The 72089-nt window shown below is 45.9% G+C and overlaps 1 protein-coding gene and 2 pseudogenes across 3 annotated transcripts; all 3 read right to left on the bottom strand.

Moving 5' to 3' along the window:
• Positions 1-20735: 20735 nt before the first annotated feature.
• LOC123405348 (leucine-rich repeat receptor-like serine/threonine-protein kinase RGI4) lies at positions 20736-23561 on the bottom strand. 3 transcript variants are annotated; one of them, XM_045099072.1, is made up of 2 exons: positions 20974-23561; positions 20736-20905 (listed from the first exon to the last, which is right to left on the bottom strand). In XM_045099072.1, exons 1-2 carry the CDS (start codon positions 23495-23497, stop codon positions 20754-20756), a joined length of 2676 nt encoding a protein of 891 aa, XP_044955007.1. In that variant the 5' UTR covers positions 23498-23561; the 3' UTR covers positions 20736-20753. The 3 variants fall into 3 exon arrangements, with proteins under 3 accessions (XP_044955007.1, XP_044955005.1, XP_044955006.1); XM_045099070.1 differs by having other exon boundaries at positions 20736-23184; positions 23272-23561; XM_045099071.1 differs by having other exon boundaries at positions 20736-22902; positions 23272-23561.
• A 4546-nt stretch (positions 23562-28107) lies between these two features.
• On the bottom strand, positions 28108-44828 carry LOC123405151 (annotated as a pseudogene).
• Positions 44829-49478: 4650 nt separating this feature from the next.
• On the bottom strand, positions 49479-51871 carry LOC123405150 (annotated as a pseudogene).
• Between the last annotated feature and the right edge of the window lie 20218 nt (positions 51872-72089).

Below are 72089 nucleotides of genomic sequence, written 5' to 3'. Positions count from 1 at the left end.
ACCCATCTCGTATTATACACTATAGGTCGTCGTATATATACAATACGAGATTGTAAAACAATATTTAGCTGGAAACTGCTCGACACCCAAAACGGGTGTGGCTATCTCATATATATAAGGGGTATACAAGATAGGGGGTATACACAAAAGCTTTACAAATACATAGTCTAACACCCTCCCTCAATCTTAATTATGTCCTGAACTAAAAAGCAACTTAAGATTGCACCTGCATCCTTCAAACTGTGGTTGTGGAAGTGGCTTCGTGAAGATGTCAGCAACCTGATCCTTGGAAGAGATGAACTTGATATGAAGAAGCTTCTATGCAACGCGTTCCCTTACAAAAATGATAGTCAACTTTGATGTGCTTGGTACGAGCATGAAAGACTCGATTAGATGAAATATATGTCGCACCAATGTTATCACACCAAAGAATGGGTGGCTGCTGTTGAGATATACCTAACTCTCTTAACAGAGACTGTACCCAAATAAGCTCAGCCGTGGCATTGGCAACCACCTTGTACTCTGCTTTAGTGCTACTCAAAGATATTGTGGTCTGTTTTCCCGCACTCCAAGCGATCAAGTTATCCCCATAAAAGAAAACATAGCCCCCTGTTGATCGACGGTCATCCGAGCTCCCGGCCCAATCAGCATCAGAGAAGGCCGAGAGAGCACACGAAGAGGCATACTGAAGATGCAAGCCATAGGAGACAGTATGAGAGAGATAACGCAAGATACGCTTCACAGCTAACCAGTGTGAAGTCTGAGGAGCATGAAGATACTGGCACACACGGTTTACCGCATAGGAGATGTCAGACCGTGTAATAGTCAAGTACTGCAAAGCTCCAACAACACTGTGATACTCAGTAGCATCATCCGAAGGGCGCAAGTCACCATCCAAGGCTGATAACCGATCTGTCAAAGACATAGGGGTGGTAGCATGCTTGCAACGCAACATATAGGCACGGCGTAGCAGATCCAAGTAGTACTTATGTTGGGTAAGAGTCAGACCAGCAAAAGATCGTGAAACCTCCAGGCCAAGAAAGTAGTGTAGAGCCCCTAGATCCTTAACAGCAAAGTGACTACTCACATCAGACAGCAGATGACCCACAGCAGACACAGAGGAGCTAATAAGAATAATGTCATCAACATACACCAGCAGATACATAGTAACCTCAGGACGATGAAATAGGAACAGAGACCTGTCAGCAGTGGACGGGGTAAACCCAAGCTATCGAAGAACCGAACCCAGTCGGGCATGCCATGCACGAGGAGCCTGCTTGAGTCCATAAAGCACCTTCACAAGACGACACGAATGATGTGGACAAGATGGATCAACAAAACCAGGAGGCTGACGCATGTAAACTTCTTCCTCCAAGACCCCATGAAGAAAAACATTCTCAACATCAAGCTGGCGCATAGACCACCCTTTGGCAACAACCAAGGATAGAAGTAACCGAATATTGGTAGGTTTAACAAGTGGGCTGAAAGTATCCTCATAATCAAGCATGCTTCTTGACCTTGAAAACCCACTTGGAATCAATGATGTTGACACCAGACACAGGAGGATATAAATGCCAAGTGTCGTTCCTCTGGAGTGCCTAAAACTCCTGCTCCATGGCAGCGCGCCAATGAGGAATCTGAGGAGCTGCCTGAAAATGACAAGGCTCGTCAATGGGATCAACTTCCGCCTGTGCCATGCACGCCGCAATCCATGCAACTATACCATCAGTACGTTCCTTTGGTCGAACAATACCACTCTGACTCCGCGTACGAGGACGCACAAGAGCAGTACGTGGTGGAGGTGACGGCGAAGACGCCGGCTCCAAAGTGAGGGGTGTGGCTGTCGGGTAACATAGCATAAATTCAAAATTTTCCTACGCATATTTAGATCTTCCTATGGAGAGACCAGCAATGAGAGAGGGGTAAGAGCATCTTCATAACTTTGAAGATCGCTAAGCGGAAGCGTTGCTAGAACACGGTTGATGGAGTCGTACTCGCAGCGATTCCGATCTAGTGCCGAACTACGGCACCTCCGCGTTCAACACACGTGCAGCCCGGTGACGTCTCCCGCACCTTGATCCAGCAAGGAGGAGGGAGAGGTTGTGGAAGAACTCCAGCAGCACGACGGCATGGTGTCGATGGAGAGACGAGGTCTCCCGGCAGGGCTTCGCCAAGCACCGGCAGAGAGGAGGAGGAAGAAGGGCAGGGCTGCGCCGAGGGAGAGGGAAAAGTCTAATCTCCAATGGCCAAAAGTGCCCACTATATATAGGGGAAGGGGAGAGGGGGTGCCACCCCTAGGGTTCCCACCCTAGGTGGTGCGGCAGCCCCCCAGAGGGGAGGTGCGGCGGCCAGAGGGGGGAGGAGGGGGTGGCGCACCACCTCGTGGGCCTTAGGCCCACCTGGCTTAGGGTTTGCCCCCCCCTTTTCTCTCCCCTGCGCATTGGGCTGAGTGGGGAGGCGCACCAGCCCACCTAGGGGCTGGTTCCCACCCCCACTTGGCCCATCTCACCTCCCCGGGTCGTTGCCCCCCTTCGGTGGACCCCCGGGGCCACCTCCGGTGGTCCCGGTGGTCCCAGTACGTTACCGGTGATGCCCGAAACTCTTCCGGTGTCCGAAACCATCCGTCCTATATATCAATCTTTACCTACGGACCATTCCGGAGCTCCTCGTGACGTCCGGGATCTCATCCGGGACTCCGAACAACTTTCGGTAACCTCGTATAACAATTCCCTATAACCCTAGCATCACTGAACCTTAAGTGTGTAGACCCTACGGGTTCGGGAGACAGGCAGACATGACCGAGACGCCTCTCCAGCCAATAACCATCAGCGGGGTCTGGATACCCATGGTGGCTCCCACTTGCTCCACGATGATCTCATCGGATGAACCACGATGTCAAGGATTCAATCAATCCCGTATATGATTCCCTTTGTTTGTCGGTATAGAACTTGCCCGAGATTCGATCGTCGGTATACCTATACCTTTGTTCAATCTCGTTACCGGTAAGTCTCTTTACTCGTTCCGTAGCACGTCATCGTGTGACTAACTCCTTAGTCACGTTGAGCTCATGATGATGTTCTACCGAGTGGGCCCAGAGATACCTCTCCGTCACACGGAGTGACAAATCCCGATCTCGATTCGTACCAACCCAACAGACACTTTCGGAGGTACCCGTAGTGCACCTTTATAGTCACCCAGTTACGTTGTGACGTTTGATACACCCAAAGCACTCCTACGGTATCCGGGAGTTGCACAATCTCACGGTCGAAGGAAAAGATACTTGACATTAGAAAAGCTTTAGCATACGAACAATACGATCTAGTGCTATGCTTAGGATTGGGTCTTGTCCATCACATCATTCTCCCAATGATGTGATCCCGTTATCAATGACATCTAATGCCCATGATCAGGAAACCATGATCATCTATTGACTAACGAGCTAGCCAACTAGAGGCTTGCTAGGGACACATTGTGATCTATTTATTCACACATGTATTACTGTTTCCTGTTAATACAATTATAGCATGAACAATAGATGATTATCATGAACAAGGAAATATGATAATAACCATTTTATTATTGCCTCTAGGGCATATTTCCAACAAACTATACCGCTAGTTTTCCTCATCCGCACGCAGAAAACTCTGCAAGCCATCAATGAACTGGGGAGAGCGTCGGTCATCGTACATCCATTGTCGGTTCATCTTCATTAACAAGACCGAAAAGACCAAATTAATACAAGTTCACACATAAAGTTCATACACACTTATAACAAACAATCATACAGGTAAGAAAATTATCTAAATCATACAAATAAGATTTTTTTTGAAATAAAAAGGATAAGAACAAGAAGATCACCAAGGTGGTGCCGGCGACGAGACGGTGCGGGCGATCGACGATGGTTAGGACGGGAACGGGAATGCACTAAGTAAACCACACCTACACATATGCAAACTAAGAAGTTGATCTGAGCTCATATTGCATATAAAACAAATAAATTCCCACATAATTACTCCGGAACTAAAACCCACAAATCACTATAATTATAGAGCACTGCACGAGCTAATCTAGCAATGGGAGATGAAAGGACAAAGTTGCTAACCTTTGTGAACACTTGGATGGATGGGACGCATCAAATCTTGACAAACCTAGGAAGAAATTGAGGATGAACTCGAGCAAGGAAAGAGAACGAGAGAGAAAGGATAAAACAAAGAGCTATCTCTAGTCCCTGTTTGTATTACCAACCGGGACTAATGGCCCTCACAGGGGCCCAAGCCCGATGCAACCCTGCCACCACCCCTTTAGTCCCAGTTTTTGTTAAAAACTGGGACTAGAGGTTTCTAATAAACCGGGACTAAAGCCTAGCCTCATGAACCGGGACTAGTGAAAGCATTAGTCCCGGTTTATAAACCAACCGGGACTATTGCGTCGAACCAAAGGCTTGTTTTCTACTAGTTCCACCACCTCCAATGGCAATGCTCTGTACGGTGCCCCATACAAGGGGAACACACCATAGGGAGGCGCAACAGCCGAAGCTGGCATGTAGGCAGAGGCCGATGGAGCTAAGGCCGGCCATGGATTGGCCGGGACAACATCGTAGGAGTCACCCCCGACGGGTGCTGCAAGTGTGGAGCGTTGTAGGGGATAGGGGAACCCGGCGGCGGGTGACCAACCGACAGGTGCGGATACGACCACCAGGGCGCAACCACGGATGGAGTCTGGCCCCCGTACGCCTGCGGGGTAGGGCGAGAACGGGTGGCGGCGAGGAGTTGTAGGGCGCCGGTGACAGTGCGGCACCGTAGGGAGCGGCAGCGGGAAAGCACCGGAGCAACCCGGTGGCAGCGGAGCACCGACGTCATCGACGGTCAGAGATGGCGGCGGGGCAGCCATGGTGGCGCCGGCAAGGGAGACCAGTGGCCGTGAGGCCAAGAATAGGGAGGCCGAGGCGACCAGAGCGGCAGGAGCCGAGAGGACAGCGGGTGGGGCGGCTGGGCCGGCGTGGATGGTAGTGGCGGCACCCGAAGCAGAGGCCATGAGGCGGCGACGATGGACGAGGCGGAAACGATTTAATCCAACCTAATCTGATACCATGTAAAACAATGTTTACGTGGAAACTGCTAGACACCCAAAACGGGTGTGGCTGTCTCATATATATATATATAAGGGGTATACAAGATACAGGGGTATACACGGAAGCTTTACAAATACATAGTCTAACATAGATGAGTATATTGTTGAAATTGGTAGTGGGCTTTAGGCCCATTAGAGAATTTCATAAAAATCTCCAAGGGCCCATGTAGGTGGTGGCATGACAAGGTGGTGGGAAGTTTAGTCCCACCCCGCTAGTGGAGGAGAAGTTGGACCACTTTATAAGGGTCTCTCTTCCACAAGCTATTGGAGAGTGAGAAGAGAAGGTGCCCTCGCGCACTCCTCCTCCGCCGCCCGCCTCGCCACGCCACGCCACGCCTCGTCACGACGCGTCGTGCCGCGGGAATGAGCCGAGCCGAGCTCATACCTACGCGCTTATTTTTGCCGGTCAGGAACGGAGAATACGTAACGGACACGGCACGATCCGAGACGTCGGATCGTGGGCTGTTACCGACTCGGACATGGGTTCGGCCCACGTCTCTCCACCCAACCGCCTTTATAAGCAGGCTATCGCCTACCCTAGCCGTCACGAGAATTAGATCACATCTGCCTCACGCGTTCGTTCCTTTCGCTGCTGCTGCCGCCGGCGACTCTGTCCCGTTTACCGCGTACACGGTCGACGGGAGAGCAGGCCTCCGAAACCCCGCCTCTCCGGTTCCTGTACGGGAGATGGGCGATTAGGTTTTTGGGGAGCGATCACGCGACTGCTCGCCTCTGTCCGTCTGCTTCGTCTACGTCCGCGTCGCCCTCGTCATCGCCATGTCTTCACCAAGCGAAGCTGACCGTCTCGTCCGCGAGAAGGCCGAAGCCGAGAAGAAGGTGGCAGAGGATGCTGCCGCCGCCACCGCTGTTGCTACGGCCAATTGGCCGATCGGAGGGTATGATATGTTTATCTCTCTCCTATTTCTGTCTGCACTAGTAGTACTGCCTATATGCGTAGATGTTTCTGCTATATGCGTAGTAGTTGCTAGTATACTCCGTGATCAGTATGTCATGAACCTAGTCAATGCCATGTTAGTAATTATTTCATGGATTAATCTACTCGAAAAATTGCCTATTTACTCAACAATCCAAAAACCTAATTTATGTAGGAAGTTTTCGAGTAATGGGTTTGCTGCTGCACTGAAACGGATAAGTTTACCGGTACTTTTTTCAAGCGTTGGCAAACGAGAACCACCTTATGGCTCACGGCTATGAACGTGTTCTGGGTAGCTGGTGTCACTCCTACGGAAACTATCACTCCTGAACAAGAGAAGATGTTTAAGGAGGCCACCGTCCTATTCCTTGGAGCAGTCATTAGCGTGATCGGAGATAAGCTGGTTGATGCATATTTACATATGCATGTTGCCAAGGACTTGTGGGAGGCGCTCGAATCTAAATTTGGGGCCACCGATGCTGGGAGTGAGATGTATGTTATGGAGTAGTTCCACGATTACAAGATGGTTGACAACCGTTCTGTATTGGAACGGGCTCATGAGATAATATGCATAGCTAAAGAACTTGAGGTTCTTAAGTGCAATTTGTCGGGCAAGTTTGTCGCGGGCTGTATAATTGCAAAGCTCCATAATTCCTGGAGGAACTTTTCTACTACTCTGAAACATCAGAGGCGTGAGTTCTCAGTAGAGGACATCATCGGCCATCTGAGTGTTGAGCAGAACTCGAGAGCAAAGGACTCCAATGGAAAAGCGGTGGAAAGCTCTTTTGCTGCCAATATGGTACATCAGAGGAACTTCAATTCCCACAAGCCCAAGGGGAAGAATTATGTCCAACAGAATACCGACTTCAAGAAGAAGGGAAAGAAGCCCTTCAAGAAGAATAAGAAGGGAGATGGCTGCTATACTTGTGGTTCAGAGGAACATTGGGCGAACAAATGCCCAAACAAGTACAAGAAGACGGCGCGGGACTCCAAGTCTGCCAATATGATTGTGCGCAACAATGAAAGTGGTGCATCTGGGTACGGTAATTTACTTACTGTATTTACAGTTTGTCAGTCCACCGATTGGTGGGTGGACACGGGTGCAAATATTCATGTGTGTGCTGACTTATCATTGTTCTCTTCTTATCAGGCCACCGGTCGTGGGTCCGTATTGATGGGGAATGGCGCGAGTGCTTATGTTCTTGGTGTTGGCATGGTCGATCTGAAGTTTACTTCGGGAAGGATCGTGCAGCTGAAGAACGTGCAGCATGTCCCCGCCATCAAGAAGAATCTCGTTAGTGGTTCCCTTCCGTGTAGAGAAGGGTTTAAGTTGGTATTCGAGTCTAATAAAGTAGTAGTTACGAAATATGGACTTTTCGTTGGAAAAGATTATGAATGCGGAGGTCTGTTCCGCCTTTCTCTTGCAGATTTTTGTAATAAAGTCGTGAACAATATTCATTCGAGTGTTAATGAATCTGAAGTTTGGCATTCATGTCTTTGTCACATAAGTTTCGGTGTTATGTCGCGGCTAGCAAAACTGAATTTAATCCCAACTTTCACTTTAGCCAAAGGTTCTAAGTGCCATTCGTGTGTGCAAGCAAAGCAACCTCGCAAGCCTCACAAGGCTGCAGAGGAGAGACACTTGGCACCATTAGAACTCATACATTCTGATCGTTGTGAGATGAATGGTGTGTTGACTAAAGGTGGAAAGAAATATTTCATGACATTGATAGATGATTCCACTAGATATTGCTATGTGTATGTGTTAAATACTAAAGATGAGGCTCTACACTACTTTGAAATCTATAAAGCAGAAGTTGAGAATCAACTTGAAAAGAAAATTAAACGAGTCCAGTCTGATCGTGGTGGAGAGTACTTCTCAAACGAATTTGATTCATTTTGTGCGGAACACGGCATTATTCATGAGAGGACGCCTCCCTATTCACCCTAGTCAAATGGGGTTGCCGAGCGAAAAAACCATATTCTAACTGATTTGGTTGACGCCATGTTAGATACATCGGGTTTATCCAAGGCATGGTGGGGCGAGGCTATATTGACCGCGTGTCATGTCCTGAATAAAGTTCCTACAAAAGATAATGAGGTCACTCCCTACGAGGAGTGGTCGAAGAGAAGGACGACGCTCTCGTACTTACGTACTTGGGGCTGCTTGGCGAAAGTCAATGTACCGATCCCCAAGAAGCGTAAGCTTGGACCAAAGACTGTGAACTGCGTTAATTTGGGGTACGCTAAGAATAGCGTAGGCTATAGATTTCTAGTAGTGAAATCTGAGGTACCTGACGTGAAGGTCGGTACAATAATGGAGTCGAGGGATGCTACATTCTTTGAGGATATATTTCCCATGAGAGATATGCAAAGCACTTCTAGACAGGAATCTGAGATAACTCCTGAGCCTGCCATTCCTATGGAATATTATGAACAAACACATGATGATAATCCCGAGGAGGATGACGAGAAAACCCTTGGTAGGGGCAAGAGACAAAGGACTGCAAATACCTTTGGTGATGATTTCTTCGTATACCTCGTGGATGATAATCCCACTTCTATTTCAGAAGTGTATGCTTCTCCAGATGCTGATTACTGGAAAGTTGTGGTCCGTAGCGAGATGGATTCCATCATGGCTAACGGGACATGGGAAATCACTGATCGTCCCTATGGTTGCGAACCATTGGGATGCAAGTGGGTGTTTAAAAAGAAGCTTAGGCCCGATGGTACGATTGAAAAGTACAAGGCTAGGCTTGTGGCCAAGGGCTATGCCCAGAAAGAAGAAGAAGATTTCTTTGATACTTACTCACCTATGGCTAGACTCACCACCATTCGAGTACTACTCTCACTGGCGGCCTCTCATGGTCTTCTCGTTCATCAAATGGACGTTAAGACGGCTTTCCTGAATGGAGAGCTAAATGAGGAAATCTATATGCAACAGCCAGATGGCTTTGTGATAGAAGGTCAGGAAGGAAAGGTGTGTAAGTTGCTGAAATCTTTATATGGTCTGAGACAAGCACCTAAGCAATGGCATGAGAAGTTTAATACAACTCTGACATCTGTTGGCTTCGTTGTTAATGAAGCTGACAAATGTGTATACTATCGCCATGGTGGGGGCGAAAGAGTTATATTGTGCTTGTATGTTGATGACATACTGATATTTGGAACCAACCTCAAAGTAATTGAGGAGGTTAAGTCTTTTATGTCTCAAAACTTTGAGATGAAGGACCTTGGGGTGGCTGATGTTATCTTGAACATCAAGCTGTTGAGAGATGATGAGGGTGGGATTGCACTTCTACAATCCCACTATGTTGAGAAGATTTTGAGTCGCTTTGGATATTTAGAGTGCAAAATTTCTCAAACACCATATGATCCTAGTGTGCTTATTAGAAAGTTTAAAGGCACAACTATAGATCAATTGAGATTCTCTCAAATTATCGGCTCGCTTATGTACCTAGCTAGCGCAACGAGGCCTGACATCGCGTTTGCTGTGAGCAAACTTAGCCGGTTTGTTGCAAACCCGGGCGATGTTCATTGGCGTGTTGTTGAAAGAATTATGCGCTACTTGAAAGGTACTGTCAACCACGGGCTTCACTATACGGGATACCCATCGGTACTTGAAGGGTATAGTGATGCGAATTGGATTTCTGATGCTGACGAGATGAAGGCCACTACTGGGTATATGTTTACTCTTGGGGGTGGTGCTGTTTCCTGAAAGTCTTGCAAGCAAACGATCTTAACGAGATCGACAATGGAAGCAGAATTAACAACATTAGACACATCTGGTGTCGAAGCAGAATTTCTTCGAGATCTTTTGATGGACTTACCTGTGGTTGAGAAGCCGGTTCCGGCTATCCTTATGAACTGCGATAATCAAACAGTTTTTTGTTAAAGTGAAGAGTTCAAAGGACAATATGAAGTCCAACAAACATATAAGAATGAGATTGAAGTCTGTCAGACGTTTGAGAAACTCTGGAGTGATAGCGCTGGATTACATCCAAACGGCTAAGAATCTGGCAGATCCCTTTACTAAAGGGCTATCACGTGTTGTGATAGATAGTGCATCGAGGGAGATGAGTATGAGACCCACATGAGTTGCCATGGTAGTAACCCAACCTATATGATCGGAGATCCCGTGAAGTAGGACCTGGGAAAACAAGCCAGTGGTGAACTGAGGAGAGTAACTTTACTAACCCACTCCGTTGGAGATGCAATACTCTCGGATACTGTATGGTAGGATGACTACTGTCTTAATGTGTTCTAAAGCTTATGTGTAAGCAAGATGCTATCCTACAGAGCGATCTTTGGAGGAACACACCTATATGAGCTTGACTGCTGGTCACAGTCTATGAGATTTGGGTGATCTCTAGTAAACTCATGAATAGGCCAGGAGTGTGACTAATATGCTCCACCCGAGGGGTCACCTTCGGCAGTCTAGTACTAGTAAGACTTGTGGTGAAGCTCCTTTACGCCAAACTGACAATTCAAGGCATAGTCCATTGTTCAGTTGTAAAGGGGTGTAGGCGTGTAGCTACTTGCTCTAGGTGAAGCTCAACCTTAACAGGTCTTCACTGAAATGCTGGTATATTAAAACAGTGATTGTAACGAGGGAACACGATGTGCCCTTGAGATCTGGTGGGGGGTTGTTGAAATTGGTAGTGGGCTTTAGGCCCATTAGAGAATTTCAGAAAAATCTCCAAGGGCCCATGTAGGTGGTGGCATGACAAGGTGGTGGGAAGTTTAGTCCCACCCCGCTAGTGGAGGAGAAGTTGGACCCCTTTATAAGGGTCTCTCTTCCTAATGCTATTGGAGAGTGAGAAGAGAAGGTGCCCTCGCGCACTCCTCCTCCGCCGCCCGCCTCGCCGCGCCGCGCCGCGGGAATGAGCCGAGCCGAGCTCATACCTACGTGCTTATTTTTGCCGGTCAGGAACGGAGAATACGTAACGGACACTGTTGGAGAACGTCGCATGGGAAACAAAAATTTTCCTACGCGCACGAAGACCTATCATGGTGATGTCCATCTACGAGAGGGGATGAATGATCTACGTACCCTTGTAGATCGTACAGCAGAAGCGATTAGAGATCGCGGTTGATGTAGTGGAACGTCCTCACGTCCCTCGATCCGCCCCGCGAACAATCCCGCGATCAGTCCCACGATCTAGTACCGAACAGACGGCACCTCCGCGTTCAGCACACGTACAGCTCGACGATGATCTCGGCCTTCTTGATCCAGCAAGAGAGACGGAGAGGTAGAAGAGTTCTCCGGCAGCGTGACGGCGCTTCGGAGGTTGGTGATGATCTTGTCTCAGCAGGGCTCCGCCCGAGCTCCGCAGAAACACGATCTAGAGGAAAAACTATGGAGGTATGTGGTCGGGCAGCCGTGAGAAAGTCGTCTCAAATCTGCCCTAAAAGCCCCATATATATAGGAGGAGGGAGGGGGACCTTGCCTTGGGGTCCAAGGGAACCCCAAGGGGTCGGCCGAGCCAGGGGGGAGGACTCTCCCCCCCCCCCAAACCGAGTCCTACTTGGTTTGGTGGGAGGGAGTCCTTCCCCCTTCCCACTTCTTCCTTTTTTTTTCTTTCTTCCTTTGATTTTTCTTCCTTGGCGCATAGGACTTGGTGGGCTGTCCCACCAGCCCACTAAGGGCTGGTGTGACCCCCCCCAAATACCTATGGGCTTCCCCGGAGTGGGTTGCCCCCCTCCGGTGAACCCCCGGAACCCATTCGTCATTCCCGGTACATTCCCGGTAACTCCGAAAACCTTCCGGTAATCAAATGAGGTCATCCTATATATCAATCTTCGTTTCCGGACCATTCCGGAAACCCTCGTGACGTCCGTGATCTCATCCGGGACTCCGAACAACATTCAGTAACCAACCATATAACTCAAATACGCATAAAACAACGTCGAACCTTAAGTGTGCAGACCCTGCGGGTTCGAGAACTATGTAGACATGACCCGAGAGACTCCTCGGTCAATATCCAATAGCGGGACCTGGATGCCCATATTGGATCCTACATATTCTACGAAGATCTTATCGTTTGAACCTCAGTGCCAAGGATTCGTATAATCCCGTATGTCATTCCCTTTGTCCTTCGGTATGTTACTTGCCCGAGATTCGATCGTCAGTATCCGCATACCTATTTCAATCTCGTTTACCGGCAAGTCTCTTTACTCGTTCCGTAATACAAGATCCCGCAACTTACACTAAGTTACATTGCTTGCAAGGCTTGTGTGTGATGTTGTATTACCGAGTGGGCCCCGAGATACCTCTCCGTCACACGGAGTGACAAATCCCAGTCTTGATCCATACTAACTCAACTAACACCTTCGGAGATACCTGTAGAGCATCTTTATAGTCACCCAGTTACGTTGCGACGTTTGATACACACAAAGCATTCCTCCGGTGTCAGTGAGTTATATGATCTCATGGTCATAGGAATAAATACTTGACACGCAGAAAACAGTAGCAACAAAATGACACGATCAACATGCTACGTCTATTAGTTTGGGTCTAGTCCATCACGTGATTCTCCTAATGACGTGATCCAGTTATCAAGCAACAACACCTTGTTCATAATCAGAAGACACTGACTATCATCGATCAACTGGCTAGCCAACTAGAGGCATGCTAGGGACGGTGTTTTGTCTATGTATCCACACATGTAAATGAGCCTTCATTCAATACAATTATAGCATGGATAATAAACTATTATCTTGATACAGGAATTATAATAATAACTATACATTTATTATTGCCTCTAGGGCATAATTCCAACAGTCTCCCACTTGCACTAGAGTCAATAATCCAGCCCTCACATCACCATGTGAATTACATTGTAATAAATCTAACACCCATATAGTTCTGGTGTCGATCATGTTTTGGCCGTGGAAGAGGTTTAGTCAGCGGGTCTGCTACATTCAGATCCGTGTGCACTTTGCATATATTCACGTCCTCCTCCTCGACGTAGTCGCGGATGAGGTTGAAGCGTCGTTTGATGTGTCTGGTCTTCTTGTGAAACCTTGGTTCCTTTGCCAGGGCAATGGCACCAGTGTTGTCACAGAACAAGGTTATTGGATCCAGTGCACTTGGCACCACTCCAAGATCCGTCATGAACTGCTTCATCCAGACACCCTCCTTAGCCGCCTCCGAGGCAGCCATGTACTCTGCTTCACATGTAGAATCTGCTACGACGCTTTGCTTGGAACTGCACCAGCTTACTGCACCCCCATTAAGAATAAATACGTATCCGGTTTACGACTTAGAGTCGTCCGGATCTGTGTCAAAGCTTGCATCGACGTAACCTTTTACGGCGAGCTCTTCGTCACCTCCATACACGAGAAACATCTCCTTAGTCCTTTTCAGGTACTTCAGGATATTCTTGACCGCCGTCCAGTGATCCACTCCTGGATTACTCTGGAACCTACCTGCCATACTTATGGCCAGGCTAACATCCGGTCTAGTGCACAGCATCGCATACATGATAGAACCTATGGCTGAAGCATAGGGGACGGAGCGCATATGCTCTCTATCTTCATCAGTTGCTGGGCACTGAGTCTTACTCAATCTCGTACCTTGTAACACTGGCAAGAACCCTTTCTTGGACTGTTCCATTTTGAACCTCTTCAAAACTTTATCAAGGTATGTGCTTTGTGAAAGTCCTATCAGGCGTTTTGATCTATCCCTATAGATCTTAATGCCTAGAATGTAAGCAGCTTCTCCTAGGTCCTTCATAGAGAAACTTTTATTCAAGTAACCTTTTATGCTCTCCAAAAGCTCTACGTTGTTTCCAATCAGTAATATGTCATCCACATATAATATTAGAAACGCCACAGAGCTCCCACTCACTTTCTTGTAAATACAAGATTCTCCAACCATTTGTATAAACCCAAATGCTTTGATCACCTCATCAAAGCGTTTGTTCCAACTCCGAGATGCTTGCACCAGTCCATAAATGGATCGCTGGAGCTTACACACTTTGTCAGCATTTTTAGGATCGACAAAACCTTCGGGTTGCATCATATACAACTCTTCCTTAAGGAAACCGTTAAGGAACGCCGTTTTGACGTCCATCTGCCAGATTTCATAATCGAAAAATGCAGCTATTGCTAACATGATTCTGACGGACTTAAGCATCGCTACGGGAGAGAAAGTCTCATCGTAGTCAATTCCTGGAACTTGTGAAAAACCCTTTGCCACAAGTCGAGCTTTATAAACGGTCACATTACCGTCAGCGTCCGTCTTCTTCTTAAAGATCCATTTGTTCTGAATAGCCTTGCGGCCCTCAGGCAGTATCTCCAAAGTCCACACTTTGTTCTCATACATGGATCCTATCTCGGATTTCATGGCTTCTAGCCATCTGTTGGAATCTGGGCCCACCATTGCTTCTTCATAATTTGCAGGTTCATTGTTGTCTAACAACATGATTGATAAGACGGGATTACCGTACCACTCTGGAGCAGCGCGTGATCTCGTCGACCTGCGTGGTTCAACAGAAACTTGAACTGGAGTTTCATGATCATCATCATTAACTTCCTCCTCAACCGGCGTCGCAATAACAGAGGTTTCCCCTTGCCCTGCGCCACCATCCAGAGGGATGGGAGGTTCGACAACCTCGTCAAGTTCTATCTTCCTCCCACTCAATTCTCTCGAGAGAAACTCCTTCTCGAGAAAAGTTCCGTTCTTAGCAACAAACACTTTGCCCTCGGATTTGAGATAGAAGGTGTACCCAACTGTCTCTTTTGGGTAACCTATGAAGACGCATTTTTCCGCTTTGGGTTCCAGCTTTTCAGGCTGAAGCTTTTTGACATAAGCATCACATCCCCAAACTTTAAGAAACGACAACTTTGGCCTTTTGCCACACCACAGTTCGTATGGTGTCGTCTCAACGGATTTCGATGGTGCCCTATTTAAAGTGAATGCAGCTGTTTCTAATGCATAACCCCAAAACGATAACGGCAAATCAGTAAGAGACATCATAGATTGCACCATTTCTAATAAAGTACGATTACGACGTTCGGACACACCATTACGCTGTGGTGTTCCAGGCGGTGTTAACTGCGAAACAATTCCACATTGTCTTAAGTGAGTACCAAACTCGAAACTCAGATACTCACCCCCACGATCAGACCGTAGGAACTTGATCTTCTTGTTACGATGATTTTCCACTTCACTCTGAAATTGCTTGAACTTTTCAAATGTTTCAGACTTGTGCTTCATCAAGTAGACATAACCATATCTACTTAGATCGTCAGTGAAGGTGAGAAAATAACGATATCCGCCGCGTGCCTCCACGCTCATTGGACCACATACATCGGTATGTATGATTTCCAACAAGTCACTTGCACGCTCCATTGTTCCGGAGAACGGAGTCTTAGTCATCTTGCCCATGAGGCATGGTTCGCACGTGTCAAGTGAATCAAAGTCAAGTGACTCCAAAAGTCCATCGGCATGGAGTTTCTTCATGCGCTTTACACCAATATGACCCAAGCGGCAGTGCCACAAAAATATGGCGCTATCATTGTTTACTCTAGCTCTTTTGGTCTCAATGTTATGTATATGCGTATCGCTATCGAGATTCAATATGAACAATCCTCTCACATTCGGTGCATGACCATAAAAGATGTTACTCATAGAAATAGAACAACCATTATTCTCAGACTTAAAAGAGTAACCGTCTCGCAATAAACAAGATCCAGATATAATGTTCATGCTCAACGCAGGCACTAAATAACAATGATTTAAGTTCATCACTAATCCCGATGGTAGTTGAAGTGACACTGTGCCGACGGCGATTGCATCAACCTTGGAACCGTTTCCTACGCGCATCGTCACTTCGTCTTTCGCCAGCCTCCGTCTATTCCGCAGTTCCTGTTTCGAGTTGCAAATGTGAGAAACAGAACCGGTATCGAATACCCAGGCACTACTACGAGAGCCGGTTAAGTACACATCAATAACATGTATATCAAATATACCTGATTTTTCTTTGCCCGCCTTCTTATCTGCCAGATACTTGGGGCAATTGCGCTTCCAGTGACCCATACCCTTGCAATAGAAGCACTCTGTTTCAGGCTTAGGTCCAGCCTTGGGTTTCTTCGGCGGATTGGCAACAGGCTTGCCGCTCTTCTTCGAATTGCCCTTCTTGCCTTTGCCGTTTCTCTTGAAACTAGTGGTCTTGCTCACTATCAACACTTGATGCTCTTTACGGAGTTCAGACTCTGCGACTTTCAGCATCGCAAACAACTCGCCGGGAGACTTGTTCATCCCTTGCATGTTGTAGTTCAACACAAAGCCTTTATAGCTTGGCGGCAGTGATTGGAGGATTCTGTCAGTGATAGCTTCTTGCTGGAGTTCAATCCCTAGTTCAGCTAGACGGTTTGAGTACCCAGACATCTTGAGCACATGTTCACTGACAGACGAGCTTTCCTCCATCTTGCAAGCATAGAATTTATCGGAGGTCTCATACCTCTCGATCCGGGCGTTCTTCTGAAAGATAAACTTCAACTCCTGGAACATCTCAAATGCTCCATGACGCTCAAAGCGACGTTGAAGTCCCGGCTCTAAGCCATACAAGACTGCACATTGAACTATTGAGTAGTCCTCCTTACGTGCTAGCCAAGCGTTCTTAACATCTTGATCAGCCGTAGCGGGTGGTTCATCTCCTAGCGCAGCATTAAGGACATAATCCTTCTTTCCAGCTTGTAAGATTAGCTTAAGATTACGAGCCCAGTCTACAAAGTTGCTTCCATCATCTTTCAACTTAGCTTTCTCTAGGAACGTATTAAAATTGAGGATGACACTTGCGTGAGCCATGATCTACAACACAAATATATTCAAAGTGGACTTAGACTATGTTCAAGATAATTAGAGTTCAACTTAATCAAATTATATGCTAAACTCCCACTCAAAAAGTACATCTCTCTAGTCATTTGAGTGGTTCATGATCCACTTACACTATCCCAAGTCCGATCATCACGTGAGTCGAGAGTAGTTTCAGTGGTAAGCATCCCTATGCTAATCATATCAACTATATGATTCATGATCGACCTTTCGGTCTCATGTGTTCCGAGGCCATGTCTGCACATGCTAGGCTCGTCAAGCTTAACCCGAGTGTTCCGCGTGCGCAACTGTTTTGCACCCGTTGTATGTGAGCGTTGAGTCTATCACACCCGATCATCACGTGGTGTCTCGAAACGACGAACTGTAGCAACGGTGCACAGTCGGGGAGAACACAATTTCGTCTTGAAATTTTAGTGAGAGATCACCTCATAATGCTACCGTCGTTCTAAGCAAAATAAGGTGCATAAAAGGATTAACATCACATGCAATTCATAAGTGACATGATATGGCCATTATCACGTGCTTCTTGATCTCCATCACCAAAGCACCGGCACGATCTTCTTGTCACCGGCGCCACACCATGATCTCCATCATCATGATCTCCATCAACGTGTCGCCATCGGGGTTGTCGTGCTACTTATGCTATCACTACTAAAGCTACATCCTAGCAAAATAGTAAACGCATCTGCAAGCACATATGTTAGTATAAAGACAACCCTATGGCTCCTGCCGGTTGCCGTACCATCGACGTGCAAGTCGATATTTCTATTACAACATGATCATCTCATACATCCAATATATCACATCACATCATTGGCCATATCACATCACAATCATACCCTGCAAAAACAAGTTAGACGTCCTCTAATTTTGTTGTTGCATGTTTTACGTGGTGACCAAGGGTATCTAGTAGGATCGCATCTTACTTACGCAAACACCACAACGGAGATATATGAGTTGCTATTTAACCTCATCCAAGGACCTCCTCGGTCAAATCCGATTCAACTAAAGTTGGAGAAACCGTCACTTGCCAGTCATCTTTGAGCAAAGGGGGTTACTCGTAACGATGAAACCAGTCTCTCGTAAGCGTACGAGTAATGTCGGTCCAAGCCGCTTCAATCCAACAATACCGCGGAATCAAGAAAAGACTAAGGAGGGCAGCAAAACGCACATCACCGCCCACAAAACCTTTTGTGTTCTACTCGAGAAGACATCTACGCATGAACCTAGCTCATGATGCCACTGTTGGAGAACGTCGCATGGGAAACAAAAAATTTCCTACGCGCACGAAGACCTATCATGGTGATGTCCATCTACGAGAGGGGATGAATGATCTACGTACCCTTGTAGATCGTACAGCAGAAGCGATTAGAGATCGCGGTTGATGTAGTGGAACGTCCTCACGTCCCTCGATCCGCCCCGCGAACAATCCCGCGATCAGTCCCACGATCTAGTACCGAACAGACGGCACCTCCGCGTTCAGCACACGTACAGCTCGACGATGATCTCGGCCTTCTTGATCCAGCAAGAGAGACGGAGAGGTAGAAGAGTTCTCCGGCAGCGTGACGGCGCTCCGGAGGTTGGTGATGATCTTGTCTCAGCAGGGCTCCGCCCGAGCTCCGCAGAAACACGATCTAGAGGAAAAACTATGGAGGTATGTGGTCGGGCAGCCGTGAGAAAGTCGTCTCAAATCTGCCCTAAAAGCCCCATATATATAGGAGGAGGGAGGGGGACCTTGCCTTGGGGTCCAAGGGAACCCCAAGGGGTCGGCCGAGCCAGGGGGGAGGACTCTCCCCCCCCAAACCGAGTCCTACTTGGTTTGGTGGGAGGGAGTCCTTCCCCCTTCCCACTTCTTCCTTTTTTTTTCTTTCTTCCTTTGATTTTTCTTCCTTGGCGCATAGGACTTGGTGGGCTGTCCCACCAGCCCACTAAGGGCTGGTGTGACCCCCCCAAATACCTATGGGCTTCCCCGGAGTGGGTTGCCCCCCTCCGGTGAACCCCCGGAACCCATTCGTCATTCCCGGTACATTCCCGGTAACTCCGAAAACCTTCCGGTAATCAAATGAGGTCATCCTATATATCAATCTTCGTTTCCGGACCATTCCGGAAACCCTCGTGACGTCCGTGATCTCATCCGGGACTCCGAACAACATTCGGTAACCAACCATATAACTCAAATACGCATAAAACAACGTCGAACCTTAAGTGTGCAGACCCTGCGGGTTCGAGAACTATGTAGACATGACCCGAGAGACTCCTCGGTCAATATCCAATAGCGGGACCTGGATGCCCATATTGGATCCTACATATTCTATGAAGATCTTATCGTTTGAACCTCAGTGCCAAGGATTCGTATAATCCCGTATGTCATTCCCTTTGTCCTTCGGTATGTTACTTGCCCGAGATTCGATCGTCAGTATCCGCATACCTATTTCAATCTCGTTTACCGGCAAGTCTCTTTACTCGTTCCGTAATACAAGATCCCGCAACTTACACTAAGTTACATTGCTTGCAAGGCTTGTGTGTGATGTTGTATTACCGAGTGGGCCCCGAGATACCTCTCCGTCACACGGAGTGACAAATCCCAGTCTTGATCCATACTAACTCAACTAACACCTTCGGAGATACCTGTAGAGCATCTTTATAGTCACCCAGTTACGTTGCGACGTTTGATACACACAAAGCATTCCTCCGGTGTCAGTGAGTTATATGATCTCATGGTCATAGGAATAAATACTTGACACGCAGAAAACAGTAGCAACAAAATGACACGATCAACATGCTACGTCTATTAGTTTGGGTCTAGTCCATCACGTGATTCTCCTAATGACGTGATCCAGTTATCAAGCAACAACACCTTGTTCATAATCAGAAGACACTGACTATCATCGATCAACTGGCTAGCCAACTAGAGGCATGCTAGGGACGGTGTTTTGTCTATGTATCCACACATGTAAATGAGCCTTCATTCAATACAATTATAGCATGGATAATAAACTATTATCTTGATACAGGAATTATAATAATAACTATACATTTATTATTGCCTCTAGGGCATAATTCCAACAGACACGGCACGATCCAAGACGTCGGATCGTGGGCTGTTACCGACTCGGACGTGGGTTCGGCCCACGTCTCTCCACCCAGCCGCCTTTATAAGCAGGCTATCGCCTACCCTAGCCGTCACGAGAATCGGATCACATCTGCCTCACGCGTTCGTTCCTTTCGCTGCTGTTGCCGCCGACGACTCCGTCCTGTTTACCGCGTACACGGTCGACGGGAGAGCAGGCCTCCGAAACCCCGCCTCTCTGGTTCCTGTACGGGAGAGGGGCGATTAGGTTTTTGGGGAGCGATCACGCGACTGCTCGCCTCCGTCCGTCTGCTTCGTCTACGTCCGCGTCGCCCTCGTCATCGCCATGTCTTCACCAAGCGAAGCTGACCGTCTCGTCCGCGAGAAGGCCGAAGCCGAGAAGAAGGCGGCAGAGGATGCCGCCGCCGCCACCGCTGCTGCTACGGCCAATTGGCCGATCGGAGGATATGATATGTTTATCTCTCTCCTGTTTCTGTCTGCACTAGTAGTACTGTCTATATGCGTAGATGTTTCTGCTATATGCGTAGTACTTGCTAGTATACTCCGTGATCAGTATGTCATGAACCTAGTCAATGCCATGTTAGTAATTATTTCATGGATTAATCTATTCGGAAAATTGCCTATTTACTCAACATATACATTGTATATGTACGGTGGCCTATAGTATACAATACGAGATGGATATACGTTTTTCCTTCTATGTTTTGTGGAGGGGGTGTCTACCGAAGCAAAAGTGATAAAGCTATACAACAAACTTATTCAGATATAAAAGTTCGGCATAACAGAAATCGCATGCCAATACATGGCATGCTTGTCTTGAACCTTGAAACAGAATATGTCAAGTCAACTGATACATTCAATACTTGGACAGCTTTCTGTACTTCCAGATATGCATCCCCTTCGTAACCTTCTGTTGCATGGCATCGATGCAACTTAAGAAAGCACATCGCCACAGCTTCCAGAAAAATAACATACCAAACCATAACCACAAACCAAAAACTGTTCCAGCAATCACTGAGTAGTACATCCAAATGGTCTCAAGTTGTTCATGTTGTTCTGTTCCCCCATCTGTTCCATTTTTACATGAAATGTTCAACAGAGAGCCACAAAGTCCCAGGTTGTTGCTATAAATTGATGGGTCATCCAGTGTTCGGAGTTGATTGCCTGTAGGTATCTCTCCGGATAGAAGGTTGTTCGAGAGATTAAGAGAGCTGAGGAATAACAAGTTCGATATGCTAGAAGGAATTGCACCTGATAGTTTGTTCCACGAGAGGTCAAAGGATTCTAACAACTTCAGATTGCCAATGTCCTTCGGGATACCACCAAATAGATGATTTCTTGACATATTTAGAAACTGGATGCCTCTAAGATTTGTCAACTCTGAAGGGATTTCACCAGATAGAGAATTGCTGGAGAGATCAATACCAGTCACAAATGCATCTCTTCCCCGAAATGTATGCTCCCGTCCCTTCCAAACTATGTCCATGCTGCCATTGTAAAAATATCCAAAGGTGGTCGATCGTATGTTGATTGTTAGAACCGGCTGCATCATGTCTGGCTGTCTCATTGAAGGGGAAAATGCAAAACTTTGTGGTATGGTGCCTACCAAGTTATTTTCAGCTAGATCAAGTAACTGCAGATGGGGGAGTTGTGATAGCTGCCACGGAATACTTCCAGAGAACATGTTTGATCGCAGTCCAAGGATCCTCAGCAGACGTTTTCTTTCCCCTATCCACGGAGGAATTGCACCAGAAAACTCATTGTTCCCGAGATCTAAAATAACAAGGTTTTTGAAGTTCTTCATGACTGCTGGAAAGTAACCTGTGAACTTGTTGTTCGACAACTGCAACAATCTTAGGGAAGTACTGTAGTAAGTTGAGGTTGAAACTTCCCCAGAAAAAGCATTGCTTGACAAATCTAAGGATTGTAAATCTTTCAAGTTCCACAAGCAACCAGGAAGCTGCCCAATTAACTTATTATTTGATAGACCCAAGAGTCGCAAATGTTTTAGTTGACAAAAGGCAGACAATGGTTCTGCCAAGAAGCTGCTATTCTCAGCCACCTTAAGAACTGCCAACTTCCTGCTATCAAGATTAGGAATGGTACCTGTAAACTTGTTGCTAGACAAGTCAAGGACAACAAGATTTACCAACAACGCGATGGCTGCAGGAAGCTCACCCTCAAGATGGTTGAAGCTGATGTCAAGGAATTTCAAAGATGTCGCATTACCGATATCTGACGGTATTGTTCCAGTTATGTGATTCTTGTACAAGGACAATAGTTGCAAGTTCCGCATGCTTCCCATCTCCACTGGGATCGAGCCAAAAAAATTGTTGTTGTACAGGGCAAGAAAGACAAGCTCCTTCCACTTGCTGATCTGTGGGGGGATGCTTCCGGTTAACCAGTTGTTGGATACATCAAAACCCTTCATTTTGGTCCAGTTTGCAGAAATATCTTGTGGAATGGAACCATTGATTTTGTTGTTCCCTATGTCAAAATATTGCAAATTCCGCAGTCTGCCATAAGATGGTGGCAAGCTTCCAAACAAATGGTTCCCTTCCAGTAACATGTGTTCAAGACTGGTAAGATTCCCCAGCTCGGGCGGAAGACTAGAAATCAAATCAGTGTTTCCAATGTTGAGCCGCTGTAGCAACTGAAGCTTCCCAAGTGAGGCTGGGATCGACCCACCAAGTGAGTTGTTGTACAGAGAAAGCATTCTCAATCCAGTTATCATCCCAAGCTCTTTGGGGATTCCTCCTGTGAGATTATTTGAGTTGAGATATAGCCACTTGAGCTTTTGGAGCCTTGAGAGTGAGCAGGGTATGGAGCCAGAGAATCCATTAGAGGATAAATTCAGATACCGCAATCTTGGAACCATCTCAGACAATGAATCTGGTAACGGCCCTGAGAAGGAGTTACCCGATAAATCTAGAGACCTCATACTAGGACTGGAGCAGTTGAGGATGAATTGTGGGAAGGTACCATTGAGGTCATTATTAGCTAGAGATAGCAACTTCAAAGTGGACATAGGTGAAAACTTGGCATATTCCGGGTTGGTCAAGTGGTTGTTTCCCAAATCTAACTCAACAATCATTGGAAGCTTACTAAGTTGATAGGGAATGGCACCAGCAAGATTGTTATAGCTCAAGTCCAGAATACTGAGGGAGGACAACATGGAGATATTTGCTGGTACGACGCCAACAAGATTATTGTTGTAAAGATCTAGCAGAGTGAGGTTCTGTAACGCTGCAGAGTAGAAGGCGTGAAGCGTACCATGGAGCCCCGCGTTATGAAGTTGGAGCTCGGTAACATGTCCGGCAGCATCACAGGTGACGCCGAACCAAGAGCATGTAGAGTTGGTAATCGACCAAGAGGACAGCAAGTTGGTGCCAATCAAAGTGGACTTCCATCGGAGTAGTGCTTCTGCTTCCTGGTTGGTCTCCTTGGCTGTGCATACTAGCAAGCAAACGGAAATATGGAAGAATTTCAGCAGCACCATTGCAGCGGGCAGAATGTTTTATGTATTGCCTTTAGAAGTAGGTAATGTGCACATAGATCAAAGTTATCATAGGAGAAAAAAAGGTGAATATATTTCAGTGCCGTCGCAGTCGCGGGGGGTTATATGTGAGGAAAATATCAAACCTAGCAGTAATGAGAGGAAACACTCTTGGCTATCCCAATTCCTAGCCCCACAGGGGTGTGATTGCAGGTAAAGTCATGGCTGATGACTGAGACTGCTGAGAGGATGTATGTGGTTGTAACTGTCTGCTAACACAAAGCCAACCAGCTGCGCGGCTCAAGTCCAACGCCCAAATCAGTCAGTCCATGTCTAGGATTGAATGCCAATTCTTGCCCACAAGCATGGAACCTCCAAAAGTGTAGTGTGAAATAAAAATAAATAGCATAACCCATCTTTGGTTCAGTTCAAGCATGTGGCCGTGAGCTTCTGTACCTAAATCATCCAATTATTGCATATATTCAGACGCTTATTTCACTAGCAAGGGGATGCAACAACAGGCTCGCTCGCTCCTTCCCTTCACTACTTACGGCATCTTGTAGCAACCTTCAGATTGTCAACTGGGCATTTAACTTCTAAATTTATTTTTGAAAACCAAACACAAAATCTGCAGAAAGGAATGGAAACTTCAAACCGAGAAGAGCAGAGGCAATGTGATCACAGCTACTCCCCCCCCTCAGGATCCTCCGACTTGATCGCAGCCTGAGGGCGACAAGGAGGTTCCCTCACGTCTCTGGCTGGGGTACAGCCTCCAGCGCATGTTTTTCGAAATGGCACTTATCCTTACATCTGGGCATGGGCAGCCCGGCCCGGCCGGCCCGACCCGAAAATTCCGGGCCGGGCCAGGCCTGATCGTGCCATCGGGCCGGGCTCGGGCCTGAAAAGTAAGCCCGAAGAGCAGACCAGGCCGGGCTCGGGCTTGCAAAACGTATTTTTTAAGCCTAGATCGGGCCGGGCCTGTCGGGCTTTACCGGGCTTTGCATGTTCGGGCTGGGTTCGGGCCCGACGGCTGGGCCAGGCCGGGCTCGGGCCTAAGTTTTCCCGTTCGGGCTTTTTAAAGCCCGGCCCGAAACCCGGCCCTGCCCGGACTATGCACAGGTTTAGTTATCCTGCATTCATTAAGAAAAAAGAGTTGTTCGATTAATTAGAAAAAACCAAACGAAAACCAGACTGTCCGGTTAAATATGAAGAACCAGGCGAAAACCTTCACAACCGCTGAGCGGCACCTCTGGAGCATGTGGTCACAGCCTCATAGGAGAGAACAATGGTCTGGCTGCCGGAGACGAGGATGGCGCTGAGCTCATGACCCACTATACAAACACGCCTAAGCAAAGCTCTAAAAAATAGTAACCACAACCATGAAACATACATGACTGTAACTCACATAATTCAGACAAACAAAGCCTAATATAAATTCCATTTTGAAAAAAAATATACAAATATGTACAAGTTTGATCTCTCCCATATATTGTAACAAATTGTAATTCAATTCTGTCCACACGCTCGCATGAAGAAATATTGTTTGTTGGTGAAAGAAAACACAAGGAGAAGAGCCATGAACAATACATCTATATCCATTAGGAAAAAGTTTATTTTAAACCCTGAATTCATAGAGGTTCGGCGAATCAAACCCTCAAGTCCAAATCCCTGTCGTTGGCTGATCCCGGTCTAAATCGGACCTTGAGACGCAAAAATGCTAACGGGAGAAATGTCAACGGGGATTCGGCTGGCTGATGGGCTGGATCGGCCCATTTTTTTTTAGACTGCTAAAAAAAGGCTGCCCATGGTCTAAAAAAATAAAAAAAACAAAAAAATGAACACAAAAAGTTTATAAAAGTGAAAAATCTAATAAAAAGGCTGCCCTTTTTCAAAAAGTGAACACAAAATATATTTAAATATTATAAAAATAGTACGTGGTGTTTCAAAATATATTTAAATATTATAAAAATAATACGTGGCATTTTAAAATATATTTAAATATTATAAAAATAGTGCGTATGATTTATGCCCACGGTTTTGGTCCTTTGGGACTTTTCAAATGGATCATCATTCACAAATCACAGTACTACTAGTACCCAACCTGATCTAAGTTGAAAAACAAAAATTACTCACAGGTCTGCCACGCATCCTAGAAGTGCACAGTAGAATGAATGTGTATACAGAGTGTTCTAGGAAGTACTTCAGGGTGGAAAACAAAACCGGCCAATGGTAAACTACTACTCGATCTCGCAAATCGCAATGCAGCTGCGTATGAATTACCAATGGGATCAAATTGTCGTGCACAGCATTATCACACATGAGATTAGAACTGCAAGCAGAGACGATTAGTCACCTGGCATCCCCGTGGCGAGCATACCAAGCCGCTCGGTGATAGGGGGGTCCGATGTGTCCAGCAACAGGTCCTCGAATGCAACAAGCACGTACGGCGCCACCGGTTACTCCACAAAATCACGAGACGGTTCGATCACCATTCACCAGTGCTGGCCAGCGCATGTGCACTCACCGCCGGTGCCTTGGTCCGCTGGGTGATGACCCAGACGGAGTCGGCGTCGCGCACGGCGACGGAGGTGATCCCCTCCAGCTTCACGGAGTTGCGGGCGTAATCTGCGGCAGATAGAACAGGCAGGTCGGCGCGGAGCCAGAGCAAGGGAGGCGGCGGCGCTGGGGCGGAGCTCGATTTCGGGGGCGCGAGAAGCGTGCGTAGCGTACTAACCGACTTGGAAGACGCGGCCGTCGGGGGAGAAGACGGTGATGCTGCGGTCGTAGCGCGGGGGGCTCGCCGCGGTGCCGCGGCAGCTACTGCTGCTCTCGCCGACGGTGCCAGACATCGCCGCGTTCGGCTCCGGCAAGGCACGTGCTCTTTCCGTAAATATTGGGAAGTCCGAGAGCGAGATTGGCTTGACTGGGCTGGCCCAGTCATTTTCGCGCGAGCCCCTCGCAGCACAGCTCAATCCCGGTTTGTCAAACGAGCCCAGGGTTATTTTTAGACCGAGATTACATAGTTTATGGTGCAATCGGCAGGGATTTTGAGTTGGAGGTTCATTTCGTTGAATCTCTACAAATTCAGGGTTCAAAATAAACTTTTTTTCTATCCACTACATATAAAGTAGACAACAGAAAACTTCAAGAACGCAACATAGTGGGACACAAAGTGCCATGCTATCAGGTACGCTTCATCTTCTGCATAAAATTCTGCTGCATGGCATCGATGCAACTGAAGAGCGTAAACCTCCATATGCTCCAGAAAAACAATGTTCCAAACCATATCCAGAAACCAAAGACAGTTCCAGCAATCACTGAGTAGTACAGCCACAGGGTTTCAAATTGATGGTGGTCTTCCTTTGCCCCATCCAGTGCTGCTGTAGAACTTGAGCCGTTTTTACATAGAATGCCCAGAGGGACACCACATAGTCCAAGATTGTTGCTATAGATGGACTGGTCATCCAGTGTTTGTAGCTGATTTCCTGAAGGTATCTCTCCTGATAGAAGGTTGTTGGATAGATTAAGAGAGCTGAAGAATATGACCTAAGAGCTTGTTCCAAGAGAGGTCAAGAGACTCCACATCTTTCAAATTACCAATGTTTTTTGGGATGCCACCAGATATAAATTGTTTCTTCACAGGTTCAGGAAATGAAGGGCTTGGAGATTTGGCAATTCTGAAGGGATCTCACCAGAAAGGGGGTCACCTGATAAATCGATACCAATCATATGGATAATTGATCTACTGAAAGTATAGTCTCGTCCCTTCCAAATTATGCCCACGTGAACATTATGTGAATCAAGCGTAGCATTGAAGCTGCCTGCATATGTATTACAAACAACATCATCAGAACTGATCACTTCTACAGGTAAAGCAGGTGTCACTCTTGAGTAACGTGATTGTTTAGGAAAGCATAGATAGACTAAGATTTGTTCCTGCCTTGGCTTGTACTCCAAAATGATCATGTACTCCTATATATATGCCCAAGAGGCTCAAGCAATACATCAACTATTCCACCAATCCCTTTCTCCCGTTTAATAGCCACTATCTATATGTAAGTGAAGTTGCCAAAACTTCCTGGTATGTAACCTGTAAGATTGTTTTCAGCTAGATCCGCATTTCAAGCTGCGGTGCAGAGGGTGATTCAGGTGGCCTCGTCTCTGGCTGATCGTTCTGCTTCTCGGGCCAGGCTCATGATTGAAGATGCTGCTGGTGTTCAGTGTGGATGAAAGATGATTGCTATGCTCTAGTTCTTGTGCCTTTTGCGTAGTAGTTCTCACTGCGGTATGATGCCTGCTGAGATAGTCTTTGCCTTATGCCCTGTGCTAATGCCCGTAGTTGATGGTGTTAACAGGTTTCTGCCTTGTGATAGGTGTTTCAACTGCGAGCAGCGAGCACCTGCAGCGTGTTTCCTGTTAATGTCCCAGCTCGCTTCTCCCCTTTTATGTTGGTCAGTTGTAGGCTTGTAGCTAAGACTTGAGTACTGAATATTTTCGTTGCAGTTAATGGAAAGAGGTGTGAGCCCGGTTGGAAAAAAGTACTGACAACACAATGCGTTCAGCTAACGTTTCAGGCCAAGAAATGAATTGCAACGCAAACTAGCCTGAAAACACTACAGGAAGCGCATTTTTTTGAGATGATCATCCCTTGAATTGGTGGCTGTATGGAAGTGAATTATGGCAGACGAGTTGATCCTCCTGGTGATTATCTCCTTCACACAGCCCTGTTGCCACTTAGGCGGAAACTCCGACGGGTTTGGAAGCTTGCCGTAGCACTTATCACATGTCAACCGATCATACAAGAACACATCCTTTAGATTGACCGATATTTGCATGGTACGCTTGACATAGTTCATCATGTAGTCTCGAGCTTGAAACCCGAAGATGACGAGCGTGGCCTGACTGTGATGCTGGAAATAAGTTGCGGATGATTCCCACTGTGCACCTTTATCCTCACTATACGAGAGCGACTTCCTCTCATTTGCATCTGTTTCCATTATACACAGATGATCCCATACCTGTATGCCATAGAAACAAGTTAAGTGTTTCGCAGCCATTTGTATTTTGATGCAAAAGGCAAGCAAAATTCAAAATTGAGCGCAGGTGCATGTGGTAGGAAGAAGAAAGCAAGCTTTAGGTAAAGACACTTCTGCTTCGGTACACCCTCCTAACACAATGACGGTCGAGATGAGCCGATACCTCTTCATAACAAAGGGCAGGATGATCCTTCGAAATGTCGGCGACGTACAGCCATCGGGGTGACGTGTCGTCAGCGGCGCGCCAACCGTCATAACGTGGCACGTCCACGTCGTCACGCGACGGTTCCAGTTCGTCCGTCGGTTCCCGAAGCCGCCGCCTTCAATCACGCAGCCGTGTCGCCAGTTCGTCCCGTCGTTTCGGGGGCAGTTAATGCCGACCCGCGTCGTCGGTGCCCCGTCATTTCGCCGTCTCCCGAGGGCGCCATTAATGGCGGCAGCGTCGTCAGTGCCTCGGGCGCGTCGTTTCCTGGCGCCGCTACCAACTGACGTCGGTCTCCGCCGTCTCCCGAGGCGACGCGGGCTATTGACCGCGGGTCCGCCGCGTTTCCGAGGCCGCCGCGCTCCCGAGGCACCGCGTTTACTCCCCGGAATAACGCCGGCCAGCTACCCCGTCCCCTCCCCTCCCCTCCGCTGCGCTATAAAACCCGGTGCCCCCCAGCACGTCGTCCCCATCTCTTCCCGACGGCCTCCTCCCCTTTCTGCCCGTCGCTCTCTGCCCGACGTTCTCCTCCCTCCCTCCTCCTCCGACGATGGCCCACGCCGGCGGGAGCAGCTCCGGCGGCGGCGGTGCCCCGGAGAGCAGCTGGCCGAATAGCCTCGACCAGCCGGCGACGGAGGAGCTCTACCGGCTCGGGCTCCTCGTCCCGCCGGGCTGCCGCATAGCGAAGCCGTGGCGAATCAGCAAGGATGGCTACCCGACGAAGGGCGACCCGGCGACGGCGGAGGAGCTTCACACCCACCGCGGTGGCCGGTATAACGTCTGCGGCCGTCACGCCTTTTGGGACGGCAAGAGCTACAACGCCGTCATCGTGCAGCTCCGCCCGAGGAGGCGGGCGGCCGTCCCCCAGCCCCCGCCGGCTGCCCCGCCGGTTCCCGCGGAGTTCGACCTGTGCGAGGACGGCGACCCCGACGACACGCCGGGGCTGCTCGTGGCCCTGCGCGCTTCTCAGGTGACGGCGGCGGTCGCCGCGGCAGCGGAGGCGGCGAGAGAGGAGGCAGAGATCGCCGCAGCCATCCAAGCGGCGCAGGCTCTGGGAGCGGCAGACCCGCAGCCCGTCGTCGTCGGCGACGACGATGACGTCGACTGGGACGGCCTCGCCGTCAGTTCCGACGACGACAACGGCTCGAACGGCGGCGGCGCGGGGGTTGGGCAGGACGTCGTCTACGTCGACGACTCCGATTAGTTTTTTTTAGTTATTTTAATTAAAATCGAGTTATATTCGAATGTAATCGTGAACTATGTTTTATTAAGTTATGTAAGAAGTTATGTATCGAATTTTATTATATTATCTAAGTTATTTATTGAAGTTATATTAATTTATGTATCGAAAATTTATTAAGTTATTATGTATTATTTGTTCGTAATATTTTAAATTTGTTTGACTATTTTTAAAAAATTAGGACTTCCATAAATTATTAGAAATAAATGAAAAATTTAGAAAATGATAAAAAGATTATTAAAATAATAATTCAACAAAGGTGGCAAGATGAAGGATTTACTAGCCCACGTAACGCCATTTTAGAGAAGTCGATTGTAAGACCAACTCCAAACGATCTCAAAATTTGATACGCCGTTGATGTTGATATTTTAGGTGTGCATGCCAAATTTGCACGAGTTTCAACAAAGGTGGCAAGCTTTGTCACGTTTGGGTGTTTTTCGGTCATTTTAGAAGAAAAAATACAAACTCATTGAAATTTTGCATGCTTGGTTTGCATGGTGGTCTAGGATGTTTGTAAGGCTTTTTCTAACATGTTGGAGGTGTAATGAAACAATTGCAACCCCCATGTATCGATGTCTAGGGGGGTAGACGGTCGGGGGGCATTTCTGAGATTTTTGTACAAAATAAAATAAAATAATATGTAACTAGTGTAAAAATTGTATAGAATTGTGAATGTGATGCGTGAGTCTGGAAAAAACATGGGATGCGGTCTTGACTGTAAAAAATGAAGGTGCTCCGACACGGAGCCTACAAGGCTAGTCTGAGAGACCCGTTTTAGAGAAGTCGATTTTTTGACCAAGTCCGAACGATCTCATATTTTGGTAGGCCCTTGGTGTTGATATTTTAGGTGTGCATGTCAAGTTTGAACGAGTTTGACAAAGTTGGCAAGGTTTGTCACGTTTGGGACTTTTTCGGGCATTTTAGACGGAAAAAATGCAGAAAATGGATAATCATTGCAAACACATTGAAATTTGGCATGCTTGATTTGCACGATGTAGGTAGTCTCTACAAAAAATTACACATCATTCTGAGTCTCTGAAGATCCAGTTGCTTCACAAAGTGAAGGGTACGGGACTTTTTCGGTCATTTTATGAAAAAAAAAAGTAGGTTTTTTTTCAATCGTCGGCTGTAACGACGTGGTCGCGTCGGTTTTCGTGTGGTCTACCAACGTGCCCGCATCTTTGGGGATTTCCTTCCCTCGTCGGGTCTAACGACGTGGCTGCGTCGGTTATCGTTGGGTGTACCGTGATTGTTGGGATTTCCTTATCACGTCGCGCCGCCTCGACCCCGCACCTAGCCATACCCTCCCGCGACGTTGCAGATCCATCTGAGCTGAGGTAACGCCGCCCCCGCCGCCGTCGTCACAGGTAAACCTAACGCCGACGTCCGTCCGTTTTAACCTAACGTCCACTACCGCCTGACACGTGTCAGCACGTTAAGGTTGACTTCGGGGTTCTCGTCACGCAGTCGGGGGTGTCGCCGCGCGTCATCGATACTGACGTCGGGGTCTCGTCACCGCACTGCTTCACGGGGGTCTCGCCGCGCGTCATCAGTACTGACGTCGGGGTCTCGTCATCGCGCTGCGTCACGTGCGACATCGAGTCATTGCATTGTTTTTACAGATTATAAATGCTTATTGTAAACAAATTAAGAAGTGTTCTAAAGTAGCAGATCGTCATATATTATTGACATGGGTGTCGAAATGGCTTCTAGACCGAGCAACTGGTCGCGTGACAGGCAGGAAGACCAAGATGGAGCTTTTGGTAAAGAGAACAACAACTATCACTAGAGTCATGGACGAGTATTTCAGCACAAACAAGGTATTGTTTTCTTAATAAAGTTAACATTTTATTTACAAAGTTAACTGTTCTCATGCACAACACTAAGAAAGAGTTTCAAGTTCTTGATTCACTTGGTCCAATTGACAGAAATATTCATAAAACCATTCACACTCTCGTATGTTTACTTTTCTTCGTTACATACTTTCTACCGTGTTGCAACATGTATCATGATAACGTTAAATTTATTTTTATCTGAAAGCACAAATTGCTATACATATTGCGGCTGCCAATAAACAAGTTGAAAGTAAATTTCCTGATGTCTCTGCATGGCCTATTGTGGAGTATGAAATGCCAAAACAAACTGATGGGTAAGTCCTAAATGCTATGACACTTCTATTGTAATAAGCTTAATTCAATCATTACCTAACATAATGCTTTTTTTAGAGTTTCTTGCGGGTTGTTCGTTCTGAGATGTATCGAATATTGGGTTGGAGAAAAGTGGACATCTACATTTGACCGGGACGAAATTAATGAATCAAGGAGTAAAAGTCTTGCTGAACTTATATTTTCAGAGGACAACATTCTTGAGAAAGTGAAGCATAAAGTATTGAGACTTATTTCGCAAGCTTAAGTTGTAGAACACGGAGGATTTTTGTCCCGTAGAAGGTTTTTCTGATGTGTTCGATACTTATTTGAATTGTAATGATACAATATACTTTGAAAGATAAGTTTGGTATTCCATGAAATAAATTCGTATTGATTTCATGGTCATGACTGTATGTCTCATATGTGTTTTTTATGGATAATATAGTTGTAATTGCATCGCTGTGTTGTTCTGGTCATCGCTGCGTCGCTGTACCGTCCCAGCCCCTGTAGCGACGATCTGCGCCAGTCCGTCGCTGTGTTGTTCTCGTCGTCGTTGCGTCGTTGTGCCGTCCGAGCCCCTGTAGCGACGATCTGCGCCAGCCCCCATCGCTGTGTCCTGTCGCTGTACCGTCCCAGGCCCTGTAGCGACGCGCTGCGCAGCCCCTGTCGCTGTACCATCGCGCGCCCAACGTCATGTGAAAAAAATATAAAAAATTCGTCGCGGGCGATGGCTGGAGTCGATCCGGCGACCTGGCGGTCAGTAGAAAGGCACTAGGCTACCGCCGCCGCGCCAGCGAGCATGTTTATATTAATATCGCGTTGCATCATACATAACGACGGTCCAGCGGCCTCGCGTCGTACATGACGTCGGTCCAGCGGCCACGCGTCGTAAGTAACGTCGGTCCAGCGGCTACAGCAACGCTCAGCGACGGTACAACATAAATCAACACTATTAATATAAATCAGAACATCATAATCAAGAAAACACCTCAAAAATGTATCGTAGATAAATATAAAATAGATTTTCAGTACAACGACGACGCACAGCGACGGTACATTTCTCACATCACACAAAATATAATATTTCAAGTACAACGTAATTTTATTGAAATAACAAATGTCTCATATTGTCTTCTTTTAACAAATAAAGCATCATGTTAACGTTCGTACCTACATAATAAATATAAAATATTTGTTAGAAAATAAAGTTAATAAAATACATCATTTGAAAAACTTAATTTGTGTAAAACGTACCTCTTATTGCATGTTGCCTTGTTATGACCTGGATTGTGACATAGGCTGCACAAAGGACCACAATATTTTTCGTTAAAAGATTTTGGTCTACCATTTTTCGTAACTTCTGGACCACCTTTCTTGGTTTTTTAGGTGCATCCTTGGACCTTATATTCGCAGGATCACCAATAGTACCTCCACTTTCTTCAGGTGCATTTGCAATCATCCTCTTATATCTTCTGTGGCCTATCATTTCTTCAAGTGAGATCTTTCTCTGTAATATTATATTATCCAGACACTTCATCAAATCATCGAACAAGAAGGTATCATTTGATGCAACATAGAAAGCTTGTGCGCCTTTTATGCTAAGCCTACTATACCGAGAACGTTGTTCTTCCCCTGACCAACCCCAGCCAAACAGATCACTCTTGCGCTGCGCAGGCAATCCATGTCTCACATGTTTCGTCAACCGACGTAGCACACAACAATTTGGTATTTCAGACAATTTAAAAACATTCACCAGCACAAAGAAAATATGTTTGCAAGGCAGCCCTTTTCGAACCATCCTTTCACAACTACATGATATCGTTTCATCTGAGTTACTTGGTTCATATATAACATCATACCTGAACTTGTGATTATTCTGCCATGTGACAATATAAGTAGACCGCTGAACTCCCACAAGCGTCTCAAATATCTCCAATTCTGTCAGCTTCAAAAGATCTTTTTTTAGAATATAAAAATTAGCTGGAGTGAAAACAAGGGAGCATGATCCTCAATAGCCTTATATGCAGTAATTGATGGTGGAAGTGACTGATTAGCAGTGCAATCATCTTCCGCCTCGTTCTCACGTATGCGATCTATACAGTTCTCATAATGTACTACCAGATCAACAATAGTCATACCATAGTCCAAATGGAGATGAAGGGAGGAGTTCAGACTTTCGCTTCTCTGATTGCTACGCATACCAAGAAAGAATCCATCTGAAAGATATGACGCTGCCCATAGTGTCTTCTTTCTGTACATCCTGTTAAGCCACTATTTAGTTTTAGCTGTCTGTCGCCTAACAATGAAAGCGTTCCATCTCTTCACAAAGTTGGCTGGCGAGGTCGCATAATAAATCAGTGATTTGAACTCCATAAATGATTTGTGATAAAGGTGCCTCTGCATATTTTTCTCCACATGCCATGAACAAAGACGATGGAAAATATCCAGAAGAATAGTACAAATAACTCGAATCATTGAAGCGTCTCCATCTGTGATTACTGATTTCTTTACCTGACAATTTGCTTTCAGAAAGGTCTCGAGCAGCCACACATAGGTTCCTTCGGTCTCGTCGGACACAATGGCGCAAGCAAACACGGTGGTGCAACGATGATTATTAACACCGACGAATGGGACGAACGGCATACCATATCTGTTCATCTTATACGTGCTATCAAACACAACCACGTCTCCATAATCCTGATAGTCTCGCCTAGGCTGTGCGTCAAACCATAACATGCTCTTCAATCTCCCCTCTTTATCCAGCATATACTCAAAAAAGAAGTCCGGATCTTTCTCCTTTCTACTCCTCATTATACCAATCACCGTGTCAGCATCACCTTTAGCAAGGAGCTTCCTTTTCTCTCTGCAACATAGGTTGTACACATCACGCCTCACAAGTCCGCATTTATCATACGAACCGTATCTACTGATAAAGTTATCAACTATGATGTGCTTTCGGATCCCCTTCCCTGATAACGCTAAAATCTTCGCCTTCTGGAAATCATCTATCCGTCTATGTGACCACAAAAATGGCACCTCATCGGGTCGAGCGAGGTCATGGTTGTGCTCATCAAAAAATGCCGTGCCGAACCAAACTCCACGGGCTTTATCCAGTTTCACCACCAAGTGCGCACCGCAATCGCAACGAGTCTCCCCCCTTAACCTGTGGGTGCGGCCATCCATGGTTATGAATTTCCTCCACCGTCTTCCTGCTCTAAAGCAAATAAACCACCTGAACCTTATAATTCCTGCATGACATTTTCCTCGTTTCACCTTCTCTTTCCTGATGCCGAACCCACGCTCTTTTGCGTGATTGTTGTAGAACATGTACGCATCCCCTTGGGATTTAAATGTTATTTCCATAACCTTACAATGCGTATCCAGCATCTTTTCCAGCTTCTCAGTCTCCGCAATGTCAATCTCTACTTCACCGTCATCATCGATACAATCATTTATGTCCTCCTGAAGAAATACATAAAAAACCATGAGAGTTATGCTCTATCATAATCTAGTTCACACTACTCGCTACCGTACAAAAATGATTGAACATACCTGATTTACATTATCATAGAAAGAGGCATCCTTATTATTCTTCGCATTCTCAACATCCACATCTTCCTGTACAATAAATACACACATGAAATCATTGTATTTTACAAACTTAAAAATCAAAATATATATCACTTACGTTTTCACTGCATGTATCATCTTCATTATTTTGAAAATCCTCCGAAGGTAAATTATCATATGAAGACCATGATTCATTGGCGCTATTATAATCATCATCATTAATAGAACTGTTATCAGTTGCATCGTCGGTATCTATATCATACTCATCCTTTGAATAACCAGTGTACTCCTCCATTCAAACACGTCAAGCATTATACAACAGTAAAGATATAAAAAATTTACAATTAAACAAACACAGTAAGTATAAGACTCGATTTTATTTCAACAGCTTAGGTCACAAACCTACGATGACTCCGACGGCAGGGGATGATCCTTGACGGGACGGCGGCGTGGTGATCGGAACGAGGTGGCGGAGTGGCGGTCGGGAATGGGGTGACGTCGTCGGCGGCGATGGCTAGGTGTTCGGCAGCGGTGAACGTGGACGGGTCTGCGGCAGAGTGGTTGCCGGGAACGGGACGACATCGCAGGCGGCGATGTGTAGATGTGCGGTACTAGCAAATGATACGTCCATTTTGCATCATGTTTTCATGTTGATATTTATCGCTTCTTTGGCTGCTATTTCACTTCACGGTACAATTCTTATGACTTTTCTCTTTTATTTTGCAAGGTTTACATGAAGAGGGAGAATACCGGCAACTGGAATTCTGGCCTGAAAGTGGAGCAAAGTTGAGATACCTATTCTGCGCAACTCCAAACGCCGTGAAAATCAACGGGGATTTTTTTCCTGATTTAACAAAAATACTGGGCTGAAGAAGTGCCAGAGGGGCACCAGGGGGTGCCCACAAGCCTGCACGGTGCGGCCACCCCCCAGGCCGCGCCATGGGGGCTTGTGGGCAGCCCACTGGCCAACTGGCCCCCCTCTTTTGCTATATGGAGGGTTTCGTCCAGGAAAAAAACCAGGGAGGAGCTTTTTCGTGGTTTCCCCGCCGCCACGAGGCGGAACTTGAGCAGAACCAATCTAGAGCTCCGGCAGGACGATCCTGCCGGGGAAACTTCCCTTCCGGAGGGGGAAATCGTCGCCATCGTCATCACCAACACTCCTCTCATCGGAGGAGACTCGTCACCATCAACATCTTCATCAGCACCATCTCATCTCCAAACCCTAGTTCATCAATTGTAACCAATCTTCGTCTCGCGACTCCGATTGGTACTTGTAAGGTTGCTAGTAGTGTTGATTACTCTTTGTAGTTGATGCTAGTTGGATTACTTGATGGAAGAGTTTATGTTCAGATCCTTGATGCTACTCATTACCTCTCTGATCATGATTATGATTATGCTTTGTGAGTAGTTACTTTTGTTCCTGAGGACATGGGATAAGTCATGCTAGTCATGTGAATTTGGTATTCGTTCGGTAATTTGATATGTTGTATGTTGTTTTTCCTCTACTGGTGTTATGTGACCGTCGACTACATAACACTTCACCATTATTTGGGCCTAGAGGAATGCATTGGGAAGTAGTAAGTAGATGATGGGTTGCTAGAGTGACAAAAGCTTAAACCCTAGTTTATGTGTTGCTTCGTAAGGGGCTGATTTGGATCCACTAGTTTAATGTTATGGTTAGACTTTGTCTTAATTCTTCTTTCGTAGTTACGGATGCTTGCGAGAGGGGTTAATCATAAGTGGGATGCTTGTCCAAGTAAGGGCAGTACCCAAGCGCCGGTCCATCCACATATCAAACTATCAAAGTAACGAACGCGAATCATATGAACATGATGAAAACTAACATGACAGAAATTCCCGTGTGTCCTCGGGAGCGTTTTTCCTTCTATAAGACTTTGTCCAGGCTTGTCCCTTGCTACAAAAAGGGATTGGGCCACTTTGCTGCACCGTTGCTACTTTTGTTACTTGTTGCTTGCTACGAATCATCTCACCACCCTATCACTTGTTACCGACAATTTCAGTGCCTGCAGATTTTACCTTGCTGAAAACCACTTGTCAGATCCTTTTGCTCCTCGTTGGGTTCGACACTCTTACTTATCGAAAGGACTATGATTGATTCCCTATACTTGTGGGTCATCAGCGAACACGTGGACGGGCCGGCGGCGGGGTGATCCGCGACGACGTGGTGATCCGGAACGGGGGCGGTGTCGTCGTCGGCGATGTGGAGAAGGTGCGGCGAGGTTGATCGTCACGGGCGTCGGCGGCGGCAAGGTCAACCATGGGCGACGTGAATTAGGTCAAGCGACGGGCTGGCCCAGCATGAACGACGAGTCAACCGGGGTCGGGGGCGTGGGGTGCGACGTGACGAGGCGACGGTTTTCCACGTCAGCGATGGCGACATGGCGAGGCGGGACGGGGCGGGCCGACGTGGCGGCGTACGTATATACTGTACGCGAATACGTTTGAAGGAAATGACCTTCCTATCCTTCTACGTTTTGTGGGGGTGTACCGAAGCGGGGCTCAGGTAAAAAACATACACTCAAGTATAGCTCCTTCAGGTTTAGCGCAGCTTTAAGAACGAACAATGTCCAGGTGACATCATACCCCTCAGGAATATTAGCTAGATTCACAAACCGCATTCGGTTGAACACAGATGCCATCCTTTCCGTCAGACATTCTGGTTGAACCCAAATCTGCAACAAATGAACACATGATGAGATGAGCATGTAAGAAGCGTGACCACAACTAAGAAACAAGCATCTTGACGACATACCTTTTCGGACTTAAATCCCAGCTGCAACTGTCTCACGGAGGTAGTACCCTGAAGAAACTTACTTAACCGGGCCATCTTGTGCCAACTAAGACCAACAGTTGTGAGGCTTACAACATCAAGCAACGGGACATAACCAAAAGATAGTGGATCGTGGAAAGAGATCCAACCCTCAAAGATGATCCGTGTGAGTTTCGGAAGTGAGCTAAGCTCAACTCTTTCAAAAGAACAATCAACAATAGCAAGCTCAATGAGTTGTGTGTGCTCAACTTGCAACATGGTCGAATGTCCTGAGTCACAATTGAACGGGCGTAGATGATTTAACCGTTTGCAAGTGTTGAGGACGTTAGGGATGTCTTATTCCCCAATTCTCAAATTCTCTAGGTCAAGACCTGTGAGGCCACCAAATGCATTGGAACATGCATCGAAGAATAGCATGAATTGTCGCCCGTAATTGACCAGATCATCGTCGTCACAGTATGTCTTATCCCTCTCCGTGAAAACTGTGAACTCGGCTATCTCGACCTTCTGGGTCGCCATGGCGTGAGCAACAGCATGCCCGATGGATATCGGGTCATCTTCTCTCAAGAAGAACGTCATGCACAGAAAGTGGATGGTATTTCGGCTTAAAACTCTGCGTTCTATGACGCTCTTTGTCACTTTAACCACAGCTACCCGAACGATTTCATCATTGTTGCAATTGGACGCATCTAAGAATTCCCAAACATTTATCACAATTCGAGAGAGCATAGAAGGGAGGTGCCGCCACCGTCCAGAGAGGACACTGGTTCTTGCAGCCTCGCGGATCTCGAGTCGTTCAATGATTGTTAAATTGTGATCCAAATTCTACCGTATTGAACTAGACGTAGTACAAACGGCGTGGGTCTTTACGTTGGTAACGACACGTACAAGTACAACTCGTTTACTTGTCCTCCAAAGACTTTCATATATTGTCCCTCATATATACTCCACGTAGTCGTACCTAAAGACGGCATATCGTCTCGTGCTTGTGATACTCCACCCTCATAGTGATTGCGTCTTCGTGCATCCGTAATTTTTTCCCGCAAAGATTTTCATGTAAAAAATCAGTGTCTCGTGTCTTGTTAATCTCGTTTTATCTAATAAGTAATATATAAAGCTATGGTTTAGTATAAAAGATTGAGACGAGAGAGCTAGGGTTCGGCGCCCTGCGACAACCGACACAACCTGGCCATCCGAAGCCACGTCGAGAAGGAGCCGAGCCGCTGTGTTGTTTTGGATTCTTCCATCAAGCAACACGTGAAGCCACCAGGTGACTCTTTCACGTAATCACTTGATTCATCCATCCAGCCATCAGCACGTGAAGGAGCAGACTAGTACTAGTTACTAGTAGATCAGATTATTTCCCCTTCAATTGCTAAATCTATCCGAGAGCTACCAGATGCTATTTGTCCTATTTCGTTTCACCCGCATATTAATTCTATCAAAAAAAAATCTGCCGGTTTATACTACTTTGTGTACACATATTTATCTACTCATGTCATTCATGAAGTACGATCTTCCGTTGTTGCTCCTGACACAAGGTTTACCCTATGGCAAGTCAAGATGCGTGCGTTGTTAGCGCAGGCCGACTACGATGCACTGGATAGTTTTGAGAAGAATAGAATTGAGGACTAAACTGCTGAGGAGAAAAGAAGGGACCGTAAGGCTTTGTCTCAAATTCAACTCCATTTGCATAATAATATTTTGCAGAAAGTTTTGAGCGAGGAAACTGTCGCCGCTCTATGGTTAAAGCTGGAAGGGATTTGCATGACAAAAGATCTCACCAGCAAGATGCATCTGAAGCAAAAAATATTCATGCACAGGTTACCTGAGGGAGGTAATGTTTTGAATCATATTTCAGAATTTAAAGAGATCATATCCGATCTAGCTGTAATAGAGGTTATGTATGATGAAGAATATACTGCTTTAATGTTACTTTGTTCGTTGTCAAGTTCTTATACCAATTTTCGAGACACCATATTATATAGTCGTGACACTCTCACGCTTAATGAAGTTTATGAAGCTTTGAACTCTAAGGAGAAGATGAAATTAATGGTGCCTCATGATGGTTCAAGTTCATCTCAAGCCGAGGGATTATCTGTTCGTGGCAGGACAAAGGAAAAGAACCCACATAATGGAAACCGTGGCAAAAGTAAGAACGACCAAAGGGGTCGGTCGCAATCCAGAGACAAGAAGCAGTCTTGCAGATATTGCAAGAGAGACGGGCATGACATCTCAGAATGTTTCAAGTTGCAGAACAAGGAAAAAAGGAATGGTATCAATAAACCGAAAGGTAACAAACAAGGTGAAAATTCTGCTAATGTTGCTCGTGATGATAGTTCCGATGATGCTCTTGTTGTTATTGCTGGATGTGCTGAGACCAATGATGAGTGGGTACTTGACACTACGTGTACTTTTCATATGTGTCCGCATAGAGATTGGTTTACTACTTTTGATTCTACTACTGTCGCTGGTTCCGTTTTGGGTTTTGATAATTCACCATGCAAGATTGAAGGATAGGTTCTATTCGAATCAAGATGTTTGATGGCACAGCCAGAACTTTGACAGATGTTGGGTATATTCCAAAGATGAAGAGGAATCTTATCTTTGTGAGTGCCCTTGATGCAAAGGGATACAAGTATTCAGGTGAAGATAGCGTTTTGAAGGTCACCAAAGGTTCTCTCATTGTAATGGAAGGTGACTTAAGTTCGACCAATGGTCTTTATTACCTTCGAGGTTCTACCGTTTCAGGTAATGCTACTCCGGTTATTTTAAAGAATTCTGATTGTGATGCTTCTAACCTTTGGCATATGTGTCTTGGACATATGAGTGAACTTGATTTGGAAGAGTTAAATAAGAGAGGTCTTCTTAAAGGATATCAAACTGGTAAATTAAATTTTGTGAGCATTGTATCTTCGGCAAGCACAAGAGGGTGAAGTTCAACATTTGGACTCATACAACTGAAGGTATTCTTGGTTATGTGTATTCTGATTTATGGGGACCATCTCGCAAAAAGTCACTAGGTGGTGCTAGTTACATGTTGACTATTATTGATGATTATTCAAGAAAGGTTTGGCCTTATTTCTTGAAGCATAAATGTCAAGCTTTCTCAGCTTTTAAGGAGTGGAAGATTATGATTGAGAGACAAACTGAAAAGAAGGTAAAAATACTTTGCACCGATAATGGTATGGAATTCTGTTCTAAGCAATTTGAGAATTATTGCAAGTCTGAAGGCATTGTCAGACACCACACCGTTCCTTATACTGCTCAACAAAATGGTGTTGCTGAGCGTATGAATAGGACCATTATTTCCAGAGCTCGTTGCATGTTGTCCAATGCAGGTTTGCATAGGCGTTTTTGGGCTAAGGTCGCTTCCACTGCTTGTTATCTCATCAACCGTTCACCATCTATTCCTCTTAATAAGAAAACTCCAATTGAGGTATGGTCTGGTTCACCTGATGATTATTCACAGTTGAGAGTTTTTGGTTGCACTGCTTATGCTCATGTTGATAATGGAAAGTTGGAGCCTAGGGCTGTTAAGTGCATCTTTCTTGGTTATAAATCTGGTGTTAAAGGTTTTAAATTGTGGAATCCTGAAACACAAAAGATTGTTATTAGCATGAATGTTATCTTTAATGAATCTGCTATGTTACATGATGTTGCATCTACTAATGTTCCAGTTGAGAGTGAACAATAGCCTACTATTCAGTAGTCTACTGTTCAGGTGGAGCATGTTATCGATTCAGGTGATACTTATGATAAGGAAAATGTTGATGCACATGATGAACCCGTCTTTGATGATGAACATGTCACTCCAAATCAGCCTATTGTTCCACCCGGTTGGAATCTCGCACGTGACAGAGTTAGGCGGGGTATTAATGCACGTGAAAGGTTAATTGAGGAGTGCAATATTGTTTCTTTTTCTTTTTCTGTTGCAGAAGAAATTGAAGGTAATGCTGAGCCTTCTTCATATTCCGAGGCTATTATTTCTGGTGATAGTAATAAGTGGATGACTGCTATGCATGATGATATGGAATCACTTGAAAAGAATGGCACTTGGGATTTAGTAAGATTACCTAGAAAGAAGAAACCTATTCGTTGCAAGTGGGTTTTGAAAATAAAGGAAGGTGTTTCTCCCAATGATGAGATAAGATATAAAGCAAGGTTAGTTGCTAAAGGTTATAGCCAAATTCCAGGTATTGACTATAACAAAGTCTTTTCTCCTGTTGTGAAGCATAGCTCTATTCGCACTTTACTTAGTATTGTTGCCATGAATGATTTTGAGCTTGAACAATTGGATGTTAAAACTGCATTCTTACATGGGGAATTAGAAGAGGATATTTATATGAAACAACCTGAAGGTTTTGTTATTCCTGGAAAAGAAAAGCTTGTCTGTAAGTTAAAGAAATCTCTTTATGGATTGAAGCAATACCCTCGACAGTGGTACAAGAGATTTGACACCTTTATGCTCTCTCAAGGTTTCAATCGGTCTAGTTATGATAGCTGTGTTTTTTTGAAAACTGTCAATGGTTCAGCTATTTATTTGCTCCTTTATGTTGATGATATGTTAATTGCTGCAAAGAGCATGTTAGAGATTGATGAACTAAAGAAGCAATTGAGCAATGAATTTGAGATGAAGGATTTGGGTGGAGCAAAGAAAATACTTGACATGGAAATATCCAGAGATAGACCGTCTGGAAAATTATATCTCGGTCAGAAGGGATATATTGATAAAGTTCTTCGTCGTTTTAATATGCATGATGCCAAGCGAGTAAGTACTCCGTTAGCTGCACACTTCAAATTATCATCAGCCTTATGTCCTGAGTCAGATGCAGATATTGAGTACATGTCTAGAGTTCCCTATTCGAGTGTAGTTGGTTCACTTATGTATGCCATGGTTTGTTCTCGTCCGGATTTATCTTATGCATTGAGTGTTGTTAGTAGATACATGGCTAATCCTGGAAAAGAGCATTGAAAAGTAGTTCAGTGCATTTTCAGATACTTGCAAGTTACTTCTAATGCTTATTTACAGTTTGGGAATACTCGAGATGGACTTGTTGGTTTTGTTGATTCTGATTTTGCTGGTGATTTGGATAAGAGAAGATCACTCACAGGTTATGTTTTCACCATTGGTGGTTGTGCTGTGAGTTGGAGAGCAACTTTGCAGTCTATTGTGACTTGTTCCACTATTGATACCGAGTATATGGTTATTTCTGAGGCATGCAAAGAAGTTATCTGGTTGAGAGGTTTATACACTGAGCTTTGTGGAGACTCATCTTGTCCTACCATATTTTCTAACAGTCAAAGTGCTATATATCTTACAAAGAATCCAATGTATCATGAGAGAACAAAGCACATTGATGTCAAATTTCACTATATTCGAGATGTTGTTGCTAAAGGTGATTTGAAGATATGCAAGATAAGTACACATGATAATCCTGCTAATATGATGACAAAGCCAGTTCCTACCAATAAGTTTGAGCTTTGCTCAGGCTTAGTTGGTATTTCTCACTAGTCCTATGGACTTTGACGCACAAGGTGTTTATGTTGATTTGGATGGAGTTATTCACTTTCTTCGACTACTCGAGGGAATTTGGCTCAAGGTGGAGATTGTTAAATTATGATCCAAATTCTACCGTATTGGACTAGACGTAGTACAAAGTGTAGGCCTTTGCGTTGGTACCGACGCGTACGAGTACAACTCGTTTACTTGTCCTCCAAGGACTCTTATGTATTGCCCCTCATATATACTCCAAGTAGTCGCACCTAAAGACGGCATGTCGTCTCGTGCTTGTAATACTTCATCCTCAGAGTGATTGCGCCTTCGTGCATCCGTGGTTTTCTTCCGCAAGGGTTTCCAGGTAAAAATTCTTGTCTCTGTGTCTCGTTAATCTCGTTTTATCTAACAATGATGGTAAGCAAAATATTTTCAGGCAAGTTGCTGAGCCTGTCATCTCCATTGTCTTCCTGCTTCGGACAACTGTCGTTCTTTATTCAGAGTAGAAACAAATCAGAGTTGATTTTGTATTGAAGTATGAAGGCTGCAATTTGGAAAGTCCTCAAAAGACATAAAGTCGATATATCCCAACGATGCTACTCCTAATAGTTTCTTAGTCTAAAAAATGCAAGTTTTCTCGCAGTATTACTGTCGAAAGGACGTGTCCCATGCTGCCTCAAAAGATACTCGGATATAAGGCTCGTTTCAAAATCTTCAGATTACCGTAATATAAGGCTCAACTCATGGTCCGCTCGGTTGAAGCGATGCGGTCGTTTCGATCCCTACGCACGCCATTAATTCATACTACTCCACGGCCATGCTAGCGTCGCCAGCAGGATCACCTTCTCCATACCAGGGCCTAGTATGCGGCGGCCACGTCCGGCTCCATGGACGACGCTAGGGTCGGTGCCATGTCCGACACCAACGACCACAGCCTCTTGGGCGTTGCCCAGCCCACGGCCACCTCTGGCTCCACGGCCACGTCCTGCGGCACGACCGGCGCCACGGCTCGCAACCTCGTCCATGTCGCTATGTCCACGGCCACGACCGGCTGCACGGCTAACACCACGACCAGCGTCGCGGCCGACGCGCACGCGACGACCGGCGCCATGGCCAACAGCCTCGTCAACGTCTAGCCCAGCACTACCTCCCGCACCACGTCCAACGCCACGGCCAGCACTACCTCCTGCGCCACGCCCAACGCCAAGGCCATGTCCACCGTTGCCATGCCCAGCACCATGGCCAACGTCGCCCCCCATAGGCCATGTTATCATTGCCTTGTCCGCGGCCATGTACGGCAGCGTCGTAGCATTCTCCTCGGCTACCTCCACCGCCTAGGCTGCGCCCGCGCCCTGTGAGGCCGAGCGCCGGACCTCGTGCTTGCTCGGTTAGGCCCGCACCAGCGGACCACCCGGCGGTCATACCGCGGCCTGACAGGCCTAGCCGGCTGGGAACACGGCCTGCAGTGGCGCTACTGAGTCCGTCGTCATCCACACCGGCGTGCCGAACTGCACTTTGATGGAATCCTGCTAGAACAGTGCCGGCGAGCCCGTGAACTCCACGGCCGCGCCCAACATCACCAAAACCAACACCTATGCCAGCTTCCAACCTTCCATTCCCCTCCGGTGGTGGCTCGTTTAGGTCAATGAGGACCATAGTTCCCGAAAGAAGATGGAGATGTAGGAGAAGAATGGTGTGGCTAAACTTGCTTGCTACCCACCACTTTATACTACCGCAGTGCATGTACGATTTGCTATGGCGGGAGAGGCAGTGTTCGAGTTCGGCGCCAACGCTGAAAAACCAAAAAATGAGCTAATGGCGCTGTGCATGCATGCAAGCCAGGAAAACGAAAACTGGTCTATGCATGCGCCATGCGTCCAGATGAAAGAGAGAGGTGGAGAGAGCGTGCGCCTACGCATGCGCCATGCATGCAGATGAGAGGGAGAGGTGGAAGAGAGCGCGCGCACACAGGCCGGTTTAGTTTTGAGGTTAGGCGGGAGTAAGCGCGCATGCAAATAAGTTCAGAGGAGAGCGCGCGCATGCAGCCGTTAGAGCATCTCCAAGCCTAAAAAACGAGTTTGCCGCGCTGGTCGCCTGGTTTTACGCGTCGCGCAGCGCTGGCTTCAACAGCCGCGTTATAATGCAGCGGGCGCCGCTCCAGCAGTGTCCAAAAATGCAGCGCGCACAAAAATTTTTAATAATTAGATTGCATTTAAAAAAAAGATACAAAGTTATTTTACATAGATAGCAACTAGATAGGTAGTTCGAAAACATAGATAGATAGTTCGGTGCTAGATAGTTCGATAAGAAAAATACTAATCCTAGTCGCTCCAGTCATCTGCACCACCATCGTCGTCGGTGTCGTCGGAGGTTGACAGCCAAACGTCAAACCATCGTTCATCTTCTTCAGTGAAGAAGGAACTCCCGCCTGCATTGACGAGGTCGGCCTGCGCACACGCCAAAGCCTTCCGACGACGTCTATCCAACCACTCCTCGCGGCGCAGTTCCCAGTACTCCTGCTCGTAGGCGACGTCTTTCGGGTGGCGCCGGCGCCACTCCGCCATGACCCGCTCGTCCTCCTGGGCGACGAGGAGGCGGCGCTGCAGCGCAGTGTGCTCCGCACGGTCTTGTGCGGAGTTTAGACGAGGCGGCGGGGCCAGGTCTAATGCCTGCTGGAGCGTGCGGACGTCGGGGAAGTTCATCTGCAGTCGCGGCCTGCCTAGGCGCCACGCCGCCGCGTCGAACGTGCGGGCGGCCTCGTGCGCCGTGTCGTACGTGCCGAGGCTCAGCCGGAGATCGCCGGAGCGTATCTCGGCGTAGAACCCGCCGTTGGGGCGCTGGCGAACGCCGCGGTAGCCCGACGCAGACCGGCGGCGGCGGCATGGTGGCTCGTCGGCGGCGGCGGCGGCGCGAGAAGGGAGAGAGAGCGCGGCGCGAGAGGCAGGGAGAACGCGGCGGCGGCGCGAGCGGCAAAGGAAGAAAGAAGAGAGAACGCGGCGCGAGAGGCAGGGCAGCGCGCTGCTTTTTATGGCGTGCGCGGGCTGCCGCCTTTTCGCGCGCGCTAGCGGTTCCCGCGCGCGCGGTTTTTCCGTCGTCGCTGGAGCGTGCATTTCAGTCCCGCGCGCGGTAAACTGCCGTTTTTTAGCGCGCGCGCCTTTTTGTGCGCGTGTTGGAGATGCTCTTAGCGCGCAGCATAGTGCACGCGGGCACTGGAGTTATTGCTCCGGAGTCGAACGGATGAGAGTAAATACTACGACCCGCACAGTTTTCGTGAAGAAAAAGGAGAATGCTTATTGGGCACTTTCTAAACCAGATCAATTCATCTCACCCAATAGACATTTCTCTTGGTTGGTAAGATTTCAGATATGAGCTTTATAAACCGGGTAAGGAGGGAGTACTTGAAGTATTACCGTCGAAAGGAAACTGATCTAGAGGGATGGAACAACAAGAAACTCACTCACCGCCATTATGCGGATTAGCCAAGAGGACAGAGCAAAATAGCCAGCGGTAGTGGGGCGGTCGGCGGAGTGGCTGGCCTCTCCACTCACAAATCTTAGGACAGTGCATTGCGCCGGCGCGGCCGGCCGCGCGCGGGCGCACGATTCATCAATCCGCGGGTTCGCATCGTTAGATCTTTATGTAACATTTTTTCTTAATGCAGCAATTATTTTAACGTTGTAATAAAAAACAAAATTTGTAGCAAAAAAAATATCTACGTGATCGTAGCAAAAAACAAAACTGATGGTGCGTGATAGCAAAAGTCAAACGTCGGTTATGACATATATCGTCGTAAACGTGTATACAATTTTTTAAGTGAACGGTTGCAGCAAAAAATGATGCCGATTGTAGTAAAAATTAACACGGTTGTTGTAAAACAATACCGGCTGTAGCAAAAAATCCGACGAACTGAGGTTGCAACCAAACGTGTATGCAACTTTTTAGTGAACGAATGTAGCAAATTTCAGAAAAAAATGTTGCATGACCATAACATGTGCCACGTGGCTGTCTGAGGAGGGGATAGCGCGTGCGTGTGTGGAGACGACCGGCGCGCCCTTCCGAAGCATTTACCTAAATCTTAGGGAATTGTTTATACCCGGCGCGCCGGGACGTGGGATTTACTTTTAATCTAGTGGTCCTCGTTCACCCATCCAGCCCATTGCAGCAGACTCTTTCCTAGCCACATATCCAGTGCCTTATCCATCCACCAACCGCTCTTCTTCCTCCTCCAGCTTTTCTCCTGGCCATTGAAAAAGCTTCGAGAGCATGGAATGAAAAGCTTTAATCCATGAGAAAAAACTTCAACCATTGAAAAAGCTTCGACTGTTGGTTGAAAAAGCTTCATGTCCACGACCATGTCCGACCAGTTCGCCCGCGAGATGCGCCCCCGCAGATCCCGACCCGCGATGTTGCAACCGTTGACATAAAATACTACAACCGTTGATGAATAAAGCTGCAACCATACATATAAAAAGCTACAAACGGTCATTGCCACGGCGGAATGTTGCAACCGTTGACCTAAAATGCTTCAACCGTTGATGGAAAAAGCTGCAACTGAAACAATAGAGAGCGCATTAATCGAGTGCTGCTAAAAGATAATAGTTGCAACCCTTTACAGAAAAGCTTCGACCGTAGAGGAAAAAAGTTCCAACCATTGGAAGAGAAAGCTACAACCATACACTGCACCATCAGAAAAGTTGCAACCGTTCTAGAAAAAGCTTCAACCGTATGTGTAAAAAGCTTCAACGAGCAACGACCAGGGAAAAAAGATTTGACCGCCGCATCCTCTCCTACAAGCAACGAGCTTAGACAACAACACAGGTACCGACAAGCGGCTCCGACGAGCACGCTGGCGAGCGCGCCGACGAGCGGCTCCGGCGAACAAGCCGACGAGCAGCTCCGGCGAGCAAGCCAACGAGCAGCTCCGGCGAGCGGCTCTGACAAGCGCGCCGACGAGTAGCTCCAGAGAGCGGTTTCGACGAGCATGTTGGCTTGCACGCCGACGAGCGGCTCCGACGAACGTACTGGCGAGCACGCCCACGAGCAAGCTAGCGGGAGGCGGTGAGAGCGAGGAAGAGATATTTTTTCTTTTTTTTCTGGATCGGACGGTTATATATACATGTATCCTATGTTGGGGCATTGACCGGCCGAAACGCGTGCGCCGGCGCAAAGCGTTTCCCTAAATCTTATGGATTCGGTGGTGAGTGGTGACCGCTCGGGCATATATATATAAAGCAAATACGGTTTTCTGGTCGTCCGTCTTGAAAATTATCCCTAAAGTTTGCATAAATTACCCACCATGCCACCGGTAAGTAATAAAAAACATTTCACAAAGCAAAAAATCTTGGACTGGGCCGGCCCATGTAAAAACCTCCTATATTACGCTCTGCATGCTGGAAGAATATCCAGCACACCATATGGGCCGGCCCATGCACAGGCTCCTACTTTTAGTTCCGTTTATTTATTTATTTTCAGTTTCATTTTATTTTTTTATTTTAAATAATTTAGAACTTCAAATAATCCTTAAAATTTCAATAAACTAAAAATTATAAATCAACATATTTAAAAAATTAAAAAATTTGTGACTTCAAAAAATGCTTGGAGTTTTGTAAAAAATGCTCGCATATACAATAAAATGTTTGCAATTTTAGAAAAAAAATTGTACAATAAGAAAAGTCCATGTTCTCAAATACAATTCCATGTATTTAAAATTATTAAAGGCATTTAACAAAATGCTTTCTAATTCAAAATATGTTAATGCATTTAAAAAATGTCCTAAAATTTTAAAAATAGCTAATGCATGTTTGATAGTTTCTTTTTTTATTTAAAATTTTCCGTTCCATTTTTGTTTATTTATAATTTAAATAATTTAGAATTACAAAAACTTTTGCATATTAAGAAATAGGAACTTTGAATTCAAATGCTGATGAATTTTTATTTTGAATTAAAAATAGGATTCAAAAAAGCGCCGGATTTTTATATTTTTTTTGCAAACTCCAAAACAATGTCCATGAATTTAATAAATATATTTCCGATTTATAAAAATGTTTGTTTATTCAGAAAAACTTCATGCGTTTCAAAAAATGTTTGTGAATTTAAAATAAAATCCTCCAACATCAAAAATTATGTTCGTTTTTTTTGAATTGGTCGCCAATTCAAAAGAAAATATTTAAACGCGTTCGAAATATAAAAAATATTCATGATTTTTAGTAAATGTTCTCAATTTTAAGATTGTTCCCATATTTGTAAAATTGTTCGCGAAAGATCTAATGTATGTAGATAAACATTAATGCTTCTAAGTCTTTGTGACAATATACCTGTGTAAATTTTAAAGAATTAACTGTTGGATGGATCGGATTATTATTGTATGTTTTCGAAAAAAAATCTTGAAATTCAGAATAAATTCTTTGAGTTACCAAGAGTTTTGACAGCCATGATATATATTTTTTGGAAATGTAAAGGTTGCTTCAACTTGTGAATAAATTTAAAAGAAAAAACATTTTCTTGCATTTGTACATAAAATTTCTAAATCAAGTGATGATATGTGAACATAATGTGGTCATCATCATTGGAGATTATGTTTTTTTCTTCCGTGGCAACGCACGGGTTATTTTGCTAGTATATATCTATACCTAATAATAAAGCGGCTATTGCTTTCGTCGGAAAACCCACAACAACATTTTTATTAAAAAAAACCTGTAATTTTTGTTATTCAACCTGCGCTCCATCATTTATCTGCAACACAAAAGGAAAAAACGATTCGTCGCCAGGCAACTAGGCCGATATAATCGAGCTCGACGGAGCCGAGCCAGAGCTGTCCTTTCCTCTCGTTCACCTCGCTGAGCGTGACGCCCTTGGCCGCCGTCAGTTCCTCAACCTCCACACCACTGCCGTCGAGCCGGACACCGACCAAGTGCGTCACGGGTGCTGTTGTTGCGCCCGGGCGCCCATTCTCCTGGTTCAGCGCCACCCAGTAGCCGCGCTTCTCGTCCCGCCGCACATTGTGTGGATAGCCCGGCAGGTCTGCGAGCAGCTCGTAGCGGCCAGCGTTTGGTCCCTCGAGGTAGTACCTGTGCGCCTGGCATGGCACGGTGTGGGCGACAACGACGTACGTCCTGTTGTGGCTCACCGCAACGCCGTTGGGGTACGGCAATCCGTCCCTGAACACCGTCACCTGCTTCGTCCCCGCGTCGTACTTTAGCAGCCTCCCCGTCGCGTCCGCGTTCATCATGATCTCCGTATTAAACCTGCATATGGGTCAGTAGTCTTAATTAGTTCTATGATGATGAATTAAAGCATGTACATTGCACATACGAGTACACCAGTCCTCATTGTATTGTACGTACCTTCGTGGATACGTCACGCTGCTGTCGGTGAAGTAAACATCGCCGGTGGCCTGATCGATGTCAATGCCATTGACGAAGTTGAACGGGACGCCGTCGGCACTGGTGGCGAGCACCTCGGCCTCGCCACCGTCGGGGCCAACCCTCATGAGCCCCTTGTATGCGTCGGCGATGTAGAGGTCGCCGGACTTGCGGTGGAACGCGAGCCCCAGCGGCCGCCCGCACAGGCCCTCCGTGTCATGCGACGGCGCCACGGGCACGGTGCGCATGGGGAACTTCCTGTAGTTGGCGTGGTGGGCGAAGGTCGTCCAGCCGATGACGCCGCCGCCCCACTTGAGGACGCGGCCGTCGGAGACGCCGGTGTAGGGGCCCTGGCCGCGCGCGTCGAAGGCTAGGCTCTCGGCACCGGTGACGCCGCTGGGCAGGGGGAGGCTTAGTCTTCACTCTGTCGGGCTGGTCTTCACCTCAGCGGCCGCACACGGCGAGACTAGAGAGACGGCGAGAAGAGCGGCCAGGTGGACGAGCCACCCGCTCGCGGACCCGCGGCGCCCCATGAGCCGCGGCGCTGGTGGGTTCGTCGGAACAAGCGCTGCGGCACTGCCCCCGTTGCGGCGCTCGTGCCCAGGCCGCTGTCACACCACTCTCCGCCCGCGGCCGACCTCAACCACCACTGTTATCGATCTCAACCCATCCGCTTCCGCGGTCGTACCTATATCCGCTTGCTGCCCTCGTTTCGGCGCTCGAGCACAGCTTCTGGATCAAATCAACGCGACAGCTACAACGACTTGGGATGATGCGTCTGCTCGATGCATAACGGCGGCGGCGCGGATAAGGCGCGATGGAGCGAAGTACTTGCAGGTGAAGACGGGCCTTCATGGCTCACACGGGGAACTCCGAGGTTATGGCGCGGCAATGGCGACTCCTTATGGCCAGATAGAGGCGTTCTAACCCTTGCTCCCCTCTTGGTATCCCCTCCTCCGACAGGAACTCATCATCTGGTGAGATCCCCTCTCCATGCCTCCAACCGTATGCCAAGCACCGGTAAGAAATTTTGTTTTGTGGGAATTTGTTTGCTGATGAATTAATGTATTGAATGTAAAATTGCATTGTTGTGAAGAGAGAGAATGGAACACCACCTTCAGTTTGTCATCTGATCTCACATTCTCTACCCCATGAGTGAAATAAGATAACAGTCCATTGATCAATTCACGTAGCCTCTTTGTTTTGCTTTGCTTGTCCCGCTCAATTTCTCATCATAGTGAAATTAACAATGGACGGGTTGATTTCTCAACAAAATAGGATAGGACTGACTACATTAGTTACTTAGCTTATTATTTTAATAATCAAAATAATTGTAAAAAGATTAAAAACGTGTGATATTTTTTTTCTGTTGCAACGCACGGATCCTTTTGCTATATATATATATATATATATATATATATATATATATATATAACTGATCGATTCGAGGACGAGAGAGACTCGAACAAGCCTCAGGGATGCAGAGTAGGCTGACAGGAATCGATTTCCGTCTGCGGCTCGAGCAAGAACTGCTTTTCGTTTCCCTGCCTCTTCGGAAACCTCACAGGAGGCGGCGGAAACCTCCGTTGCATACGACGACGATGCGGCGCCACGCGGCGTCTTTGGATGAGAGCATGGCCGAGGCGCGACGAGGGGTCTCGGCTGCGTCAGCGCCCGACCGGCGGCAGCCCATCCGTCGCCTCCGATTAACCTCGGAGAAAGTATCCCTCCCTCTCCCTAGATCTGCTTATCGGAGAGAATCAGAGAAGAACTGCACCGGGCGTGTACATGTACCGGAAATCGCAGGGCAACCCACTCCAGCCGGGAATTTGATCCTTACTTTCTCCACGTCTTTCTGGGTATTCTGGGCGTGCACAAGTTTGTTTTTCTTTTTTTCCTTTTTTTTTGCAAAAAGGATCTGGCATTCAAAGAAATATGGAATGGTACAAAGCACCTCAACAAAAACGAAAATTACAATGAAATCTTTGAGATGCCCTTCGTCTTCAACCTCCAAACCGTGTCAACAGCGCGCCGCCGCCGCTACAACCTGAACCAGCCTGACGTTGTTGGTTGCAGACGGAAAGTCATCGAATGGGTCCACAAGACCACATCCGTCCAGGAGATAAAGAAGAAGGAATAACCGTTGATGAAGCTCCTTGAGAATCCGGAGATCTTCACAGCAAGAAGAAATCCAACAATCACAAATCTGAGGGGAAGCTACGAGGTTCACAAATTACTTATAAACAAGCCAGCAATCACAAATCTGACATTTACCACAAAACTGAGATGCCATGTGGTAATAAACAAGCCAGCAATCACCATATGAAATTTTAACACATAACTAAGATGACACGGGGAAATACTGGACCTGGTGTGCAGAAGAGGCAGCATTTCCAAGCTTATTCCTTTCATCTTCCCAGAGTCTCTTCTTCAAATATATAGATTTTATTCCATCGCTACCCTTACTTGTTTTATCATAGCCTGTAATACCCCTTCTGACCTATATTTATCTGACCTAGTAATTATATCAGAGACTCGCTCTCTTCTTTTCTTAGCTGAAAAAACGGACAAAATATTAGATGTAAGTATACAAGGAATATGATAGGAACATATTTCAGCAATAATGTACAAAATGAAATATCGATAATGTGAAAGAAAAAAAATACTCTGTCCAGTCTTTCACTAGTAGAAAATAGGGCTTTGATTCGGGCATGGCCAGCCCATTAGTCCCGGTTCTTCACGAACCGGGACCCATGGGGGCATTAGTCCCGGTTCATGAGCCCAGGGAGCCGGCCGGGGCCTCTTGGGCATTGGTCCCGGTTTGTGTGGACCCATTTGTCCCGGTTCAAGGCACGAACCGGGACCAATGGACCGCGCTCCTCGCCCACATCCATTGGTACCGGTTCATGCCTTGAACCGGTTTAGAAGGGGGGCTTTAGCCCCGGTTTATGCCACGAACCGGGACAAATAATTTGCCTATATATACCCGTCGCCGCGGCAGAGCACTCTGTTTTTTTCTGGCCGGCGAGGGGAGGTCATTTGGGTGCTCTAGCTTACCTCCTATGCACATGAGGTGTTCGATGAAATGCCCGAGCCACACTAGTTAAACTTTCTTCTCTCGAAGCTCGACCTCGGAGGTCCATTTTTCCTAAGATTTGTCTAGATTTAGCGGTCCGTCACGCCCCGTCCCCGTTTTCACCGCTGGGGCACGTCCATGTGTACGTCCGCAATGTCGTGTGCAAGCTCCTCCGCAGACAGTGAGGTAAGTCGATTTGGATTTTCGATTGACATTGGATTTGGAGATTTCTCATGTAGGGTTTCGCGGGATGGGCCGTAATATGTGCCTTTCTGACTCGTAGGTGGATGGCTGCGGGATTGTGTAGTTCCAATCTGAATTTTTCATTCCCAATCCAAGTTTCTACGGCCTTGAGGAGCGCTCGAAACACTGTTGCCCGGGGCATGGGCTAATTCCTGCTCGCCATGTTTCTTGGGGTGGAGCAAGCACGGGAAGAAGGTTTTTGGGTTGTCCACTCGATGTAATTCCTCAAAACATCATTTGGTACTCTGTTTCCATCGAGTCATTGCAAAGTTATGAATTTCACCTAATTATGTGAACTCTGATTTAACAGCTTCCTGATGAGTGTGATTGGGTTGTTTGGATTGACCCCCCTCCCACTGAGCTAGTGGGGCAAGCTTTTGAGGAGCTCCATGGTGGCCTTGAACGTAGTTGGATCAAAGCTAGTAGGATGGAGAAGAAGGTTATGGATCTGAACAATGAAAACAAGAAAATGCAATTGAAGGTGCAGAAAAGGAAATGAGCTCATGGAAACAATGGGTTTTCTCTTTGTTCTTGGCATCATCATTATGGCTAGTTTAGTTTCTATTTGATCTAAGCAAACCAATTAAGTGGCAGTGTGTGTGTTATGCTTCTGCTAGTGTGTTGTGCCCTAGATGTAATTCTATCATTTGTGCACTGTTGTGAACTTGAACAAATGTAATGTTGTGCCCTAGATGTAATGGATATCATGTGTTGTGTTAAAATTGTCACCACTGCCAATTTGGAACCTTTTCAGAGTTCATTTCAAATGTTTTTCAATTTCATGGTCTTATAGCTCAAAATAATCAGTAAATGCATGAAAAATAACAAATGAAGTCAGAAAGGGTTGTAAATTGATGATGTGGCTTTGAATGGTGCATTTTGAACACAGAAAAACTATGGAGTTCAAATAAGTTCAAAAAAATGAAATCCCTTTGTAACATACGAGTTTCCGTATGAAACCCTGATTTCGAAAGAGATTATCCGTTTTGTACACGAAGTGCATCCAGTTTTTGCCGTAACCCTCTCAACTTTATCGCACATGCTATGTGGGTGAAATGATGATACCATGCCAACTTGGAACCTTTTGAGAGTTCATTTCAAATGCTTTTCAATTTCATGGTCTTATAGCTCAAAATAATCAGTAAATGCATGAAAAATAACAAATGAAGTCAGAAATGGGTTGTGAACTGATGATGTGGCTTTGAATGGTGCATTTTGAACACACAAAAACTATGGAGTTCAAATAAGTTCAAAAAAATGAAATCCCTTTGTAACATTCGAGTTTCCGTATGAAACCCTCATACTTCCAAAGAGATTGTCCGTTTTGTACACGAAGTGCATCCAGTTTTTGCCGTAACCCTCTCAACTTTATTGCACATGTTATGTGGATGAAATGATGATACCATGCCAACTTGGAACCTTTTGAGAGTTCATTTCAAATGTTTTTCAATTTCATGGTCTTATAGCTCAAAATAATCAGTAAATGCATGAAAAATAACAAATGAAGTCAGAAAGGGTTGTAAATTGATGATGTGGCTTTGAATGGTGCATTTTGAACAAAAAAACTATGGAGTTCAAATAAGTTCAAAAAAATGAAATCCCTTTGTAACATACGAGTTTCCGTATGAAACCCTGATTCAAAAGAGATTGTCCGTTTTGTACACGAAGTGCATCTAGTTTTTGCCGTAACCCTCTCAACTTTCTTGCACATGCTATGTGGGTGAAATGATGATACCATGCCAACTTGGAACCTTTTGAGAGTTCATTTCAAATGCTTTTCAATTTCATGGTCTTATAGCTCAAAATAATCAGTAAATGCATGAAAAATAACAAATGAAGTCAGAAATGGGTTGTGAATTGATGATGTGGCTTTGAATGGTGCATTTTGAACACAGAAAAACTATGGAGTTCAAATAAGTTCAAAAAAATGAAATCCCTTTGTAACACACGAGTTTCCGTATGAAACCGTGATACTTCCAAAGAGATTGTCCGTTTTGTATACGAAGTGCATCCAGTTTTTTCCGTAACCCTCTCAACTTTCTTGCACATGTTATGTGGATGAAATGATGATACCATGCCAACTTGGAACCTTTTCAGAGTTAATTTCAAATGCTTTTCAATTTCATGGTCTTATAGCTCAAAATAATCACTAAATGCATGAAAAATAACAAATGAAGTCAGAAAGGGTTGTAAATTGATGATGTGGCTTTCAATGGTGCATTTTGAGCAAAAAACTATGGAGTTCAAATAAGTTCAAAAAAATGAAATCCCTTTGTAACGGACGAGTTTCCGTATGAAAACCCTGATACTTCGAAAGAGATTGTCCGTTTTGTACACGAAGTGCATCTAGTTTTTGCCGTAACCCTCTCAACTTTCTTGCATATGTTATGTGGATGAAATGATGATACCATGCCAACTTAGAATCTTTTCAGAGTTTATTTCAAATGTTTTTCAATTTCATGGTCTTATAGCTCAAAGTAATCAGTAAATGCATGAAAAATAACAAATGAAGTTAGAAAGGGTTGTAAATTGATGATGTGGCTTTGAATGGTGCATTTTGAACACAAAAAAACTATGGAGTTCAAATAAGTTCAAAAAAATGAAATCCCTTTGTAACAGACGAGTTTCCGTATGAAACCCTGATACTTCGAAAGAGATTGTCCGTTTTGTACACGAAGTGCATCCAGTTTTTGCCGTAACCCTCTCAACTTTCTCGCACATGCTACGTGGGTAAAATGATGATACCATGCCAACTTGGAACCTTTTGAGAGTTTATTTCAAATGTTTTTCAATTTCATGATCTTATAACTCAAAATAATCAGTAAATGCATGAAAAATAACAAATGAAGTCAGAAAGGGTTGTAAATTGAGGATGTGGCTTTGAATGGTGCATTTTGAACACATAAAAACTATGGAGTTCAAATAAGTTCAAAAAAATGAAATCCCTTTGTAACAGACGAGTTTCCGTATGAAACCCTCATACTTCGAAAGAGATTGTCCGTTTTGTACACGAAGTGCATCCAGTTTTTGCCGTAACCCTCTCAACTTTTTCGCACATGCTATGTGGATGAAATGATGATATCATGCCAAAATAAAAGAGAGGTGCAATGCTCACCTGCACGTTGCTTAGCTTCAGGCCAACGTGCAGGTGAGCACTGCGTTTCTCCCTTCATCGTCTCTACACTCACGGCTTATAAACAAAAATTATCATAAAAGTAATATATAAGAATTATCATAAAATTATATAGAATTTTGTTACAAACTTTAATAGCAAAAAGAATTATCATAAAAGAAAATAAATAAGTAATTAGAATTTTGTTCAAAACATTAAAGCAAAAAAGAATTATCATAAAAGAAAATAAATAAGTAATTAGAATTTTGTTACTAACTTTAATAGCAAAAACAATTATCGTAAAAGAAAATAAATAAGTAATTAGAAACAAAAAAGAAAGCAAAAAAACATGAAAAAAAATAAAAAAAAGTGCCACCTACAAGGACATCACGACCTGCATACGACTAGAAACCCATTACTAGGGCCAGGATGCAGGCCCGCAGTAGGCCCAATAGGCTCACAAGCAGAGAGAGTGATTTTAGGCCTGTAAGCCTGCAGTAGAGAGGAGCTCGAAGTGGTTGGTTCGGCAGGGCTTATAAACCACTCCGAGCCCCTCTCGGCTAGCGAGGTGGGACTAAACATAGCACCGCACCGCGCAAAGCCTTTGGTCCCGGTTGGTGGCACCAACCGGGACTAAAGGGGGGCATTGGTACCGGTTGGTGCCACCAACCTTGACCAAAGGCCTCTGCTTCCCGCCCTTTGGGTTGCTGAAAAGAGGCCTTTGGTCCCGGTTTGTGCCACCAACCGGTACCAATGCCTCTGCTTCCCGCCCGTCGGGCTGCTGAAAAGAGACCTTTGGTCCCGGTTGGTGCCACCAACCGGGACTAAAGGTGGGGCTATATAAGCGACAATTTAGAAATTTTAATCTCTCTCCATTCGATCCCGACGCCGCCAAGCTGCCCCGACTCCGTCTCGCCGTCTCCGTGTCTGCCTCGCCGTCGCCGTCGTCGCCCCGTGCCGTCCCGAGCCGTCCCGACGTCGTCGCCGCCCCGCGCCCCGTGCCCCGCGACGCCGCCGGCCCCTGCCCGTCGCCGCCCCGCCACGGCCCGCGCCGCACCTCACCGTCGAACGTCGCCGCCCCGCCCCGCGCCGCACCTAGTCGTCGCCGTGAGCAAAGATTTTTTTTTCTGTTAAAAGATTTTTTTGATGATATTATTGTTGAATATGCATGTTTGTATGTTCATATATATGCAAAGATCGAATATGTCAAAAGGTGAATATGCATGTTTGTATGTTCATATATATGCAAAGATCGAATATGTTCATATTATTGGTGATTTTTTTGGTGATATTATTGTTGAATATGCTCCTCATGTGCACGATTTTCTTTCCCAGCTCAACTAAGATATTCCCTCTGATCAATGTTAGTTGACGCCAAACTAGTACAAAAAAGAAGTAGTAAGAATCATGTTCCTGTGTCTGAAAATATATAGTGTCAGAAAAGCTTCAATATTATAGGATGGAGATAGTATGTGTGTACCACAATGTGAATGCTTACCGAGGACGTGCATGACCCGTTGAATGCGTGTGAAGTTGAAATGAACAGGGTCCAGTTGAAGAGCATCTTAGGAGCTTAAGATCGAATATGCATGTTTGTATGTTCATATATATGCAAAGATCGAATATGTTCATATTATTGGTGATATTATTGTTGAATATGCTCCTCATGTGCACACTTTATTTAACTATCTATGATGATGATTAATTAGTAGGACTTGTTGTTATATATGATGATGCATGATGCGAGCATGAAGAGTTATTATATATAGATTTCAATTCTTTCGATATATATAATGTGTCACGATTATATTGTTGTTTACACACATTTACCACACTAAAACATGAAATGTCTGACGATGGATATTGCGAGTGTGAATATTGCGGCGACTCTCGGGGTATGTGCGACATGCCTCACCTGCGAGACAATAGGTTCTTCAGCATGAAGCTTGACGAAAACGGCGATATGTACCTCCCTTGCCATGCAAGAAGATATGTGTTGGAGAGGCTCGGTTTCGAAGACCACGAGAGAATTGAGACGAGGAGCGCTAAGCTGAGGACTATACATGGTCACACATTTGTTATCTAAGTATTTAATTCAGTTTTTCAAACAGAATTTGGGTGCTCAAAGTGGGAAGATCTTTGCAAGGCATATGGACTTCAGAAGGGAATGGAAATCACCTTCGATCTTCGTCCTAAAGATAATATGCCAGACAACATCGACATTTGGGTGGTTGTCGATGATATGCTTCCTCTTTTACCTCCATATGAGTTTCTCAACCATATTTGTCAAGTAATTTGCATTTATATTTATAAATAGTTGGTGTAGTCAACCTGTTTTCCTCTGGCAATTTACATGTCATGTGGTGTTCATCGTCTATTAAAACTTTGGCCACACGTTACAGGTTCCTAGTTATTGGGCATAGTTATAATTATGCCATGTTACATGTTGTACAAACAACAAAAACAACCCAAATTATCCTTTGAATGATCGTAGCACATGTGGTCGTTCTGAATGGTTTATATAATGCCCACATCTTGTGGACAATTACAAAATTTCTAAGTATTTTTGAAACATTAAATTATTACAAAATTTGGGTGGTTGTCGATGATCTGCTTCATGTTTTACCTCCATGTGAAGTAATTTGCATTTATATTTAGAAATAGTTGGTGTTCATCTATATACTAAATTTGTTAAATTATAATTTACAGCTTATTTCGTTGCTTCGACTGAATTACGAAAATTAATTGACACGACACACTACACGTATGGATCACATCTAACTTGGGAGGAGAAGGACCATCTTCTCCACTTTCGTTGCTGGTGTTCTGGCTTCTAGGGATACCTTCCCGTATCATTTTGGAATTGGCCAAAATTATTCATTTTACATGCCACTAGTGCATAGGTTGAGTCCAGATGACATTCGCCGAAATGTCTTGGTAAGAGTTTCCTAATTAAGTACGCTCCACTATTGCATAAACGGTGTTGATTACATTGCTAACTACGTTATTATTATGTTCTTCAACATCAACTGCCACATGATGTAGTGCCTCCGTTAATGGACCCAGAAGGTCAAATGAGAATAAGAAGCCCGCTGAGGGCTGAGTTCTATGCTCCATACTTGATTAACTTCAAATCAAGATCAAAAAGACTCCAAATTGAAGCATGGAGAGAAATAAAGAAGGTTCACAAGCCACAAGATGGAGACCGTTGGATCTCTGTGATTCATCATGGTGTTGGAATTATGCCCTAGAGGCAATAACAAATATAGTTATTATTATAATTCCTGTATCAAGATAATAGTTTATTATCCATGCTATAATTGTATTGAATGAAGACTCATTTACATGTGTGGATACATAGACAAAACACCGTCCCTAGCATGCCTCTAGTTGGCTAGCCAGTTGATCAATGATAGTCAGTGTCTTCTGATTATGAGCAAGGTGTTGTTGCTTGATGACTGGATCACGTCATTGGGAGAATCACGTGATGGACTAGACCCAAACTAATAGACGTAGCATGTTGATCGTGTCATTTTGTTGCTACTGTTTTCTGCGTGTCAAGTATTTGTTCCTATGACCATGAGATCATATATCTCACTGACACCGGAGGAATGCTTTGTGTGTATCAAACGTCGCAACGTAACTGGGTGACTATAAAGATGCTCTACAGGTATCTCCGAAGGTGTTAGTTGAGTTAGTATGGATCAAGACTGGGATTTGTCACTCCGTGTGACGGAGAGGTATCTCGGGGCCCACTCGGTAATACAACATCACACACAAGCCTTGCAAGCAATGTAACTTAGTGTAAGTTGCGGGATCTTGTATTATGGAACGAGTAAAGAGACTTGCCGGTAAACGAGATTGAAATAGGTATGCGGATACTGACGATCGAATCTCGGGCAAGTAACATACCGAAGGACAAAAGGAATGACATACGGGATTATACGAATCCTTGGCAGTGAGGTTCAAACGATAAATCTTCATAGAATATGTAGGATCCAATATAGGCATCCAGGTCCCGCTATTGGATATTGACCGAGGAGTCTCTCGGGTCATGTCTACATAGTTCTCGAACCCGCACGGTCTGCACACTTAAGGTTCGACGTTGTTTTATGCGTATTTGAGTTATATGGTTGGTTACCGAATGTTGTTCGGAGTCCCGTATGAGATCACGGACGTCACGAGGGTTTCCGAAATGGTCCGGAAACGAAGATTGATATATAGGATGACCTCATTTGATTACGGGAAGGTTTTCGGAGTTACCGGGAATGTACCGGGAATGACGAATGGGTTCCGGGAGTTCACCGGGGGGGCAACCCACCCCGGGGAAGCCCATAGGCCTTGGGGGAGACACACCAGCCCTTAGTGGGCTGGTGGGATAGCCCACAAGTGGTCTATGCGCCAAGAGAAGAAAAATCAAGAGGAAAAGAAAAAAAAGGGAGGAGGTGGGAAGGGAGGAGGACTCCCTCCCACCAAACCTAGTCCAACTCGGTTTGGGGGGGGGGAGAGTCCTCCCCCTTGGCTCGGCCGACACCCTTGAGGGTCCTTGGACCCCAAGGCAAGGCCCCCTCCCTCCCACCTATATATACGGAGGTTTTAGGGCTGATTTGAGACGACTTTTCCACGGCAGCCCGACCACATACCTCCACGGTTTTTCCTCTAGATCGCGTTTCTGCGAAGCTCGGGCGGAGCCCTGCTGAGACAAGGTCATCACCAACCTCCGGAGCGCCGTCACGCTGCCGGAGAACTCTTCTACCTCTCCGTCTCTCTTGCTGGATCAAGAAGGCCGAGATCATCGTCGAGCTGTACGTGTGTTGAACGCGGAGGTGCCGTCCGTTCGGTACTAGATCGTGGGACTGATCGCGGGATTGTTCGCGGGGCGGATCGAGGGACGTGAGGACGTTCCACTACATCAACCGCGTTCTCTAACGCTTCTGCTGTACGGTCTACAAGGGTATGTAGATCACTCATCCCCTCTCGTAGATGGACATCACCATGATAGGTCTTCGTGCGCGTAGGAAAATTTTTGTTTCCCATGCGACGTTCCCCAACAGTGGCATCATGAGCTAGGTTCATGCGTAGATGTCTTCTCGAGTAGAACACAAAAGTTTTTGTGGGCGGTGATGTGCGTTTTGATGCCCTCCTTAGTCTTTTCTTGATTCCGCGGCATTGTTGGATTGAAGCGGCTTGGACCGGCATTACTCGTACGCTTACGAGAGACTGGTTTCATCGTTACGAGTAACCCCATTTGCTCAAAGATGACTGGCAAGTGTCGGTTTCTCCAACTTTAGTTGAATCGGATTTGACCGAGGAGGTCCTTGGATGAGGTTAAATAGCAACTCATATATCTCCATTGTGGTGTTTGCGTAATTAAGATGCGATCCTACTAGATACCCTTGGTCACCACGTAAAACATGCAACAACAAAATTAGAGGACGTCTAACTTGTTTTTGCAGGGAATGATTGTGATGTGATATGGCCAACGATGTGATGTGATATATTGGATGTATGAGATGATCATGTTGTAATAGAAATATCGACTTGCACGTCGATGGTACGACAACCGGCAGGAGCCATAGGGTTGTCTTTATACTAACGTTTGTGCTTGCAGATGCGTTTACTATTTTGCTAGGATGTAGCTTTAGTAGTAATAGCATAAGTAGCACGACAACCCCGATGGCAACACGTTGATGGATGATCATGGTGTGGCGCCGGTGACAAGAAGATAGTGCCGGTGCTTTGGTGATGGAGATCAAGAAGCACGTGATGATGGCCATATCATGTCACTTATGAATTGCATGTGATGTTAATCCTTTTATGCACCTTATTTTGCTTAGAACGACGATAGCATTATGAGGTGATCTCTCACTAAAATTTCAAGACGAAATTGTGTTCTCCCCGACTGTGCACCGTTGCTACAGTTCGTCGTTTCGAGACACCACGTGATGATCGGGTGTGATAGACTCAACGTTCACATACAACGGGTGCAAAACAGTTGCGCACGCGGAACACTCGGGTTAAGCTTGACGAGCCTAGCATGTGCAGACATGGCCTCGGAACACATGAGACCGAAAGGTCGATCATGAATCATATAGTTGATATGATTAGCATAGGGATGCTTACCACTGAAACTATACTCAACTCACGTGATGATCGGACTTGGGATAGTGTAAGTGGATCATGAACCACTCAAATGACTAGAGAGATGTACTTTTTGAGTGGGAGTTTAGCATATAATTTGATTAAGTTGAACTCTAATTATCTTGAACATAGTCTAAGTCCACTTTGAATATATTTGTATTGTAGATCATGGCTCACGCGACAGTCATCCTGAATTTTAATACGTTCCTAGAGAAAGCTAAGTTGAAAGATGATGGAAGCAACTTTGTAGACTGGGCTCGTAATCTTAAGCTAATCTTACAAGCTGGGAAGAAGGATTATGTCCTTAATTCTGCGCTAGGAGATGAACCACCCACTACGGCTGATCAGGATGTTAAGAACGCTTGCTTAGCACGTAAGGAGGACTACTCAATAGTTCAATGTGCAGTCTTGTATGGCTTAGAACCGGGACTTCAACGTCGCTTTGAGCGTCATGGAGCATTTGAGATGTTCCAGGAGTTGGAGTTTATCTTTCAGAAGAACGCCCGGATCGAGAGGTATGAGACCTCCGATAAATTCTATGCTTGCAAGATGGAGGAAAACTCGTCTGTCAGTGAACATGTGCTCAAAATGTCTGGGTACTCAAACCGTCTAGCTGAGCTGGGGATTGAACTCCCGCAAGAAGCTATCACTGACAGAATCCTTCAATCACTGCCGCCAAGCTATAAAGGCTTTGTGTTGAACTACAACATGCAAGGGATGAACAAGTCTCCCGGTGAGTTGTTTGCGATGCTGAAAGTCGCTGAGTCTGAACTCCGTAAAGAGCATCAAGTGTTGATGGTGAGCAAGACCACTAGTTTCAAGAGAAACGGCAAAGGCAAGAAGGGCAATTCGAAGAAGAGCGGCAAGCCTGTTGCCAATCCACCGAAGATACCCAAGGACGGACCTAAGTCTGAAACAGAGTGCTTCTATTGCAAGGGTATGGGTCACTGGAAGCGCAATTGCCCCAAGTATCTGGCAGATAAGAAGGCGGGCAAAGAAAAATCAGGTATATTTGATATACATGTTATTGATGTGTACTTAACCGGCTCTCGTAGTAGTGCTTGGGTATTCGATACCGGTTCTGTTGCTCACATTTGCAACTCGAAGCAGGAACTGCGGAATAGACGAAGGCTGGCGAAAGACGAAGTGACGATGCGCGTAGGAAATGGTTCCAAGGTTGATGCAATCGCCGTCGGCACAGTGTCACTTCAGCTACCATCGGGATTAGTGATGAACTTAAATCATTGTTATTTAGTGCCTGCGTTGAGCATGAACATTATATCTGGATCTTGTTTATTGCGAGACGGTTACTCTTTTAAGTGTGAGAATAATGGTTGTTCTATTTCTATGAGTAACATCTTTTATGGTCATGCACCGAATGTGAGAGGATTGTTCATATTGAATCTTGATAGCGATACGCATATACATAACATTGAGACCAAAAGAGTTAGAGTAAATAATGATAGCGCCATATTTTTGTGGCACTGCCGCTTGGGTCATATTGGTGTAAAGCGCATGAAGAAACTCCATGCTGATGGACTTTTGGAGTCACTTGACTTTGATTCACTTGACACGTGCGAACCATGCCTCATGGGCAAGATGACTAAGACTCCGTTCTCCGGAACAATGGAGCGTGCAAGTGACTTATTGGAAATCATACATACCGATGTGTGTGGTCCAATGAGCGTGGAAGCACGCGGCGGATATCGTTATTTTCTCACCTTCACTGACGATTTAAGTAGATATGGTTATGTCTACTTGATGAAGCACAAGTCTGAAACATTTGAAAAGTTCAAGCAATTTCAGAGTGAAGTGGAAAATCATCGTAACAAGAAGATCAAGTTCCTACGGTCTGATCGTGGGGGTGAATATCTGAGTTTCGAGTTTGGTGCTCACTTAAGACAATGTGGAATTGTTTCGCAGTTAACACCGCCTGGAACACCACAGCGTAATGGTGTGTCCGAACGTCGTAATCGTACTTTGTTAGAGATGGTGCGATCTATGATATCTCTTACTGATTTGCCGTTATCATTTTGGGGTTATGCATTAGAAACAACTGCATTCACTTTAAATAGGGCACCATCAAAATCCGTTGAGACGACACCATACGAACTGTGGTATGGCAAAAGGCCAAAGTTGTCGTTTCTTAAAGTTTGGGGATGTGATGCTTATGTCAAAAAGCTTCAGCCTGAAAAGCTGGAACCCAAAGCGGAAAAGTGCGTCTTCATAGGTTACCCAAAAGAGACAGTGGGGTACACCTTCTATCTCAAATCCGAGGGCAAAGTGTTTGTTGCTAAGAACGGAGCTTTTCTCGAGAAGGAGTTTCTCTCGAGAGAATTGAGTGGGAGGAAGATAGAACTTGACGAGGTTGTCGAACCTCTCATCCCTCTGGATGGTGGCGCAGGGCAAGGGGAAACCTCTGTCGTTGCGACGCCGGTTGAGGAGGAAGTTAATGATGATGATCATGAAACTCCAGTTCAAGTTTCTGTTGAACCACGCAGGTCGACGAGATCACGCGCTGCTCCAGAGTGGTACGGTAATCCCGTCTTATCAATCATGTTGTTAGACAACAATGAACCTGCAAATTATGAAGAAGCAATGGTGGGCCCAGATTCCAACAAATGGCTAGAAGCCATGAAATCCGAGATAGGATCCATGTATGAGAACAAAGTGTGGACTTTGGAGATACTACCTGAGGGCCGCAAGGCTATTCAGAACAAATGGATCTTTAAGAAGAAGACGGACGCTGACGGTAATGTGGCCGTTTATAAAGCTCGACTTGTGGCAAAGGGTTTTTCACAAGTTCCAGGAGTTGACTACGATGAGACTTTCTCACCCGTAGCGATGCTTAAGTCCGTCAGAATCATGTTAGCAATAGCTGCATTTTTCGATTATGAAATCTGGCAGATGGATGTCAAAACGGCGTTCCTTAACGGTTTCCTTAAGGAAGAGTTGTATATGATGCAACCCGAAGGTTTTGTCGATCCTAAAAATGCTGACAAGGTGTGCAAGCTCCAGCGATCCATTTATGGACTGGTGCAAGCATCTCGGAGTTGGAACAAACGCTTTGATGAGGTGATCAAAGCATTTGGGTTTATACAAGTGGTTGGAGAATCATGTATTTACAAGAAAGTGAGTGGGAGCTCTGTGGCGTTTCTAATATTATATGTGGATGACATATTACTGATTGGAAACAACGTAGAGCTTTTGGAGAGCATAAAACGTTACTTGAATAAAAGTTTCTCTATGAAGGACCTAGGAGAAGCTGCTTACATTCTAGGCATTAAGATCTATAGGGATAGATCAAAACTCCTGATAGGAATTTCACAAAGCACATACCTTGATAAAGTTTTGAAGAGGTTCAAAATGGAACAGTCCAAGAAAGGGTTCTTGCCAGTTTTACAAGGTACGAGATTGAGTAAGACTCAGTGCCCAGCAACTGATGAAGATAGAGAGCATATGCGCTCCGTCCCCTATGCTTCAGCCATAGGTTCTATCATGTATGCGATGCTGTGCACTAGACCGGATGTTAGCCTGGCCATAAGTATGGCAGGTAGGTTCCAGAGTAATCCAGGAGTGGATCACTGGACAGCGGTCAAGAATATCCTGACGTACCTGAAAAGGACTAAGGAGATGTTTCTCGTGTATGGAGGTGACGAAGAGCTCGCCGTAAAAGGTTACGTCGATGCAAGCTTTGACACAGATCCGGACGACTCTAAGTCGCAAACCGGATACGTATTTATTCTTAATGGGGGTGCAGTAAGCTGGTGCAGTTCCAAGCAAAGCGCCGTAGCAGATTCTACATGTGAGGCGGAGTACATGGCTGCCTCGGAGGCGGCTAAGGAGGGTGTCTGGATGAAGCAGTTCATGACGGATCTTGGAGTGGTGCCAAGCGCACTGAATCCAATAACCTTGTTCTGTGACAACACTGGTGCCATTGCCTTAGCAAAGGAACCACGGTTTCACAAGAAGACCAGACACATCAAACAACGCTTCAACCTCATCCGCGACTACGTCGAGGAAGAGGACGTAAATATATGCAAAGTGCACACGGATCTGAATGTAGCAGACCCGCTGACTAAACCTCTTCCACGGCCAAAACATGATCGACACTAGAACTGTATGGGTGTTAGATTTATTACAATGTAATTCACATGGTGATGTGAGGGCTAGATTATTGACTCTAGTGCAAGTGGGAGACTGTTGGAATTATGCCCTAGAGGCAATAATAAATATAGTTATTATTATAATTCCTGTATCAAGATAATAGTTTATTATCCATGCTATAATTGTATTGAATGAAGACTCATTTACATGTGTGGATACATAGACAAAACACCGTCCCTAGCATGCCTCTAGTTGGCTAGCCAGTTGATCAATGATAGTCAGTGTCTTCTGATTATGAGCAAGGTGTTGTTGCTTGATGACTGGATCACGTCATTGGGAGAATCACGTGATGGACTAGACCCAAACTAATAGACGTAGCATGTTGATCGTGTCATTTTGTTGCTACTGTTTTCTGCGTGTCAAGTATTTATTCCTATGACCATGAGATCATATAACTCACTGACACCGGAGGAATGCTTTGTGTGTATCAAACGTCGCAACGTAACTGGGTGACTATAAAGATGCTCTACAGGTATCTCCGAAGGTGTTAGTTGAGTTAGTATGGATCAAGACTGGGATTTGTCACTCCGTGTGACGGAGAGGTATCTCGGGGCCCACTCGGTAATACAACATCACACACAAGCCTTGCAAGCAATGTAAATTAGTGTAAGTTGCGGGATCTTGTATTACGGAACGAGTAAAGAGACTTGCCGGTAAACGAGATTGAAATAGGTATGCGGATACTGACGATCGAATCTCGGGCAAGTAACATACGGAAGGACAAAAGGAATGACATACGGGATTATACGAATCCTTGGCACTGAGGTTCAAACGATAAGATCTTCGTAGAATATGTAGGATCCAATATGGGCATCCAGGTCCCGCTATTGGATATTGACCGAGGAGTCTCTCGGGTCCTGTCTACATAGTTCTCGAACCCGCAGGGTCTGCACACTTAAGGTTCGACGTTGTTTTATGCGTATTTGAGTTATATGGTTGGTTACTGAATGTTGTTCGGAGTCCCGGATGATATCACGGACGTCACGAGGGTTTCCGGAATGGTCCGGAAACGAAGATTGATATATAGGATGACCTCATTTGATTACCGGAAGGTTTTCGGAGCTACCGGGAATGTACCGGGAATGACGAATGGGTTCCGGGAGTTCACCGGGGGGGGGGGGCAACCCACCCCGGGGAAGCCCATAGGCCTTGGGGGAGACACACCAGCCCTTAGTGGGCTGGTGGGACAGCCCACAAGTGGTCTATGCGCCAAGAGAAGAAAAATCAAGAGGAAAAGAAAAAAAAAGGGAGGAGGTGGGAAGGGAGGAGGACTCCCTCCCACCAAACCTAGTCCAACTCGGTTTGGGGGGGGGGAGAGTCCTCCCCCTTGGCTCAGCCGACCCCCTTGAGGGTCCTTGGACCCCAAGGCAAGGCCCCCTCCCTCCCACCTATATATACGGAGGTTTTAGGGCTGATTTGAGATGACTTTTCCACGGCAGCCCGACCACATACCTCCACGGTTTTTCCTATAGATCGCGTTTCTGCGAAGCTCGGGCGGAGCCCTGCTGAGACAAGGTCATCACCAACCTCCGGAGCGCCATCACGCTGCCGGAGAACTCTTCTACCTCTCCGTCTCTCTTGCTGGATCAAGAAGGCCGAGATCATCGTCGAGCTGTACGTGTGCTGAACGCGGAGGTGCCGTCCGTTCGGTACTAGATTGTGGGACTGATCGCGGGATTGTTCGCGGGGCGGATCGAGGGACGTGAGGACGTTCCACTACATCAACCGCGTTCTCTAATGCTTCTGCTGTACGGTCTACAAGGGTATGTAGATCACTCATCCCCTCTCGTAGATGGACATCACCATGATAGGTCTTCGTGCGCGTAGGAAAATTTTTGTTTCCCATGCGACGTTCCCCAACACATGGAGCCATAGGTGTTATTCTGTTTTATGACATTATATCTAAGAGCGAGGACTAGGTCTTATGAGAGACAAGTTATTCTAGTTTATATTATTACTTGACATGATCGATTAATTAGGATGCATGATGCATATGATGACTATATATATATTATGATGTTTCTCTGTTTTATTTTATGTGTATCATATGATAACTTGGTATATGATTAAGTTGATGATGAGTTGTTAGATTATCGATTAGAATATTATTGCCATTCGACGAAAATGATATGAAATGATATAGTGTAAAAAAGATGTAAAAAAGAAAGCACAACGTATGACCAAGCACAGAGATATATAAGAGAGGACACTTTTCTCTATTAGCTAGCTAATAACAACCTAAATTAACCCCTAAACCAGCCCCTTTAAAAAAAACCTCAGCTCCAGCGAGGTGCTCACGCGTGGATGCCTTTTGGTCCCGGTTGGTGTCATCAACCGGGACTAAAGACCCCCCTGCCTAGCCTGGCCGCAGCGGCCACGTGGAGGCCCATCTGTCCCGGTTCGTGTAAGAACCGGGACTAAAGGCAAAGGGCATTAGTAACGACCTTTTTGTCCCGGTTTCGAAACCGGGACAGAAGGTCCTTATGAACCGGGACAAAATGCCCTTTTTCTACTAGTGTTTTTACATAGTAATTAATCACATATATTTGATGCTTAAGATTAACATAGTGGGAACCTTTAGCTATTACATAATAAGATGGGTTGCTTAAACATGTTAAGATGCATATGGAAGGAAAACATGTATGAGATTGATCATCATATGTTCTTCAGCAGTATATATATATAATCATCCCAAGAAACCAAGCAACCTACCAGCTTTTGCCTCATCACTAGTTGAGTATGGGATTGATCTCTTTTTAGCTGCAGTAGCATTTGGACTCCTTTCATAAGGACCATTTAGATCTTCATCGGATTGGACGCTGGAAGCTTCTTCATTAGCGCCACGCTTTAAAAATATTGAAGGAAGCATATCACCAAGTCTCTCAAAACGAGCTTGTGACCTGCACAACTCCAATAGTCAATACTTAGCTACAAATTCACAAGTCATGGAAAGATAGAATATAGTGATGTAAGCAAGCCAAGAATGTGTTTGATTAGAAGATTTAACATGACTAATGCACCTTCTCAACTCCTCCGAGATTTCATAAAACGGACGGCAGAGCTGGAGGCGGCCAAGGGTAAGTTTTTGTAGGGGTGGGTGCGCGCGAGCGCACCCACTGGATGTAGTCCCCGAGATTCGGGCCGACTGCGCGGCTCCGCAGCAGCCGGGCCGAATCTTATCCGCTTTGTGTCGTTGTGGTCGAGCCAGCCACTCACTTGATTTTGGTGCAGCGGCGGCCGTTTCCTCAGCCGAGGTGGAGGACCTATATCACTCGCTTGCCGACGTTCGGGGCAAGCGTGACGAGATCGCCAGGGAGCGCGACCGGATGGAGAAGGATCTGGGCGCCGAGCGGGCGGCTACGACGTCACTGAAGGCACAGGTGGAGCGGCTTGCTGGAGCGCTCCAGGACTAGAAGGTGGCGAAGGAGGCGGCCAACAGGCGTCTGCCGCCAGCGACGAGGCGGCCACGGCTCTCCGGGCCGAGGTTGCTCGGCTCGGGGAGGAGGCGCGTCGGGCGATGGGGCTCAAGGAGAGAGACAAGCGGGAGGCGACCGGCGTGCTTAAGCTTTTCCGCGAGGTGGAAAACACTTTTGTCAGTAAGCACCGTTGCATGTGTTTGTTGTGCCTCGCCGACTCATCTTTTTCTTATCTTCTTTTTATGGGCCGGCACGCTTCCCGGAGAAGCAGGCACGGGTGGAGCGGGCTGTGGAGGCCCGCCGGGAGGAGCAGTGTCGGGCCAGATGCGAGCCGAACGTCGATGTCGGCTGGTCAGTGGAGGAGATGGTGTTGGAAATATGCCCTAGAGGCAATAATAAATAATTTATTATTATATTTCTTTGTTCATGATAATCATTTATTATCCATGCTATAATTGTATTGATTGGAAACACAGTGCATGTGTGGATACATACACAAAACACTGTCCCTAGTAAGCCTCTAGTTGACTAGCTCGTTGATCAAAGATGGTCAAGGTTTCCTGACCATAGGCAAGTGTTGTCACTTGATAATGGGA

This window comes from Hordeum vulgare, chromosome 6H (genome assembly GCF_904849725.1).
Source record: "Hordeum vulgare subsp. vulgare chromosome 6H, MorexV3_pseudomolecules_assembly, whole genome shotgun sequence".
NCBI lineage: Eukaryota > Viridiplantae > Streptophyta > Magnoliopsida > Poales > Poaceae > Hordeum > Hordeum vulgare.
Note: the sequence above shows the minus strand (reverse complement) of the source record. Positions and strands in the feature narration are given on the sequence as shown.

What these genes read in the sequence shown, in the direction of transcription:
- LOC123405348 (XM_045099072.1), bottom strand. Translation starts at nt 23,497, where the DNA reads ATGGTGCTGCTGAAATTCTTCCATATTTCCGTTTGCTTGCTAGTATGC. An exon ending in TGGTTTGTGGTTATGGTTTG is followed by an intron (nt 20,906 to 20,973) that starts GTATGTTATTTT and finishes ATGCAACAGAAG; the next exon opens with GTTACGAAGGGGATGCATAT.